This window comes from Rhipicephalus sanguineus, chromosome 8 (genome assembly GCF_013339695.2).
Source record: "Rhipicephalus sanguineus isolate Rsan-2018 chromosome 8, BIME_Rsan_1.4, whole genome shotgun sequence".
Taxonomy (NCBI): Eukaryota; Metazoa; Arthropoda; class Arachnida; order Ixodida; family Ixodidae; genus Rhipicephalus; species Rhipicephalus sanguineus.
Window position 1 is genome coordinate 31,346,883 of NC_051183.1, and position 72,089 is coordinate 31,418,971.

General features: G+C 46.4%; 2 protein-coding genes and 1 non-coding gene across 3 annotated transcripts; 1 reads left to right on the forward strand and 2 right to left on the reverse strand.

The window, feature by feature from the left end:
* Window positions 1–6,988: 6,988 nt before the first annotated feature.
* LOC119403128 (uncharacterized) lies at window positions 6,989–10,835 on the reverse strand. The gene is made up of 2 exons (XM_037670076.2): window positions 7,857–10,835; window positions 6,989–7,078 (listed from the first exon to the last, which is right to left on the reverse strand). Exons 1-2 carry the CDS (start codon window positions 10,833–10,835, stop codon window positions 6,989–6,991), a joined length of 3,069 nt encoding a protein of 1,022 aa, XP_037526004.2.
* Window positions 10,836–15,828: 4,993 nt separating this feature from the next.
* LOC119401657 (uncharacterized) lies at window positions 15,829–36,978 on the forward strand. The gene is made up of 5 exons (XM_049418185.1): window positions 15,829–15,888; window positions 17,080–17,432; window positions 21,698–24,399; window positions 33,946–34,255; window positions 36,756–36,978. The coding sequence occupies exons 1-5, from the start codon at window positions 15,829–15,831 to the stop codon at window positions 36,976–36,978; spliced, it is 3,648 nt and encodes a 1,215-aa protein (XP_049274142.1).
* Window positions 36,979–37,886: 908 nt separating this feature from the next.
* Window positions 37,887–37,960, reverse strand: Trnat-agu (transfer RNA threonine (anticodon AGU)). The gene has a single exon. It is a non-coding gene; the product is annotated as a tRNA-Thr (tRNA).
* Between the last annotated feature and the right edge of the window lie 34,129 nt (window positions 37,961–72,089).

Below are 72,089 nucleotides of genomic sequence, written 5' to 3' on the forward strand. Positions count from 1 at the left end.
TTTTTTATTTATTCAATACTGCGAACTCGTTGTCCATGCAGGGTGGTTATTACAAATAGAAATACAAAAGAAGTAGCAATTACACAACAATAATATAGGGTGAAGAACGTATTTTGCAGTTTGATCACATGTATCAGTAAGGCAGTTCCATTCACTAATCGTTCTCGGAAAATATGAAAACTTAAATAGGTCAGTGCGAGAAAAATATGGGGCTAAGGCGTTTGGGTGTTGGTGTCGGGTGGGCCTGCTAGTTAGGGGCGTCAAATGCGGGGATGGATCTAGAGCTAGTTTTTTGTTCCAAAGTTGATAAAGAAATTCTAATATAGCGTTTTGCCTTCGTGCCTCTAACAGAAGAATGTCATTGGTTTGCATTAAATCTGAGGGTGAGTCCAACGGGGAAAATTTGTTAAATATAAATTTAACAGCCTTTCTTTTAATAAGTTCGAGAGAGTTAATATTACGCTTAGTGTACGGGTCCCATACTATGCACGCGTACTCAGTTTTGGTCGCACAAGGGCAGTGTAGCAGAGCAGTTTAACATTTGTGGGAGCAGTTTTAAGTTTATGTTTAAGGAGACATAGTTTGGGAAAGGCAGATGAACAAATATTACCAATATGGAGATCCCACGATAAGTTAGAAGTAAGTGTCACGCCGAGGTACTTGTAGAAGTTTACTTGTTGAAGTGGTGAAGACCCCAATATATAAGTATATGATATTTGATTTTTTTACGAGTTACTGGAAGACGGACACAATTGTGCGGGTTAAGACACATTCCTCATTCATTACACCATTCATGTATATTGCACAGGCTACTGTTAAGGTCGTTGTAATCGTCATTGGAAGCGATTTCTTTAAACAAAACACAATCATCTGCAAACAATCTTATTTCTACACTAGGGTGGATAACATCAACAATATCATTGATATACAATAGAAAAAGCAAAGGGCCTAACACACTGCCCTGTGGTACGCCAGATGTGACCGGAAGACAGCCTGAATGTTGACCCCCTACATCAACGTACTGTTTGCGTTTATTTAGATATGCGGAAATCTAGGAAACATATATTTCTGGTATACCTATTGTTCTAAGTTTAAAAATCAGTTTATTATGAGCAACTTTATCGAAAGCTTTACAGATATCTAAGAAGAGCATATCTATCCTACCGTGTCTATCGAAGGTAAATGCAAGAGAATGAAACATTGAGACGAGTTGAGTTACGGTTGATAATCCTTTCCGAAAGCCATGTTGATGTTTGGTCAATATTGAGCGCTCTTCGAGGAAGGTGGTTATACTAGTAGCTATGATGTGTTCGATAAGTTTGCAACATTGCGAAGTTAGGGAAATAGGACGGTAATTTCCTAGTGCTAAGCGGTCGCCCTTTTTAAAGATTGGCACGATTCGGGCTGTCCTCCAGTCACTGGGCAGTTGGGAAGATAACAAAGAAGAGCGAAAAATAATAACTAAAAATTTTGCAACAGCTAAAGCACATCGTCGTAGGAATACGTTCGGTATGTTATCACGACCGCACAATGCTTTGGTTTTCAAATTTAGCAACATAGATACCACACCAGGATAAGAAATAAAAAGTGCGTCGGCATAAGGAAATGCTGTCGCGTTACATGCACAATTGAATTCGGAAGTGTTGAACACACTTTGGAAATATTGATTGAAATGCCGGGCAATAATCCTCTGATCCGTCACGTTGGTTTCCTCGACAGATATTTGCGATACTGGTTTTTTTTTTTCTTTTCGCTGATAAAATGCCAGAATTTATTGGGGTCGCTTGCAATAAAGTTAGGTAATGAAGTTTTAAAGTAGTATTCTCTCGAGATCTGCACAGCTTGAGCGAAGCTGTTTTGCGCATCACATACCAAATTAGCCGGTGCGTGTCTTTTTTTCAGTCGCTTAACTTTCCGTTTCATCTGAATAATGCTGCGAGTTATCCAAGGTGTTTGCCTGTTAACTTTTTTACTCTTAGATGGCACAAACTTATCTAAGCAAAAACAACACATTTCTTTGAATCGAGTCCAGAGTACGCTGACATCTGCATCGTCAAAATCGGTAAGGCATGTTCCATATGCTGAATTATGTCTGCATCGTTAGCCCTGGAAAAGTCTTTAAAGTAACGAAGTAACGGATTTTTACGGCTTGTTACTGGAACTAATGAAAATGAAACGCACACAAAGTTATGATCACAGGGCCCTTGCCCTACCTCTACAGTATATTCAGAGAAATTGCGGTCTAGAAATACAAGATATAATATTGAGGCGGAATCACCCTGTACGCGGGTAGGTACGTCAACTACTTGCAACAGGTCATGCATAAGCATAATATCAAATACAATGTTAATATTTTTTGAAGCGTTAATACCGGCACCAAGGCGCTCCCAGTCTACTCCAGGTACGTTCAGGTCGCCAATCAATAAGACCTTTTTGCTCTCAAATTTAGCCACGTAATTTTTCACTGTGCTAAGGTATTCTGGAGTGACATCCGGCGGTCTGTAAAGCCCAATTACAGCAAAACTATGACCCCAGCATGCAGTTCTGATACATAGGCATTCTATGTCATCAAGCTCGTCCAATAAAACAGCATCGATACATTTTTTTACCAATATAGCTACCCCTCCTCCACTTGTGCGTCTGTCTTTACGAAAAACAGTCTAGGATGGAGGGAAAACGTCATCATCGGGCAAATACTCATGCAGCCAAGTCTCGGTAACAACCGTGATGTGTGGATCGTGTTGCAACACAAGTACTTGAAACGCACAGTTTTGTTCACAATACTTCGGGTATTAATATTTAGAAGCCTTAACTGCTTGCTACATGGCGGTGGAGTAGGTCATGTGTGTGTCTTGGAAGAATGACGGTCTTCTGCCTTCACTCTCCTGTTTTGTAATTTATCCCAATGAAATGTTTCTTTATCAACTATAAGGCTGTCATGAACTAAGAATACTGTTTTTCCTTGCTGCTTTTCGCTCTTAGCACTATCCCACAGTAACTTCCGCTTCTTGAGCGTCGACTGCAAATAATCGTTCTGAATAGACACTTTTGATCCCTTAAGCTTTTTGGCATTTTCTAACAGTACTTTTTTTTCATTGAAATTTTGAACGCGCAGGATGATGGGCCTTTTACCGGTTTTTTTGCCTAGTCGGTGAGTGCGTCCGATGGAATCACATTTCACACCAAGCTTTTCTGTAAATATTTCCTTCACTACTTTTTCCTTCAGGGTTGCATCGGTTTCATTAGGGCATTCGGTAATCCCGTGAATAATCAAGTTTGACCATCTACCATGGTCTTCGAGGTCGGTAAGCTTTCTATTTTGGAAGTTTACAATGCGTTCCAGTGACTGCAACGTATTTTCCACCTTTTCACTGTTTACAGGAGTACTGCGTTCCTGGGAATCCTTTTGTGCTGAAATGAAATCGTGTACCATATTTCTTAATTCAATAAACTGTTTCTTCAGTTCTAGCACATCATGAAGTTTAGTTTGGCCGTTTATCACTTCTTCATAAAGTTCTTTCTGTGTGGGGCCAGGGTTTGTTTCCACATCACCGCATAAGATCAAACGACAAGCAAGAAAACACTCATATGCTATATTCCGACAACGCCGGGGCCACGGCAGAACCACGATACAACTACAATCACTGCGAAACGAGCTCAGGCTGTAACTAACCTGCACAAGGCAGAACATAGACGCGAGTGCCATGGTCGTGCCGGGTCCGCCCTGCACACGAGGGTCGAAGGCTTGCGGTGCTCCTTTTATAGCGGTGTCCACCGATGAAGTGGCTCCGCGCTGCGCATCGGTAGCTACCCATAGGCGGCCTCCTGCGCTGTGAGTAGTTGGTTGCGCTGTCGTGCTTGCCATATCATTCAGTGATAATGGCTCCGGACGATGACGCATTGGCATCCGCTGGTCGGCATCGGTGATGCAAAGTTTGCTGATTCGCATGTGGTCAGCTGTTGTGAATATGGCGAATCCGAGAATGCCCTGCACAAGGCAGAACATAGACGTGAGTGCCATGGTCGTGCCGGGTCCGCTGTGCCCACCTTTCTTTCTTTTTATGTTATGCTCCACACTTTCCCTCCTCATTTCTCTCCTCCTCACTATCACATGGAGCCCCGGCTGCAGCGGCAGCATTTTTGATGGAGGCTGAAATGTTTCAGGCACGTGTATGTAGATTTAGGTGCATGTTAAGGAACCCCAAGTGGTTGGTCGTTATTTCCAGAGCCCTCCACTATGGCGTCCCTCATAATCATATCGTAGTTGTGGGACCTAAAACCCAAACAATTATTATTTTGAGTGTCCTCCTCAGCCTCACTTCCCTTTCCCACCTCCTTGCTATACTATACTATACAAGGCTATGCTATGCTCTGCTAGCATGCCTGGATAGCCGAGGTGTTAGGAAGCAAACTTCACAAAGAAGCACTGAAACAATCTTGTCAAAGCTGTAGGGCTGCTTAAAGCGTCAGTTTATTTTTCAAATAACTCCTAAGCAAACGACGCGCACAACTGGTGAATGTATCTGCAATTTCAACTACGCGGCTTTTTTGTATTCTCATTCAGGGCAAACGCGGACGCCCTGTTATTGTTGAGTCCAAGGAAACATGCCGAGAAACTGCCAGTTCTTTTTTTTCAAAGCTAATTCTGGTCTTAGTGAAAACTGTAGCATTTTGCAGCGAAGCTGTATACCTCTCGCTGTTTAGAAATTTTGTGTAGTAAGCACAAAACTCCAATGGCGCATATGGGCCAATGTGCCACAGAAATTGGGAAAATTCCACTACTCACGACAAACGTTCGCGTGCTTCCCTGCAAGCATTTACGCGGGCTGCTTGCGTTTTCACCCCGGGCGCTGAGGAAGGGCATTTGGAGAAGTGACAGATGAGCCGACGAACGCAGCGTAGCGAAGGAAAGAGCGAAACGAGCAAACGCGTGTAACTCCACTAGCGCTCGCTCTGGACTTGTGCACAACTGCAACGCCACAACTAAATATCGACAACTGGGTGATTTAGGGGCCCTTTACCAATGGAAGGCCAACGGCATATTTTGCATTGGAATCAGGCATAGATCATAGAGCTCAGTATTCGTTTGAATAAAGAAAACCACAAAAGATGTATGAAAACTGCATGATGGATAATAAGGCACCTGTTAATAGAGCGAACACACTCCCACGCGTTCCGGGTAAAGATTAGGTTGCAGCTGCTTAGAAATTCACACGAGGGCTTCCAATGACGTCAAACGACCCTTCCTTCTCATCGTGTGTGTTTCCTGCTTTCATATACGAAAAGAAGACCCGACTATCAACTTATCTAGTTCGTTCTAAGAATACCATGGGAAGACCATGAAAATTAAAGACACCAGGAGACCGGCGTGAATACAATGCTCGACGAAAAGAACAAATTTGTTTTGCTAGAAATGGTCACGAAACCAATCACGGTCTACCACAGCGACCACAAAGCGATTATCGCTACCATCATTACAAAGTAATAATGACACATACCCCTACCAGCATGTGTGGTGTTTGATACAGCTTTGCTCGACATTCACGTTCGCAGGGTGGGATGGAGGCCAGTTTTTTTCAGTTTCGTTGATGTAAATGTCTATTTCTCGGGCCATTTGTATGTCAAATTTTTACGGAGCCTCCTCAGTTTCAGTTTCAGTTTCAGTTTATTGCAATTGAGATTACAATGATCGGTACAAAAAGATATGCAGACGAGGGTCCCAAAATCAGTGACTGCAAACGGGACCCTCGGTTAAATATACACAAAGAGAAGATGTACAGTAAAAACAGGGGAAAAAATATAGGATACAATTCAAAAGAAAAAAAAACATCAAAAAGTAACGCAAGTCAACTGTAGCATAAAGAAACATCAAACAATCAACGTTATACACCGAGAAATGGTCAGAATGAAAGCAAAAAAAGCTATCAGTGAAAGTGTTTATAGAGAATATAAAGCTTTAATTCATGCCTAAATGTGTTTAAAGAAGTCAGCTGTTTAAGTTCTAATGGAAGGTCATTCCAAATTTTAAGCGATGAAAAAGATGATGCCATTTTACCATAATTGGTGTTACATCAAGGAAGAAGAAAATTAGGATTGTGCGCAAACCTAGTGCAGTTATTATTGGTACGCAATCTGCCATCAATATATACATAAGGTAAACGATTATGCAGTAATTTAAAAAAGAGAATACATGAATGATATTTAAACAAACCAGAAATTGGTAAAATAGAGTTATTTAGCAGAAGTGTGCAAGCATTCGATTGCAATGGACTATTAGTGATGATACGAATAGCCATGTTCTGTAAATGTTGAATAGATGAGAGGTGAACATTGTACGTGTTTCCCCATGAAGTGATCCCATAAGTAATATGACTATGAATGAACGCAAAGTATAATGATAATAAAGCCTGTAGTGGAAAATAAGTTCGTGCTTTTATTAATGCTCTTATGCCAAAAGCATAAGCAAGTGATGTTATTTGGGGCAGGACCGCTCCAGAAAGAACCAGACAGCACGCCAGTGCACAAACACACGTCCCACTTATATTGCACCCTTCACGCATGGACAAAAAACATACATTAAGACATTGCTAACAAAAAGCACGCGGACTAAACTCAATGAATAAATAGAACGTCCGGCCTACAGTTCGGTCGTCGGGGTAGTCGCCTGGGCCGTCGTTGCTTCCCCGTCGGCACCTTTCAGTGGCGAAGACGTGGTTGCGGCGCCGTCACCTGCCGTGACGAAGTCGGAAGACGCAGGGTCGCCGCGTCGGACTCCAGCGGTTCTGCGAAGAACTGGAGCCGACGACACACGGGTTCCGGCGGCAGGGAGTTGTGCCCTTGAGCACGAACAGTACGCCTGGGAAGCCCACGCCAGCCCTCCTGGAACACCGGGGCAACGGCAGGTTCAGGAACCCGGCGTCAGCTCTCCAAGACCAGCGGGGCACGGGCAGGTTCAGGCACCCGGCGTCAGCTCTCCTAGACCAGTCGTCTAGCGGAGGCTGAGCTCTGGTGGCCGGGGTCGTACCTGGTGGCCGGGGTCGCTCTGGTGGCCGGGGTCGCGACGTGGCCGGGGTCGTACCTATGGGCCAGACGCCCAACGAGGTAGTCCTGCCTCGAACGACGCACCTCGCGCACTGCCGAAGGCACGGGCCACGCACCCTCGAGGCCGCGCCTCACGAGCTGTCGTCTTCCTCGTCGGCCCCGCACGGCACATACACATCACATCCACTTCGCCACCGCACGGCACACTGTTGTCATTTTTAGTTTCGGTTTCGCGTCCGCACAGCACATATTATGACATCACCCCCTTTTCCGAGAAAGTTGTTTGCAACTATTCTACTACAAATGCGCGGGCGAAACGAATGGTCACTGCACTGCACGGTCACTGTACGATCCCTGCCATGCACTGCACTGCACTTAGGGGTCGCAGGTACATAAAAGCGAAATGTTCACAGACGACTGCTTACAGTTCGGTTGGAACACTACTGTACAAGTAGGTTTGCTATGTTCGCAACTGGGAGTCAACTAGTTCACGACTGAGGGCGAGTAGTCTTAGAACCACGAGGCTACCTGAACGGCAGTTATGCGCGACTCAGGTAGTCGGCTCCGACATTGTCACAACCCTTTATGTAATGAACTGAAAATGAATACTCCTGCATAAGGAGACTCCACCTCAACACTCTGTTGTTCACGTGTTTGGCGGAATTTAAATACTGTAGCGGCTGGTGGTCTGACTGAATGACAAAAGGTTTGCCATAGAGGTAAATATGAAATTTTTGCACTGCCCAAACAAGTGCTAGGCATTCCCGTTCGATTGTTGAATAACGGGTTTCTCGGGGCAATAAATTACAACTTGCGTAAGCAACTGGGTGCAGCACTTGGTCCTTTCCCATCTGGAGCAATACTGCGCCCAGGCTTGTATTGGAGGCATCTGTGCGAAGAACGAACTCCTTCGAGAGGTCGGGAGCAAGGAGGATGGGAGCATCACCGAGCTTCTTCTTGAGTGCCGTAAACGCTTCCTCTTGAATTGCGCCCCATGAAACAGTGTGGCTTTGTCCCTTTCTTGTTAGGTCCGTCAGCGGCTTGGTCAGTTCGGCGTAGTTAGGTATAAACTTCCTGTAATAGCCGGTCAAGCCAAGAAACGACTGCACTGCTTTCTTGGTCGTAGGTCGTTTTGCGGCAAGAATCTTGTCGAGCGTTTTGAGAAGCGGTTCAACTGTAGTCTCCCCGATTCGATGTCCTAAGAATGATATGCTTCGCTCTCCTATTTCACATTTCCTTGGTTTTATGGTGAGGTGAGCTTGGTTAATTCGTTCAAAAACTTGTCTGAGGGTGTCGATGTGCTCTTGCCAAGTATCGGTCGCAATGATGACATCGTCGAAATAATGGTGAACGTTGTCGACACCACCCAGTACTGATCTCATAAGGCGCGCGAAGACTGCTGGCGCCGTTTTAATGCCAAAAGGCATGTAGAGGAAGTGATAAAGTCCAGACATGCTGGAGAAAGCAGTTTTTTCACGACTCTTGGGACCCATCGGTACTTGCCAGTACCCTTTCGTGAAATCAAATTTGGAGAAAAACTTCTTTTGTCCAACAAGTGCAAGAACTACATCGATGCGTGGTATTGGCTCGCAGTCGGGGACCAGAATCTTGTTCAATTCCCTGAAGTCTATGCACAACCGAATCGTGTTGTCCGGTTTCTTGACCACGACAATGGGAGCGTGGTACGGTGACTGAGACCGCTCAATAATACCGAGTTTCAGCATCTCTTGCACTTCTTTTTCTACGCTTTCTTGTAAGGCAAGGGGGATGGGGTACTGCGGAACATGCACAGGCTTATCGGAGGTCAGACGCAGCGAACACTCCACGAGTGCTGTTTTGCCTGGCAAGTCAGAAAAAATGTCCGCATACTCTTGAAAAAGTGCTTGCACATTCTGAACTTGTTCAGCAGTGAGGTGTGGTGATAGCTTGACATCCGTGCTGAACTGCGTGCGATACAAGCTCAATATGGGCGTTTGTTTGACTTCGTCTTCGCGGAGATTTTCCTGGACCTCTGCAACAACTGACACCTGTTGTGGTTCCGTAGATTCGCGCTCTTCGTATTTTTTTAGCATGTTGATATGAAAAATCTTGTTTTTCCCGGACACATCGATGACGTAGTCAACATCGTTTATCCGTTCGATGACCTGGAACGGCCCTTTCCACTGCATTAACAGCTTGTTGGAGTCAGTCGGCAGCAGAATTAAAACCTTGTTGCCTGGGCATAGTTTTCTAGGGCGATTTTTCCTGTCATAGTAGGTTTTTTGCTTCGCACGAGCCTTCTCCAGCTGTTCATGTGCTATCTTGCAAGTCTCCTCTAGGCGATTGCGCAAATCAAAGACATAGGTGTAAGTCGTCCGCGTTTCTGCGTCTAGCCCCTCATTTGTCCACAGTTCTCTCAGCACGGTTAGCGGTCCTCGGACGTGGCGGCCGTAAATGAGTTGAAACGGAGAGAACCCGAGGCTTGCCTGTGGGACTTCCCTATATGCAAATAGCAGTGGAGCAAGGTACCTGTCCCAAGATCGAGGTCTCTCTTGGCACATTCTCTTTAGCATTGTCTTGAGGGTGCCATTGAACTTCTCCACGAGACCGTTCGCCATCGCATGATATGGGGTCGTCTTTAGCATCTTCACGGAGAGAAGCCTGCTAACCTCTTTCATTAATTCTGAGGTGAAACTTGCCCCTTGGTCAGTTACCATTTCCTTTGGCAAGCCGATGCGGGAGAAAATCTCGACGAGTGCTTCCGCAACGTGAACTGCATCGATTGCGGGCAATGCTACAGCCTCAGGGTAACGAGTAGCAAAATCGATGAGTGTCAAAACGTATCGGTTCCCACGGTCCGATCTTGGTGAAAATGGGCCGATTAAATCAACCGCGACCCTTTCAAAAGGTGTCCGGATAAGAGGCATGTTGCCTAGTGGCGCGACTCCAACTTTTCCTTTAGGGGTAGTTCTCTGGCACTTGTCGCAAGACTTGACAAAGCGCTTGACGTCCCCATTCAAATCAGGCCAATAAAATTCTTCCAGGACCCGATCAGTAGTTCTTCTGATGCCTTGGTGTCCCGCCATGATACTTGCATGAGCGATGTCCAGTATACCGACCCGGAACACTTTCGGAGTGACCATTTGTTTAAAGGTTCTTCCAGTGGCAAGGCGGTAGCGTCGATAAAGTAATCCTTTATCTTCAATGAACTCATAACTGTGACCCTTTCCCGATTTGAACTCTTTGTTCACTTTAGCAAAGACAGATTTTAGGGTCGGGTCCTTTCGCTGCTCCTCGACGAGTTGCGCTCTGGTAACGTCAGGTAAGAAAGTTGTTGACACGTACAAAGGCTTGATCTTGTCTTGGCCTTGTTGTTTGGCTTCGGCTTTTGCCACGCTTGAAGAGACAGTGGTTGAGGTGACAGGGGACTTGGTCGGGTGTGCTTGCGCCGGTAACTCATCCACCTGGGTACGAGCCGCCTGCTTCCAGTCAGAGTCCGGATCGTACGGTCCTCTGACGCCTGGAAGATTTCCCAGCACAAGGTCATATAGGGGTCGATCCATACAAGCCACTTTCAGCATCCCTGTGAAGTACGGCGTGTGGACTTGTACAACAGCTTCCGGGAGATGGCTAGTTGATCCGTCTAGGAGAACGACGTCGATGTTCTTGCCTGTGAGGCACACATCAGGAACGAGCTCTCGTCGGACGATTGCCGTGTTGCATCCCGTATCACGTAGTACTCGAACCTCTCTTCCTAGCAGTAGACCTCCGACCACTGGCATCCCGTCGACCAGGAAACGTACTGCACCCTGCATGTTGTCGTCGTCGTGGTGACTTGCGCAAGGAATCTTCCCTCCTGGACGCTTGGATGCCTTTCTAGCTGCAGTCCGGGCAGATTCGGATTCAGTAAATGCGCACGACGAACTCGGCTTGTGGTCCCCATGCTGGTTTCGGCAGGTTTCTGTTACGTGTCCCGTTTTTCCGCACAACTTGCACTTTAGCATCTGCTTAGGTGGATTGCGGCAGTCAGGAGCTAAATGTCCGAAACGATTGCAAAGGATACACTTGAGTTGCGTTTTACGCGACGCTTCGGTAGGCTTTCCACCGGACTCTTTCGCGGGGTCAGGACCTTTTCCTAGATTAGTCAAATTCTGCGCCTCAAGGAAGCGATCCGTCAAATTAGCGAGCTCATCTAGTGACTTGCACTCTCGCTCTTTCAAGAAAACAACCAGCTTTGGATGGCAACAACGCAAGAATTGCTCAGAGATTACGTGATCCCTTAGATCTTCGTAGGTTTTCGATACGTTTGCCATGTCTATCCAATGGTCAAAATAGCTGGCAATTCTTGCTGCTAACTGTCTGCCAGTTTCACCATCTGCTGCTCGTGCTTTCCTAAACTTCTCTTGGTAGCCTTGAGCCGTGAACTGAAATCTCTGCAGTAGAGCTTTCTTTACTTTCTGATAGTCAAGGGAATCGGCGGCAGTCATTCGGCCTATCACGGTTAACGCGTCACCCGTTAGGCACATGCTTACAGCGAGACCCCATTTTTCTTGCGGCCAATCCTGTCCTGTGGCTACGCGCTCGAATCGCTGCAGATAGGCGTGCAAATCATCGCGTTTCTCGTCAAATAAAGGCAGTAACTTCTGCGGATTGAGAGGCGAGGAGTTGCTGGGCGCAGTCAAAGCGTCATTCGCTGCTACGGGCATATTCTGAGCTCCTTCCTGAAGCTTGAGCTTTAGCTGCAGAATTTCGCGTTGCCTTTCGTCAGCTTCTTTGGCTGCCTCTCGTTCTGCAGCTCTCTCATCCCTTAGTTTAGCCTGTTGGGCCTCAATCCACTTGTTAAGCTCTGCACCCGAGAACCCTAGTTGGACCCCTATAGCGGCGAGTTTTTCCAAGTCCATGGTGCAGTTTGAACGTGTGTCTGTCTCGAGCGAAACTGTCTTCTTTCACTGGTTTAACGAGCGGATCCTGGCAGGCTCGCCAGTTTGTGATGTTATTTGGGGCAGGACCGCTCCAGAAAGAACCAGACAGCACGCCAGTGCACAAACACACGTCCCACTTATATTGCACCCTTCACGCATGGACAAAAAACATACATTAAGACATTGCTAACAAAAAGCACGCGGACTAAACTCAATGAATAAATAGAACGTCCGGCCTACAGTTCGGTCGTCGGGGTAGTCGCCTGGGCCGTCGTTGCTTCCCCGTCGGCACCTTTCAGTGGCGAAGACGTGGTTGCGGCGCCGTCACCTGCCGTGACGAAGTCGGAAGACGCAGGGTCGCCGCGTCGGACTCCAGCGGTTCTGCGAAGAACTGGAGCCGACGACACACGGGTTCCGGCGGCAGGGAGTTGTGCCCTTGAGCACGAACAGTACGCCTGGGAAGCCCACGCCAGCCCTCCTGGAACACCGGGGCAACGGCAGGTTCAGGAACCCGGCGTCAGCTCTCCAAGACCAGCGGGGCACGGGCAGGTTCAGGCACCCGGCGTCAGCTCTCCTAGACCAGTCGTCTAGCGGAGGCTGAGCTCTGGTGGCCGGGGTCGTACCTGGTGGCCGGGGTCGCTCTGGTGGCCGGGGTCGCGACGTGGCCGGGGTCGTACCTATGGGCCAGACGCCCAACGAGGTAGTCCTGCCTCGAACGACGCACCTCGCGCACTGCCGAAGGCACGGGCCACGCACCCTCGAGGCCGCGCCTCACGAGCTGTCGTCTTCCTCGTCGGCCCCGCACGGCACATACACATCACATCCACTTCGCCACCGCACGGCACACTGTTGTCATTTTTAGTTTCGGTTTCGCGTCCGCACAGCACATATTATGACAATGACTATGAATGAACGCAAAGTATAATGATAATAAAGCCTGTAGTGGAAAATAAGTTCGTGCTTTTATTAATGCTCTTATGCCAAAAGCAGTTTTTTGCTTAATGAACGCAATGTGGTGGGTAAATTTCAAATTTAAATCTAATTTTATTCCAAGAAATGATACACAGTTTGTCGCAGTTATTAAATGATTGTTGACAGTTACTTGAGGTACACATGACAACAACCTATGATTAGATTTAAATAACATGAACTGAGATTTTATAGGGTTTAAAATGAGATGATTTGTCTTACACCACTCAACGACTCTTTCTAGTTCATTGTTTAGTTTAAACAGTAAGGAAGTTGTGGACGTGGTGGGAATCGTTGCGCATTCAATCGGACGAACAAAGGAAGGAAGGACAGAGTAAACGGAAAGAGCGCAAACTATCAACTGGCTTTATTCATTTGGTCGCTGCATATATATGCACTTTTTATCACACGTCCCAAATAAAACGAAAGAAGGGGAGAAGAAAAGAGGAGGAAACATGTCAAGGATACCTCACGTCAAAAACAAAAGCTGCGCAGAAAATTGCTTTCTGCGCTATACAGAGCAACAGAAGTGTCACTCACGCAGTTGTCGCCTAATTCCTTAATATAAAAAGCTTCTAACAGCTCACGACCCACTCTCTCCTTGCTCCTTCCTAGAATTTTTACCTTTTTTAAGCCCGGCTCACACCCCATGCACGAGCTGCAATGCGCGGGCAAGTTCGCTCCTTCTCTTCTCGTAATCGACGCAGCATGTTCCCCAACGCGCTCATTCACGCAGCGCCCTGTTTGGCCCACGTAAGAACGTCCGCACGTGAGAGGAATTTGGTACACCACTCCTGTGGCACATTTCAAGAACGTTTCGGCATGCTTTTTACCGCAGCCGCTTCGCCGTTCCCACCACGAATTTCCACCATTCCCACCACGAACATGCACCAACTCGCCCAGCAAGAAGTTCTTCTAAAATAGAAGTTATGGACGTATCAGCCACGGAAATAGTAGTGTCATCTGCATATAAAACAGTGTTTGAGAGCTCAAGATAATCGGGTAAATCGTTAATATATATACAAAACAACAAGGGACCCAATATTGAGCCCTGAGGTACGCCTTGATTAAAAAGTTTTGATTCAGAAAATACTCCACCAACATAGACTGATTGTTCTTGATTATATAAGTAACTTTGCGCACTTTTTATGTAAGTAACAATGCGCACTTTTTCACCTGCCCTTGCATTCTGGAGCGTGAAGGTCCACTGAACAGTGTGTAAAGTGGTCATCTGGAACTCGTTCATTCAAATTGCACATTAGGGCCAAAGAACCTAGCTTTAGTTGTTTGGGCAGCGGCTAAACAGCAAAACGTATCCATAAATTCGCGGCTGTTTGTCTGAAAGACAGTTGCAAGCCAGCGTGCGTCCTTGTCGTCTTTGTGCCCTTCAATAAACTAGACGCCGAATCACCACCAGTAGAAAGAAGTGACAGAAGAGAGAGAAGCCTCTGGCAGATGCCCCATCAGGTTCTTCTGTCTCTTCTCTGTTCTGGTGGTGATGCGGCGTCTAGTTTATTCAATGTAATGCACCAGCTAGTCCAGCAAAGAGTTCTTCCAAGTGCTATCTTCCTATCACCGGGCTCTGCTGAGCTATATCTATGCCCCTATCATCCGCTCCCGCGCTGTTCGCGAGGTATATTTACCGACTGGCCCAAGCTTACATTTTACCATAGCTTTTCTGTTTCAGTACCATGAGATGAGCTTGGTGCTGGGTATGAGCCCACAGGTTTTACTACAGTAAATGCACGGAAATGCAGCATTTCTCAAGCCGCGAACTTTCTCGACTGTACTCCACATTTGCCCAGTGGTAGGCAAGGTTGTATCACCAGACCAGAAGGACCCACAATGGCCCGGACACATGGTTCACGCATGCGCCACCATACAAGGAGAAGGATAAAACGTTTATTAAAAAGAAAGAAATTAGTAGCAGGAGGGAGAACTGCCAAAGGTGTGTTCCCTATTCCAGGACTCCAGTAGCCGCCGCGGCTCGCCCGGCTTGATCCTAGAGACCCCTTTGGGTCTTCAAGTCAGTTTAGGCGAGGACGGCCTCCCAAGGCTCTCCCAGCATCGTGAGCATCAGATGCGACTGTGCCTCAATAGGTTTGCTCCGACATTCTTATGTGACGTGCTGCAGCTTCGGTCTGGACTCGCATCACGGATACTGGTTTAGATATGCATTGGGATTTATGTGATGAAACCTTTGAAATGTGGGTATGCGTTAAACTGAACTTGTCTAAGGCTATGAGCTTCCTCTACTTTCACCGTACAAATGGACTTCCGTGGCATGTGCCGCCGAGTGCGTCCGCTGCCTATTGCACCACATTTTTTAGGTCACGCTTAAACGGCGCTTACACTTTCGCCCTCGTGGGTATCATGACGGCGCTGTCCACGTGAGCGTACCTTGCGTTGCCGTCTTCTTAACACTCCAAATGAAATGACGCCGGTAACTCACGCTTCTTGTTATTACGCGCTCCGAGTCTTCCTCTTCAGGGAGCAGGCCCACCTCATATTCACATCATTGCTTTCTGAAAGCCATAGCTGAAGCGAATCCAAGCGCTCGGCATCTTTTTTGATGCCCAAAATATCACTAGTTTTTTGTACTTTTCCCCAGAAGAAAAGTCCAAGTTGAAGGCCACGTACATTACGAGACACTTGTATCCTATACAACTATAGCTCGCTAAATCTATTCGCAATAGCGTTTACATTATTTTGCATCTGCTTTTCTTGACAAGCGTCGTTGATAACAAAACTAAACAATACAGGAAGAATAGATATAAAATTTCGTTCATGTCCTTCTGTCTGACTTAGAAAGGTCCGCCTATTGTCTTTAAAGAAATACTGTGCTTACTTTGAATAAAGCTATGCAGAATGCGGGCTCCGCAGGCAAGGACACAACCGAGCAATCACTTTTGAAACAATGGACAGAGTGACGCCCACTGTTGACGACTGGCCGCTTTGGCCCAAGCCTGAAGGCCATGTGAGTAGACACGTTATTCTGCTGTATGAAGTAAAACGCAATGTTCTTCATCGCAATATTGCTTGCCACCACTTGCTTTGGATTGATAGACGGGCGCCGCAACTGCACAAGCAAGTATATGTTTATTCTGGAGCTAAGCAAACGATGCTAAATCATATAGCTGCGTTTGTTAATCATGGAATAACTTACAGAGCAACACAGCGAGGAAGTGGGCAGTAGAACAGAAGGATGCAAGCACTGAACTCGCAAGTAGGTTTATTTTGAGGCAGAAGGGATGCATACACATGATTATGTACCAACAAATTTTTGCGCAAGCGTGACAAAACAAACGAGGCATTTCTTCGCAGTCAGACAATCCTACTACCCCGTGTTTCCTAACCGTGTCGCGCTGTAAGCCAATCCCTAGTGAACCACCACCGTTATCCGAACTCGCGATTCTGCGGGATTTCTTGCCCGGGATACACAATGTCGTGATGTGGCGTGACTGTGGTATAACATCCCACAAGCGTTGTCTCTGCGTGTGAGTTTCTTATCGGTTCCCACCAAATGCAGCTTCACTGCGTCGTCAATAAAAGAACATACATCGGACAGAAAACTTGGGTTACCTGCAACAGGTAAACACCAGCCTGCTTATTACTTACATGTGGAGCTGCATAGGTTCGCTTCATGCTGCTCCGAGCAGCGTTAGTCTCTTTTTATTGTGATAGCAGTTAGGTAGACATTAACGGCGCGTCTTTCGCGCCGTGATGTTCTGTATAAAGTTTAAATCTATAACATCACCCCGCGCGCTCTATACTCGATGGCTAGGTCCGGGTGAAAGCGTGCGCACATAGGTGAAGAACCCTCACCTAGCGGAAATAAATTCGCTGGCCGTCTTTCGTGGCGCGACACGCTAATCTGGTGGAGGGGCCGCTACATGACTGGGCACATTGCTCAGCCGGGCGTGGTCACAAGCGCTTATCTTTACAAACATCAGCAGACGGCTTATACCCTTGTACGTTCCGAATTTCACCGCTCGGTTTTCCTTGAAGCGACATACAGCTCGAAGGTCTCTTCGCTCGCTGCACCCTTACGCCGGTATTTTTTGTTGAGTTACGTCAGTTTGGATGGTACAGCAGTTAGCTGCTATCCTTACTTCCCATAACATAATAATGTGTCGCTATAGCATTGATTGCTTCTTCCATGCGGTGATACTGTCGCTTTTTTAACCGAATTTCACAATGTGCAGACTGTGGATCCGAAGGATGCAGTGACTTGGAAGAACTGGTGGTTGGACAACCCAAGAAAGATCGCTTCTGTAGACCTCACTATGCACCTTCTTGGGAGCGGGATAAGTTGCGAAAATGTGTCTGCAAGCGGGGTTTTGTAAGGAATTCCTGGGGAGAGTGCATTTCCAACAAAAACTGTTGGCGTTGCAAGCTACGCCGCTACAAGGACTGGCACAGCTGCGCATCAGCTTGCCCGGCAACATGCGGTAAGCCGGTGCGCACGGACTGCCCAAAGAAGTGCTCTCCGGGATGCGAATGCATCCCTGGCTCTGTCGTGTAAGCTACATTTCAAACCACTTTTATATTTGTAACGACTCGACACACATGAATATTATGAGGATCAGGATCAGGAGCACGAGGCATCTCTATTTAAAGCTCCATAAATCAATGCCCCGACCAGTGCCCAGACTTCTCTCATGATGTCACCATAATGACAGTGCCGAAAGAGTCTTTTTTGTTATACCTGCATGCCCAGCGATTTTCTGAATTTTCCGAAAACACGAGTCGCGATCACCGACGGCGTGTCCAGTACACAATAGGTAAAGCCAGTATACAAGAACGCAAGAGGAAAGAAACTGACAGCACAAACGCCGGCTTTAAATGGAAAGGTAGCACTTTCGCGAGAGACAGATGCAAAACTTACAGACCCAGAATATCCGGATGATGCACCCATGCCACACAGCGTCATCGATGTATCGTACAATGCAATCGGTTCATGAAATTGCAAGGCATAGGCTTTGCATGTTCATCAGCAGGAACAGACAGATGTTTAAAAGCAAGGTGTATCCGCCGCGTTGATCTAGTGGCTATGGTGCCTGACTGCTGACCCGAAGGTCGCGGGATCGAATCCCGTCATTTCGATGGAGAAAACGCGCTAGAGGCTAGTGTGCTTAGATTAGGTACACCTTAAAGATCCCCTGGAGGTCAAATTTCCGAAGCCCTCCCAAACGGCGTCTCTCAAAATCATATCGTGGTTATGTGGTGTAAAAACCCAACATTTATTATATTAACAGCAAGGTCTTTTCAACCAAACTCGCACTCCGCTTGAGCTAAATTAGGAGACATCCGAACCCATGGGACACAACAAGCCTGAAATGAAATAGAAATAGCCCTCGTCTCGCTTGCTGCTACTTGTAATCCTGTCCGCGCTTTACCATATCGTCGATTTACCGCCTCGCTCAAATTTCTATCTTAATGGAATGTAAGCTACTTCGGGTAGCCGTTTCGTGAGCGGCCAGTGAAGGTTGCTTGGCTGGACGAACGAAGTAAATCAGCGTGAGCTATGACACGTGTTTTTGTTTTCTCGGCAGTTCCTGATCACGATAGCACGTACTCACGCGTTATATGTCATAACTGCCGCGACATAAAGCGTAACAGACCAATCGCCTTGTTGCTACCTCACAGAATGCCTGCTCCTGAACACTGATGTGTTCCAACTACAACCAACGCACCCGCATGCACATAGTCTTTGCATTGCTTGTTCATAAAAAAAGTCACAGTTTCGCCGCAAGGGCGAAGCAATGAATGCGACAGCAAGAAATTAATGCTATACGAAGTGAGGCTCGGCAATGGATACTCTCAGTTTGAACAGCGTTCCTGTTGCAAAGGCGGCCGAAGCAGCGAAGGAAACTAGCGTGCTTCAACTGTCGAGCTGTGACACTTGATAGTTCGCGCTCATCTTCTGTTTGTTCGTTTAGCGGCGTCCCTTCAGCTCGAGTGACTTTCGTACGCTCGGTAACATGAGCGCGGACATCACGGTGAAAGCGTGAAACATTCCTCTTCCCCTCACCGCGAGAAAACCGCGCGAGCAGACAACGGAAGGGCAATGTTCTCGCTGCGCAAATATAAGAAGCGAGCGAGCTCGACGACGACTTTTAAATGCGCCCGTCGCGCTGCTAGCGCCATCTCGCTGGTAATGAAGAAAGCTTATTATCGCCTGCCGTCTGTGAGTCCGTCCAGCGGTAAAGGGTATGTATATAACGCTCGCCGTTAGCTACGTGGAGGATCTGCGTTTCGTGGCGTAGTGGATAGCGCCACTCGCTGCGGAACAAGAGGTCCCTGTTTCGATTCCGCGCTTCGGAAGCATTTTTCTGAATTATTTTTCTTTGGAGCTTTTATATATATATACATACTTATACATATACGGTGCATGACGGCGACGGCGACGGCAAAATCCAGCCGAGACTGTCCATATAATTGCTATCGCAATAAAATAAGAAAATCATTCATCTAATGTGAATGTAAGGAACGCGTATACTGCCAATTTTAAAGTACCCAGTGTGCCGTATGGGTACATACAAACCAGCATACCATCCAGCACTGGTATTTATTCGACAGCGTCGGCGCAAACCTTTTGTTAGTTAAAAGGTATATTCTTCCCAATGTTCCTAATAGGACTAAAAGACTGCTATATTTCTAGAGCCTCAATAAGAACATATTTTTTCGTTGCGAGAAAAACATGAAAAAATACTCGTGCATGATTTCATAGCGTCGGGTTCTACTTTGGGACTACTAATTGTACCTTAAATATTATTTTGAACAAAAAGACATAATCCTGCAGCACAATGGCAATTTTTCATCCTTACGCTGTACCATATCTCTCAAAATTTCCTGCTTCCTGTACATTTTACTTTTTTTCGTGCCTTACTCACTAAACACCCCCGAACAGAAAGGTTCCTAACAACCCAACTGGGGCTTTGAAGTGTTTGCAAGCGCAGGAGAGAAGAGGTGAATTAGGCTCCAGGCAGTGAACGGTGCGTGGGTTTTGTGTGGTAACGTCAATGATCCTCACGCTCGCTTAGCATTCTGGTGTTTGGCGCTTTAAATAATTCTTCGAGCTGCACCAAGTGTTTGACCTTTGAAAAATTCTGCAGATCCCACTTATTTCTGGAAGTCGAGGTCATGCAAAGTAGCAGATTATTAGTGTCCTATACCGAGCTTTTTTTATTGCTTTGAGTGAAGCGTTTCGAGGTAGACCGACTTCTTCATGCATCTTGAGTAAGTTAGCTATGGGTATATCGTCGGCAGGCTCGTAGCAAGGCATTTTTAAGGAAGTGGGGAAGAAACATTTGCTGAAAGCCTTGTTTATTTGCGGAAAGCACCTATTTTTTAGAGAAGTACCTATTCGAGGGGGAGGGGGGCTCCTAGGTTCCCCCCCCCCCCAGCTACGGGATTGATCGCGGGCTTACCGGGCACGTCGTCTACACTGACGCCCGAAGTGTATCCTATGGTCCAACGTGACGTCGGTACTCACCTTAGAGCACATGGTGTCAGTTTTACTGAAATAGACTGCACGCTACAGCGTGAGGATGTGCATGTCATAAGGAGCGCTTTCTGCCGTAGTCTTCCGGATTGAGCGATGGTTGGCCATAGCTTGGCGAGTCATAGAAGTTAATATGTAATGTTTATTACATTGTTACACTCGGCGATAGCGAACACTGCAATCACAGTTGACGTTGCCGCGATATGACGCCAATGATAGGGCCTCTTTCGTAAGTAGTTTCCAGCACCGGCGTAGCTCTGTGGATGAATACTTGACTGCCACGCAGAATGCTTGGGTTCGATTGTGGTTTAATCGTGATTTTCAGTCATTCCACTCCTATGGTATTTTTCTCACCGTCAACGCTGCCGACGCCTGTCCCGAATTTTCTGCGACACAAGCTCATACCACGATCGCGAAACTCCTTCGCATCCCCACATGGTTCCCTTTAGTGGGAGATGGTGAATTTTTTGAAAGTCTCTTGTCCCCGCTCCTGGCTTGATACAAACTGTGAATCACCTGTGGCTCATATACACATTCCATGGGCCGTGGTATGCAGCTATGTGCCACACGTGACTGAAGGAAAGGGTTTCATGAGGTACGCGACAAGTATATCACGGCATTCATGTTCTGGCCTGTTCATCGTGTTCATCATACACTGATGCCCTCGCGTGCAAATTTTGGTGTGCGTCATCTTAAGGAGACGACCAGGAGAGCACCCAGACGTAGGCGGATAGATAGATAGATAGATAGATAGATAGATAGATAGATAGATAGATAGATAGATAGATAGATAGATAGATAGATAGATAGATAGATAGATAGATAGATAGATAGATAGATAGATAGATAGATAGATAGATAGATAGATAGATAGATAGATAGATAGATAGATAGATAGATAGATAGATAGATAGATAGATAGATAGATAGATAGATAGATAGATAGATACGGTCAAATCGCCTTTGGTTCACTAAGAAATACTTCGAATTTAAAAAGCACTGCATACCTGTAATACATACCTCTGGTTTCTTACATGTCATGTAATAGTTGCCACGAAAATTTTATGAGCACCTCTACACACTGTATGTGTACAAGCGTTCGTCTCTCTTCGCTTATCATAAGAGTCATCTATGTAAGGAACGCTATGAGTGACGCTAGGTGACGTAACTCATTTTATGTACAGTTGATTCGTTCGTACGCTAATGTTCACTAGGTAGTTTTCTGAACACGAGCTTACGGGAACTCTCTCATTATCTTCTTGCTTTTCGTTCTGCACAGACACCCAAGACACCACCACAGGTGTGTCAAGGCCGACAGTTGTTCACCAAAGTGTCCACTCCATTCGAAGTTCAAGCCGTGCGTGTCAAACTGCGAGCCAAAGTGCAGCGAACAGCATCCCCAAAAATGCTTCAATCGTTGCGACACGGGAGGATGCGTCTGTGACCAAGGCTACGCTTACTTCTTTAAAAACCACGAAAAGATTTGCGTGCGAGAGTCAGAGTGTAGCTTGTTCGCTCCCCCACCACTGCATTTTACATCGAAAGAGATAGAACACTTTAATCGTGGAGAAGACGTCATAACCCGTCCCGGTGGTATGGGAAGAAATCGAGAAGGCACGCCTTCACGCGGTGGTTCAAGAGGTCCCAACGAAAACCTCTTACTAGGTGTCCCTCGGCCTGGCGCCGCAGGTGTTGGTGGTAACATAGAAGGTGCCCATCCACGTGGGATGCCGGGCGGGTCCGGTCTCCATGAAGGCGAACAACCCGGTCCATCGCCTTTCAACGGAGGACTCGCAGGAGAGGCCCTAAATTTCTTAAGAGAACGTATGCGGCCATCAGGTACCGAAGGAGGCATTCGATCTGGCACAGGCCCCAGTACAGGCTTAGCCAGTGCGCCCTCGCTTAGCGTATTAGACCATAACGCCCGCATGCGATTATCCGAGGGTGGCTTCCTGGCCCGCGGTTCCGAAACAAGTGGTGAGGACATTGGCGGACTTCAGCCTTTGGTTCCGCCTTTACAGAATAGACCGATACGTGGCGGAACCAGCAGCAGTGATAATGCAGGAAATAAGCCCCTCCATGTTTCTAGCTTACCTGGCAGGCTTGGCGTTGACAACGAAAGGGAAACGCTGTTGCCAACCTTGAGTGATAACCACCTTCCGGGTGAGTTGGGAATGCGTCCAGGGGCAAATATTGCCGCCAGCACTTCGCAACGTGGTCCCACAGGTGAAGGTGCGAATTCACATCCAGAAATGGGCCAACCACATGGTACTTCAGAACATCCTATCACTGGTTATGATGAAAGCGAGGAAATCACACGGCCACTTCCTGTTGGCAGCCCAGGGGGAGTCCTTCCAGGAGACTTGAGTGTGCAACCACGCCCACCAGCAAGTGAAGGTCAGTTCCCAGGGAGGTCGGATGAGAACCCATTCCGAACACGTCAGTTTGGTGGTGTGGAAACTCGTGGGATGGATGTAGGTGCAAGCATGCTTGCGCCGTCCCGACCGAGTGACTCAGGAAATGAAGAAATTCACAGCGAAAGATTAGAAGGCATGCCTTCACCTATTTCTAGAAGACCAGGTGAACCTGGTTTTCGAACGCAGCCATCCAGTGCAACCACGCGTGCTTTTGAGAGGCCCAGTGAGTCGAATAATAACGAAAGCGTCAGAAGTACAAAGCCACCTGCTGCTACTGAGTCGGGCGAGCGTGATGTCAGTGATAGAGGCTCGGGTGCATCTTCGCATGCTACCGCAGGCAACCGGTCGGGCGAGGCAGAATTCCAACCACTCGGACCTGTCACAAGCAGCGAAACGGCTAGTGTAAGGCCGGGCATTGCGGGCCCCGAGTCGGGTGTTTCTGAAGTGCCTGAAGTCCCGAATGATGGCGAAACCGAAGAAATTACCAGTGGTCCCAGTAACGTTAGACCAGGAGAGAGCGTTGTCGGCACCGGTATTGGGCGCACTGGGGAGCGTGTTAGTGGGAGACATTTCCCGCTTGGCGCAAGCACGGAGCCAGTTGGTCGACCATCATTTGGTGTTGAAGAGTATAGGAACGACGGTTTCGGCAGAAGGTCATTTAGTGCGATTTCACATGGCATGGAAGGATATGGTGGCGCCGGTGTAGAAATTCCTAGGCAGCGTATATCATTTGATGTTACGCCTGCATATGGCCGGCCTCATTTCGCATTTTATCCGCCGAGGGCAACCACACGTGGTGCCGCAGAAATCGGAGAGAGTGGCTTTGATGAAACAACAGGATTTATAAACCCACCTGTTGGCACAGGAGCTCACGGTAGTAATATGTTCATGGATTCCAGGAATGGAGGCCCACTACCTGCTGGTGCTGAAAATCGTTTCCCAGGTGGTATGGGACTGTCTCTAGCAAATAGGCAACCATTCTTTCGCATACCATATCGTCGGCATGGGGCAGGTGTCCATGCAGATTTTGCCTTAAGGGTACACGGAGTCCCGGGATATGGCGGAGGCAGTGCCCGAATATATGCAGACGATATTTCTCGGAGTCGTATGGCGAGTCATGAAGACGCTGGATTAAGATTTCTTCCAAGAGTTCCACCAATACCCGGTCGTCGTGAACATGGCGGAGAAGAGTTCCCAATGAACCGAGGGGCAACAAACCTAGGTGCTTTGACAGAATATGAGAGGGCGAGACTGAGGTCCTTCCTAGTTCCTCCACGTGTCCGTGCTCTTGTAAGACACATTATTGCCAGACCTGAGTTCCTGCCTGGTGGTACACCTATAAATGCTAACGCGGGCCATAACAGCGCTAACGTAAATGCTGTTGTCCGTGATGCGTTGTTACGGGCGAATACTGCCGGGCGCGGTGCTGACGCTTCTGGTCTCTACGACGAGAGAGTAAGCTCAGGTCATGTAAGCCTACACAATAGAAATTGGTTGCATCTAAGACCAGAGGGTTATCATGGAACCAGAAGCGTAGAGTACGAGCTGGCCCGGTTAAGTGAGAGTGCGTAATATGATAATCTGTAACTATGGCAGTGCGTTGACGTCCCCACCCCCTTACTTGAAAATTACACAGACGTCGCTAGGATGTCGAGCGGAGAGCATACGCTTTCAATAATTTCTTATGACCGTAGATCTTTTGAGAGATATTGCAGATGCTCAAGGCGCCTTTGATATGAGAGGTTCAATAAAATTGAAATTTAACTTGTTTTTGTTTCGCAAAAATTATTCCTGTGCTTTTTCTTACACACGAAACAGTTTCACATGAATGTAGTTAAGTTACAAAGATATCACACGATGAAAATTTATTTGCATAAAACGGTGAATTTCATACGTGAAGCCTGAACTGTCACAACTTCATCCACTAATTAGGTTTTACATTTGAAACTGGGGACACATATTTGAAATTCCTCTAACGGAGCATTGCACAGTCCGATTCTGAAACGCATAGCGTAATTTGTTCGTTATATCACAGAACTCTTCCAGACATAGTAAGGGCTGAAGCTATAGGAACTGCGCCTGCTTCAGCTGAGATGATAAGCACAAATATAAAGTTAGGCAGATGGATAACCAGCATACGTAAAGGAAAAAAGAAGTTATTTTTGTTAATTCGGAGTATTGTTGACTTTTTCAGTAAAGTAGTGAAGAAACCACCTTTACACCATGTCTCCGTCTATAATGGATTTCACCGTACAGCGTTATCATGCAAAGCTTTTGGTGTAGCGCGAAAAAAAAGGAGAGCTGTGTGGCGTCCCTTTGTGTCTTCTCGTGTCCGTGTTTCCTTTCGTGCTACACCAAAAGCTTTTCATATGAGTAACCAAGAAGCCCATGTTGCAACCCTCATCGTTATCATGCAGCCTATTGTGCAGGTACGTTGCGTTCCATCAGCTACACCTTCGTTATGATAAGTTTCTGAAATGTTAACGACAATAAAAGCAGGACGTCATTTTCTTTGAAATGACATACATTCAATATAACCACATGCTGGGTGGCCCACATTGCCATGTCTTCTCATAAATATCATGCAATTGAAGCAATGTTTTTGTAAAAGCCATATTAGATTTTAGGTCTCGATGAGAGATAGTTGCAACACTCAGCGGTGAACGATCCGAGCCTTGCGTCAGGATCGCGTGGCTCAAACGAACCTACAAATTGGCAGTTCCCAGTTGCTCTAGCTGAGTAGCTGAAATAAGGCAGTGGAGTAGCGCAGGCTGGCTGCATGATGCTCCCTGCGTAGGCAGCAAATTTGCATCGAAGAGGGCGGCAAGGAGAGCCCTACTGCGCTTCGTTGCGGTTTCGCATGCTCTGAGACCACAGACCCCGTTCGTGCTCTTCGGATAATTCAAGTTTTGCAAATCTAAAGCTGATATGGTTTTTGCAAAGGGCTGACTTCAATATTTCAATTACTCAGCCTGCTAGACCTAATACCTAAGCAGTTATTAGCATGTTTTCAATAATAGGGAATAATTGTCATGTGTCACCTTTCACCAAAGAGCCACCACCACTGACATACGTCTAGCAGAGTAGCCCTTTCACATCGATGTTGCTCTGTTCAAACATTACTCAAGACCTCTTAGGAAGCACCCAGACTGCGCAGGGAAGTACTTTTTTGTCTTCCATGCATGTCATATGCTCTAACGCGTGACGAGAAAGATTGACCTGAACTGCCAAAAAATGTCCTCAAAAATTCCAAACTAAAATCAATAGTTTTCGCCTAAAAGCAATTTTCCCACTCCACAATGCCCTAAATTCAGCTTTCTGCGCTCAGAAACACGATGTTTGAAAAACACAGGATGGAAATATTCGAAAATATATTTTTACGAACTCTCTGAGGCTTCGAACGTACTGTGCGAAGATGGTAGTGAGGCTGTCCCCATATAAGTAAAACAGTATATGTGATCCATCTCCTACTGTAAGCGTCAGCGTTGTCAAACACTGGATATACCTTAGACGCTGTTGCTGCCGCTGCACATCAGCGGCTTCGCGATAGTATATATGAAGTAACATTGGCAGACGCCTCCTTTAGTTTTACCGTTCCACAGCAACGGCAATTAGACTGTAAAAAAAGGTACAACATCAACACGCACATTTTTCGTACAAATATGACCAACCTGCAAAGAGAACGAGCTCCAAAATATTTGTTGCCACTGGATAGCTTTCAAATGGCAAATTTCACCACGACGGCAAATGTCCCGATACATACATTTCTCAGTTCGTGCTGGGTTACTTCTCTAGTCCGCTTGCCTTCTACTCTTTCCCTGTTCTCGGAGGAGGAAACAACCAAATAAATGCCTATTTCTCCTTCAATCTTCTGGATGCGTTGTTCCGGCAGGAACAAAGCCTCTCTTAGAGGACATTACCTTGGGTGCAATGCGGAAAAGCTCGGGCAATAATTATTGCATGTTTTTTGAACTCGTATGGTATGCCACTAATTCTAGGCATTATGACTAACAGATTTCACCATTATGAACCACCATTGCCACAAATGTTGGGCAACGTAGTTCCTATTATGTTCACATAGCATAAGGCTATCTGCTGTTTATCCCCATATAACATTAAAAATACAACCTGAAACCTTCATTATTCACAGCTCCGTACGCACTCACAAGACAAAGGAAGCTCATTGTTTAACTATATGTACAATTTGAATAAAAGTATAATACTATAAGCAACATTGCCAAAAGAATGGGAAAATTCTGCTAAATGGCTGAAACTTATGAAGTTTTTATACCTCAGCTGCACGCAGTCGCTTGTACTTGTCCTGTGAAAGAAGGAGATTTCCATCCGAACACACAGCTGTAGATAATGGGCAGTAAGATGCATAATACCAGTGAATAGCTCATCCTCCACGAACTGAGTAGTTCCAACCCCAGAACAGCAACAGATGTGTTATATACACAGTGTTAGATGCCATAAAAAAGAGTACGGCATGCACGATGCGCGGTTTCGTCGTTTCATTTGTGACCACCAGTGTGCTGTTCATTTCCATTCAACGGGTACGTATTTTAATTTTCAAGGAGACCATTTCTTTCTTCTGTCTTTGATTATGTGTATTTCTCATAGTGGCTGGCGTCTAGCGTGGCCACGGTTGCAGCTGGGGATATTTCAAAACAAGACGAAACTCAAGGTAGAGTAACCGAAGAAGCCACGTCATTTTATCTTAGCGTCAAATTTATAACCAAGTAGGGCAGAAGCGATATTGTGAATAGCTTGTTTTTACTATGGAATAATACATCATGTCATTTTCAATAGGCACGAATATACAAGGGCAAATTTTTCCCTCTAGCTTCGTCTTCAGGCGAAAGATAAGTTCTAATTAAATCAGTAAATAATTGCAAATTGAGCGTGCTTGAGCATATCTTATCCTGAATATACATCGTTCTCGTCAGAGTAGATTTGGCACATTGTAGCCAACTCAGTGAGAACGTTGAACGTTGAAGCGGCATTTTCTTGAAGCCTTTGACCGAACATGATTGGTACAGCAGTCCTAAGGCCAATACAGCTTCAAATAGAGGAATCTGACTGAATATGAACAGTCGCGGTTCATTCTGTTGTGCATCCCTATTCTTGTAATGCTCGCACGAGAGAGCACGCGCTCGGCGTCAGCGCAGATGGTAGGCAGCGCCAGAAGAGTGGAAGCCACGCATTTGCCTGCATACGCGTGACTTAGTCGTTCCGTCTTTGCAGCCGCACCACGGATAGAGGTGCTGAAGTGCACCCCAGCCTGCTGCCGCGCAGAGAACATGCGCAAGTATTGAGGAACACGTCAGGCAAGCGTAGAGAAATTGATCCTTCTTATGCTTGCTTGCTATTGTATCTGAAAATAATTATAACGACCGTCTCATAAGCGAACCAAAATAGACATGTAATGTAGCCACAAAATAGCCATGGGGCCATAGGCGTGCGCACCGGGGGGTGGGGGGCAGGGGGGGGCGCCCCCCTAATCACCTAAGAGGGGGGCGCAAAATCTACCCCGTACATTGACCCTTCTAGTCACCTAAGAGGGGTGGGGGGCGCACAATCTGCCCCATACATTGACTTAATAGGAAGGGGGGCGCTGTGATGAACCTTCGCCCCCCCTGATGGGGAACCCTGCACACGCCTATGCATGGGGCTAACCTAAAATCTTCATCGCCCGAGAAGTTACTAAAGTAGCCAGTACTCAAGTAGCTAATTTCGCGAAGGGCAACACCCCAAGTGGCATTACTGAGCGGGGCCCTCATCTAGAACGAATAATCCGCGCTAAACAAAGAGGACGAACAAAAGAAACGACAGACCGCAGCGCCGTTGTCTGTCGTTGCTTTCGTTCATCTCCGTTCTTTCGCGTTGTTTATTCGTTCAAGATCGAAGCACACCACCTTGTCTAGGTAAACGTTCTGATGCCCTTATCTAGTTGACATTTGACCACTTAACGACGAAAAAAGTCACAGGGCCCTTCTGCATTCGTCTAAGAAGACTCGAAGGCGCAAGTGGTGTCTTTTTTCTTTTTGTTCCAAGTCGGTTGTATTGATCTCCCCACCCCCGACAGCTTTCTACAGCTAGCATGCTTTTGCACTGCCTCCGGGATCAGAGGCATTGCAAGTTTTATGCACCTCACGTGCCTCCTGGATCGACCCACCTGTGAACACAAGCGACGATGTGATGTAACAATGTCATCACGTGGCGTCACATTATGTGACGTCATAGTGACGTCACTATGACTTGAAAACTGCGGGAAAAAGTTAGACAAAGGAAGAAACGGACGACACAAGCGCATGCTAACATCTCAAAGCTTGTCTTCCTTAGTCTTCCTTTGTCTAAGTTTTTCGCGCAGTTTTCCGCATAATGCATTGCCAACTCACCCAACAGTCTGTTCTTCTATGTCACAACGACGTCATGATCGTAAATTTTGGGTATTTGTTATGGCATGACGAGGTGATAGGATGACGCCGTCACATGATGACAATTTTTGCATCATTCTTGTTGATGCCGACGCCAACGGTCACTTATGGTGTTTCATGAGGCATCTAAGGCTTTCGCCCCAATAATCGTCCCAGGCGACAATGATGCGTCCTCGGGATCCAGCTTTTCAATAAGCAGAGGCGCAGCAGAACGTCCAAACAATATATTTCTTGGCCGCAGACAAACCCCCACATCAGGTTTGAAATTTGGTCACCTCTTCATGAATCACTCCTGAAATAACATGTCACTAAGTCGAGTGTTACCACCATGCACTCTCTGCAAAGGATCGTTTCTCTACGCTTTCTTGTGGCGTGTTTACAGTATGTGCTTCGTTTGGCACGCACTTTCTTTCAAAGGCTTATATTCATTGTTACTATACGGAACTAAACAGTTGTGACACTGAGCTGTTGACTAAAATGCTTTTTGCTTGCTTGTAACTGCGAAAATGTGAGGCAGTGCATTGCTAGATTGGCATGAACATTGTTGTTGAAAGCAAATCATTCGTTGCCAGATGTAGCCTATCAAACTATTTGTGTTCCTATAAAATATTAAAAATTTGAAGCTACCATGTTACTAACCAGTATTATTGTTTTCTGAGTCACTCTCTACAGACTTACCAGTCGACTACATCGGAAACTTGGATCAAGATTTCATATTCGGTAACAGATATTCCCTCATAAACTACCGTATTACACGACCACCTTCGTTTGCGAAAATAATGCACGTGTCAGATGTCGCACCGCAAACTTAAGCTTGATTCGCCATTTCAATACTTTTCAACATGTATTTTGCGGGCAGTTATCTTGACGTACACGTTACCGGAAGAGATACCCTCCGAATGACTCCATACTTCTCAATTGCCAGAAGGGATTTACGAGGGCGGTCCGATAAGTACTTAGCCTCATCGCGAGAGCGCGAGTCTATCGCATGAGACATATACTGACGTTAAGTACGCTCTCTTAGAGGGACACATGCGAAGGTCCAGTTGAATCGGGCTAGCGGTTTTGTTTTGGCCGCTTGAGGAAACAGGTGATATTCGTGTGTCCGTTAAAAATGGAAAGAAAGCAATATCGGTCGGTGATTCGATTCTTGTTTTTCGAAGGGAAATCGCGCAGGGAAATCAAGGAGCGACTAGATGCCGTCTACGGTGAGACTTCTCCTTCGATGGCAACCATAAAAAATTGGTTCACCGAGTTTAAACGTGGTCGCACCTCGGTTTTTGATGAGCCTCGCCCAGGGGCCCCACAAACGGCTACCACGGCCGATAATGTGGCAAAAATCCACGACCTCGTATTGGTAGGCCGCCGACTGAAGGTGCGCGAGATAGCTGCGTCGGTAGGCATCTCAAAAGACCGCGTGGGTCATATCCTGCGTGAAATTTTGGGCATGCGAAAGCTGTCGGCGCGATGGTTGCCGCGTTTGCTCACTCCGGACAACAAGCGCATCCGTGAGACCACTTCAGAGCAGTGTTTGAAACTGTTTAAGCTTAATCCGAAGGAGTTCCTGCGTCGTTTTGTGACCGTCGACGAAACATGGATCCACTGGTACACACCAGAGACCAAAGAACAGTCGAAACAGTGGACTGCACCCGCAGAACCTGCTCCGAAGAAGGCGAAGACTGTCGCATCGACCGGGAAGGTGATGGCCACCATTTTCTGGGATTCTCAAGGTGTGGTCTTCGTCGACTACCTTGAGAAGGGCAAAACGGTGACAGGACCCTACTACGCTGAATTACTGGGCCGATTTGACGCCGAATTGCGAAAACAAACGGCCACATTTGGTGAAGAAAAAGGTGCTCTTCCACCATGACAACGCGCCAGCTAACACCTGCGCCGTTGCCACGGCCAAGTTGGTCGAACTGGGCTACGAAGTCGTGCCCCATCCAGCGTATTCTCCAGATTTGGCCCCGAGTGATTTCTTCTCGTTTCCCAACTGGAAAAGCCACTCGCCGGACAAAAGTTTGAGCCGAATCAAGAAGTTATCGCCGCCACAGAAGCCTACTTTGCAGCTCAGGAGAAAACGTATTTTTCTGACGGGATCAAGAAGTTGGAGGATCGTATGGTCAAGTGTATAGAGTTGAAAGGGGACTATGTTCAGAAATAAATCGACACCATTCCAAAATTTTCGTTTTTCTTTTGAAGGCTAAGTACTTATCGGACCGCCCTCGTATAACTGGTTGAAAGGAGAAATTCGTGAACACGGGGGGTCACCGCAACCAACGTTTCGACAAGCAAGGCTGCAAACTCTTCCAGGCTGCAAATACCTACCTTAGCGCTTGTATGAACCGTGTTTTCTCGCGCATAGCCCGCCTCCTCATACAACCCGCATCGCTGACTTGAACTTTAAGAAAGGAAAGAAAAACATACATACAACCCCGCATATAAGCCGCAACCCCACTTTCTAAGCACATTATCCCGTTTCTTGGTGCGGGTTATGTGAGAGAAAATACCGTATATACTTCGCACCCTCTCCTCCAACCCAAACAAAACAGGAGAAAAGAGTAGTGTACTTGCCCTTTCCTTTTCTATTGATTGGGTTGGAGGAGATGGTACGAAGCATATACATGCACGCGCCAAGGTATACACAGTTGAAGCCTTCAAGAAGACAAGACCGCTTGTTGAAATGTTGGCTCTAGCGACACCCCGTGTTGCCAAAATTTTCCTCTCCTCATGCTTCCATCTTTCTCTGAACTTTTGCCTCATAACATGTTCGCACTTATTGGCGTTGCTTCTAAAGTGTTGTGTGTAAAGTTTATGCTTCCATATCAGATAATGGTTGGAGCATCACTCAGCCCGCTTAAATGTAGAGAAATTTTTGATTTCGATTGTTCTAGAATGTTTCACGGATAGTCAGGATAATATGGCAGTCACTTGTGCTAGCACAGCTTCCTTTTCGACGTAAACTAGTAGCCTAGGATTTAATATGAACTTTTATTATCTACTTATGTCTTCAGATGATGCTCTCACCAGCCGCAGCATTTAACATGCATTATTAAGGCCGTTCTCTGCACGAATGATAGTTGAACGTGCCTTGAGAATGACCTCATTGGTTTAAAAGCAAAACCCTTATGATACAAGAAAACTTCGATCTTAAGTCAGCATAAATACAGTCGTTTTCCAACCTGCGTACTTTTTTCACTTCTATGTATCTTTTTTTTTCATGCGAAACGTTTCTTAGCTAACCTTTGGCACTTTCAGCCTTTGTATCTACGTACCTATCTATTTATTAGCCGCCTACGTGCGGGTGCTCTCATGATCGCCTCCTTAACTTGGTGTAGACCAAAATTGGCATGGGAGGGTAAGAGAATCTGACAAATATGACTGTCGGGTCATGACATGAATAACGTGAAAATCCTGTCGCGTACGTCGTCAAACCTTTCCCTGCAGATACGTGTGGCACATACCCGTTTACCACGTGCCTCGGTGTATGGGTGTAAGCCACAGGTATTTGACAGTTTATATCTACCCTGGAACGGCGAGAACAGACATTGGTAATTTAAATGCGAGAGTGTTAAGAAAAACCGACAACGGCAATGCTGACGCCGACCCCCGAACGGAAGTAATAAAAGTTAGGATCTCAGCAGTAATCGAACCCAAACATTCTGCGTGGCAATAAGGTATTCTACCACAGAGCCACGCCAGGTGCATAAACTGGTTTGGAAAAACAGCCTATGAAGGCGTAATGTCGGTGCAACTTCAATTGTGGTTGTGGTGCTGGCTATCTAACTTTATAAGAAGGCAATAAACAATACATATGTACTCGTGCTATAGAGGCGTCATATCAGATTAACGCCTGTGGTTCCAGTGTTGGCTTCCCTTTTACAGCAGTCTAATAAACATTTCATTTATATTTCTTTGATTTAGCAACCTATATTGAAGCATTGCTCGACCTCAGAGGAATACAATAACAAAACTTACGCATGATATTTACATGATTGCACCATATAGTGTACTTCGTTTCGACAATACAGACGTATGCACTCTAAAGAGAGGGCTAACGTTAAGTGGCACCATAAGTACCTTGTAACGTGAGTGTTGTCGACGTGCCTGGTAAGCCCACGATGTCCACACAGCTACTACACTTAAAAAAACACGTCGATCTTCCTCGTAACATTTGGCTCAAAGCCGTAAAATGCAGCATGGAAGTACTCGATGACTGCTTCGCCTGAACCCGATTCCCACAACGCGTGGAACCTGCTGAACTTTTATTTACTCGCATTTATGGTCACACAGTCAGTGCACGGTATCAAACGTCTTTAACATCCCTTTGTGTGGTTGCGACTAGAATTCGCCCTTAAACACCACACGTATATGACTCCAGCCCCTGTGAACGCGCTGTTTCTACAAAAATATAGATGCTGACGCCTTAATACTTGGCTGACGCCACGTATAGTCATAACGTATAACATAGTTATGTCCCTGTGCTAACTCTAGCATGAACGAAAGCTCGTGGGTAACGCGAGGTAGTAGCTGCGGATGGCGCCAGCGCCAACAGATACGCGCTCGGCTGCTCTAGAGAAGCTTGTTTCAAACTGTACGTACGGTAGTATTTACACTACATCTTCTCCAACGGACGCAAAATAAGTTACATCACTGAAACTGTTTCGCAGATCTTGAGGACGTGTGTTCAGAGAGAGAAACACGGGTGCAGAAGGAACAGCCCGAACCCGAGTTCTGCAAACCCAATCTCGTACACCCATCCAAAGTCCACAAGAAGAGAACGTGCATCTGCGCCGATGGTTACGTGCGGAACGCCTGGGATCGCTGCATCCTCGAAAACGAGTGTAAAGTGTGTAAAAATGAGCCGACCAAGGACTACAACAACTTTTGCGTCTGTGCTTACAAATGCGGGCAACCGGCGGCCACCAAGTGCGGGCAGGATTGCAAACCCGGTTGCGACTGTCCTCCCGGGTACTCCAGGTGTGCGCCCAAAGTTCTGTTCAAAGCAAGGAGCAAACGTTTAGAAATTCAATATATTACATTTGAAGAGCAGTGCTAGGAACACAAACATTGGCGTGTGCAGTGTTCTCCATTGGGGGGGGGACAAATTTCACAGTAGCCCCCCCCCCCTTTATGCTGGTCGAGTCGGAAAGAGAATACATCCAAATGTATAGCGCATCAAAGACAGGGCAAAGCGAAAGACACGTAACACACACACACACACACACACACACACACACACACACACACACAGACACACACACACACACACACACACACACACACAGCGCTCTGCATTATGGTTAATAATGTCCACGGCCCTGGACAAGTAACCCTCGATCCTGTACTATAAACACTGACGGGAAAGGCGCCACTGAGTAGAGGTATATAAGGGGCAGAATTGGCGCCCTCTTCGATGAATAGCGAAGGGGGGGGGGGGGGGCGCCTCCTCCCTCTCTCACCGTTGGCACGCTTATACAGACAAAGAAGGCACAAGTACACAGAACTGGCGCAGAGCACTTGTGCCTTCTTTTTCTGTGTTGGTTGCCTTGCCCTTCAAAAGTCATAGCCTTGACAAACTGGCTCAAGCCAGAGTTTTATTGAACTGAAACTCCCCTATTTGCAGCGACCGCGTAATCTCACTATCTAATGGAGAAATTACATTCGCGGCATCTGGCGGGTGACTACGGAATTGCTGCCGTTTAGGTTGCCGTGGAAACCGGTCGCCTGTGCTGCTCCCGTTCGGCCACTCGCTGCGGCGGGATTCCCTTTTTTTTTTTTTTTTTGGCTGCGGCTGCCGGAAGGCGCGCCACTGCATCCACCTCCATCCACGCACAATCCTTAGTGACGTAATGTGTTCGCTCGTCGCGCTCAGTTGAGTTTTACCTGCTATACATGCTTGATCCATCGCCAAAATGTTTCTTCGTGTCACTGCATTCATCACGCCAACTCATGCATTCATGCGCGCATTATCTGTTGCCTCGGATTTCCTAGTAGACGAAACTTTCAGTGACTATACACTCTGAACGACGTTGTCTCTTTCATTCGTTAGCGAGCAGAAAAAGTGAACATTTACATAAAATAACGAGCACCTGTAGATCGCAAGCATAACTTGCATCCTAAACATTGGAACAAAATATAGTGTGTAATTCGTGGTTTCAGTTTTAACGTGCATGTATAAGTTTTGACCAGACTTTTACCGTTGTCACAGCCGCAGACATGCTTGTGGATGACCCACTTACTCTATTTCTTAATCAACAGCAGCAGTCAAAGAGTCCTGCTTAAGTCAAAGCTTTCATGAGCTGCACTGGAGTTTAAAATATCATCAAATGTTCTCAGGAGTTTACGAAGTGGAGACCGCGCACGTATTTCTCTGAAGATGCTTCCTACGACTTTCAGTCACCGCATCGCTATACGAAGGCGGAACTTTTTCGTGAATTGAAACTAGTAATGAAGGCTACAGAACCTTTGATATCGCGCTGAACTTCATGGTAACTTTCTGCTTGCGAAATCATTGGCAAAGCTACTTTCGTACTGTGAGCAAAGAAAACGAAGGAAACATAAGGTTCTCTACCACGTGTCGCCGAAATTCTCACGAATCGCGCAATGCTACTGCAGTTAACGCATGTACTTTTATATTCACTGTGAAATCCATCAACAAAGCCTTATTGGCTCTTGTTCTATTTACAAATTCTTAACTCAATTTATAACGTAAAGCAACACCTCTAAGAGGTACAACACATAAATAAAATGTTCTTGCCCTTCCAATTGTGAAGAATGCACTGCTGAGCCGAAGAAATTTTTGTCACGTGTGCCAATTTTTGTTTCGGTATTTTTCCGCCATATTTAAGAGAATATATTTACTTTCCTCCGGTTTCATAGTTTAGCACTTATAAAGGCTATAAGTTCGTTATAAACGGCTCCAGACAGGTTTAAAACTATGCAAGCTTTAAAAGAGGGCTCTTGCGGTTGTAAGAATATACAGGGAACTTCCCGTTAAAGTTGGGCAGACTATGTAGACACAGAAGCGTCATGCCAACACAAATGAAAGGGCATACGACTAGTTACTACCTAAAACAAAAATATTTTAATAAAACAAACTAATTTTAATTAGGACAGTAGTGGTCACATGACTGCATCGAGTACCAAAGCGCATAGGCCTTTGATTTGAAGGTTTAATATTGGCAAAGTAGCGAGACTACACAGTATTGAGATCCAAAGGTGGCATCGCTGACAGGTTTGTAGTAAATCTAGCTTTTGCTGAAAAGAAGCAGCTAGTAAAAGGACTTAAGGACGGTAAATAGCAATTCGTCATTGAATATGCTGCCCTGGTGTTCCCTGTTAGGTAAAGAAGTACGATTTGTTATTTCAGTAAATCGTTGACGCGCCATGACTACGGCCTGTAAGGGTTCCTCGAGCCGGAGAATGACCGTAAGCGTTTATGTTTGTTTATATTGTCAATGATCTATTTCATTTGCAGGATTGCTAACGGCGACTGCGTATCAATCAACGACTGTCCTCCAATATGTCCAGGCAACTCGACATTCAACCTGTGTTTTTCTGGCTGCGAACCTCTGTGTCGTCTAGGCCCTCGGAAAAAAGATTGCGTTCCATCGTGCAACGTAGGAAACTGCATATGTATACAGGGCTACGCCATGGAAAGTGGTATCTGCTATCCTTGGGAACAGTGCCCGAAAAATTAAGCAAGGACATTCTGCATGCAATAAAAACAACTCAAGCTAATATTACATGAATTGCTAAGTGCCTCCAGGACTTCGATGTTATATCCATTTGATAGGCTGCAACTTAATCATTCCAAACCGAATTTTAGACCTTAATATTATTCTCTGTTCTGGAGAAAGTGTTTCTCCCTTTATTGTATCAGAGTGGTTCCTTTAAAAAGAAACGCAAAACACAAATGCAAATTCTTGTCAATACGTCATATTATCACTGGTTGATCGAATAAGAATGGGAGAATTTTCTCCCATAAAAATTTTACGCTGTTTCGTCGTGTACTCAGCAGCAGTGAATGCCATGTTTAATAACAAACCAGCTGAGCCAACCTCCATCAAACGTGTCACTGGGCCACGGTACAAATAGCTGTTATAAGCCATACGTCAATGTTTTAGCCAAATCTGACAACGAAAGCGAAAAGCAAGCATCTGGGCTGGGAAGTTTATTTACACATAATCATTTTTTTAATTTCTTCTGTCACAATTATTTTCGTGATGTTTAATGGTGAAAAAATAGCTTTACAATTTACGATAACCAACCCAAGAACTCCCGAGCACCGTGTATAATTTTTGGGAACGTGTGTTTTTGTATACTCTACAACATATTTTATATCCTGCAAAAAAAAAAAAACAACCTTTTACAAGAAATCTGAGCTAAGTACACATGTGTAACTTTTCTAAGGAAGCGTTGGGCACTTATAACAGCCAAACCTGTGTCCTTTCGCAACAGCTCCTCAGCACGCAGAAAGAAATACGAGATACACTTTCTATTGGCTGTTATATCGAGAGCCTAAAAAAGTCGTTCAAGTCCAGGTGTTCACTTGCAATTCATACAAGTCACCTGTACAGCTGACCTGAGATGCAAAAATCAAAGCGAAAGGCACCAATGGGATTTGAACCCACGATCTCCTGTTTACTAGACAGGCCCTTTAACCAACTAAGCCACGGCGCCGTTGCCCACGCAACGTCTTGGCTTCCTTCCAAACCGTCAGTGGTACCACAATTGAAATGTTTCTTTCTATTTTTCTTTGCTAGCGTTCCGCAATGCCTCCCAGCGCTGCGAAATGTGGTACGCGTAGCGTCATTAAGGAGGCCACTACTGAACTAGTATAAGATGTGCCTGCCGTCAAAATAGTGCCAGGACCAAGTGAGCTGCAGAGGCTGGGGCTGCGCAAGGCAGCGGCCCACCGCGGCGGAAGGCAAGGCCTCGACGTCCTCACGTGGGAGACCTAAAGCCCAGTCGGCGAAAGCTCTGCCGGACCATCAATAAAGTTGTTACCAACCTACCAATGTGAGCTGCAAGCGCGTAACACGCGTATCTGTTTAAAAAGAGGTAGTTGTCAGATGGAAAACAACCCGATTTCAGTTTTCAGCACTACATAACTTTTTCGCTCTTCTGTCGAAAACATATTTCACCAGGCACCTCCGATTCTAACTTCGGACTTGAGACATTCACCTGAGCGCGCAATAAGAAGTAGTGGCGGTTGGTATTCTGCGCCATGTTGTGTGTAATTTATGCTGATGAAATAAAGACATTCGAAACGCCTACCATGCTTTTGTTTCTGTGTCCACTCGTTTACTGCCAGGCCGGTACAGCGATCACAAGCAAAAAAAAATATCCATACGACATTCCACATTATAGCAATCCAAAGAATAACTAAGTTCGGGAGAGGACGAAGGCTTAAAGCGATGAGGAATCGTGGTGACGACGCATCTGAATCATTAAACAAGGTTCTGCGCTAAAGAAACACGGACGAGAAGAGAACGAGGGTGAGCGCAGGCTCGTGACTGAATTTTATTCAGTAAAAAAAGCGCATGTTTATGCTACGAAAACTGCAAATTCATCTACACGCATGTGATAAACTTGTTTTTATTGCAATACAATCTGAGTGATGTATCACTGGCACAAACGTCTCTATTTTCCGTGATGAAAGAAGCCCCGGCAAGCTCACCTGCCAACTGCTCACGACTGCGCCTTAAAATTTTTGTTCTCGACAGTAACGGTTGGCACGGTTTACCGCAAGCAAGCAACGGACATGCGCTGTAATTCAGGGGCAGATTAGATCTTGTCCAGTCTTTATCGAAAGCTGGTGTTTCTTAAGTTGTTCATTCGTACACGGGCCCGTTTGGCCGATGTATACTTTCCCACATGTCAGAGGAATTTCGTATACTACCCCCGTCAAGCACTCGACGAATTGAGCGGCGTGGCGCTTAGTGCAATGTTGCACACTCCTTGCAGAGGCGATGCGGATGCATAGGGAAGCCAGCTTGCGTGGAGCGGAATATACGATCGGCACACCGTGACGATTGGCAATATTCTTCAGGTTTTGTCACGCCTTGTGGATATAGGGGACAACCGCTGGTCGTATTTTTTTACGAACTTGACATTCTGGGGTTTCACTAGCCGTCAACTTCTGCAGCCTGAATGCTTGGGCTGTCATGTACCAGGTGATCACGTGATTTCTCCAAGGCTTCCGTCAAACATAGCATGCCAATAGCGCGTTTAATAGACCTGGAATGCGCAGATTTGTACAACAGGTATTTTCTGGCTCGCGGCGAGTACATCCAGCATATGTAATCAGTAGTTCGAGATAGGTGAATATCTAAAAACTGCATTCAATTTTGGTCATGTAAATTGTAGGGGAAGGTTAGACCTCTCCCGTGTCGTTTAAAGGTCGCTAAAATATCCTGCGCGGAATTCGTGCGCGTCAATCCTGGATGTTCTTTAAAATGTACTAGGTAATCGTTTACGTATCTTAATATCTATAGCACTATACCATGGTCCAAACAGTGCACCAGGTCACTATCAATGCTGGTCAAGAAAAACCTCTGGCCATGAAAAAGTATATGAAGCCAGCTCTTCGATAAGCTAATATGTCTTCGTCACGACTTGACAAAGAGTATACATGTTATCAAAACTTTGTCTCCTGCGACATACCTTGTTCCAGGTTTTCGCATTATTTGAACACTAGGAATGATATGAACTTGCATCCTCAATAATCTTAAAAGTGCGTCATTATTTTGTAATGTGGGTGCTAGCGTGAATGTTTCATTTTCCGCTTTCTCCAATTTTTCGATATCTTCAATGCCAAAGCATTCCAGCTGAAACACTATTCCATAAAATTTATGCCCAATGCTAGAAAATTGCGAAATATATAGCGCTTGACGAGATACAGTTCTATTGACAATATTCACAATAAAAATATTTAAAGAAACGGAAAAAGCATACATTTCCGCCGCTTGTTTGACACGTCACATATCCTCCTCACAATCGTTTCAGCCAAAATTATTTGCAAAGTGCATTTCCTGCATACTGTTTCACATGAATTTGCAAATTGTAGTATGCATTGTGTAATGAACACTTGGACATCTGTATAGCAAACATTTCATAATTATTGACTCGCACTGATTCATTCTTCGCGCATATTCCTCACTTCTAATAATCCAGCTCAAGCACCTATGCATTATTCCACAACCTTGCGCCGCTAACAATACTGTACTTAAAGGGAATCCACACTTGGTGCAGTTTGTACTGAGGCGAATTCCGTAAGTACCTCATCAGACGCTAGCCTTTCAAAACGCGATGTATGGTGCAAAGCCTGCCGCGACGTTATTAACTTTAATAATGATCAGATAAAAATCTTGGCCCAAACAGGCGTCAAACACAGGTGTTCCGAGTGGCAGGCGAGTATTCTACTTCTGAAGGAAAAAATTGTAGCGCAGAGCAACACGCGGACAGACAGAGAGGACGGGTCTGTCCGTGTGTTGCTCTGCGCTACAATTTTTTCCTTCAGAAGTCATGAACCAACTAGCCCAACAAAACGTATTGCTAAGTGAGTATTCTACCACCGAGCCGACGCCAGTGCTTGGAACCGCTTTGGAAAAATACCCCACATAATAGTCATGTGGGGCAGGGAGTCAAGTTAACGCTGTAATATTGCGTGGCAGAAGCTCAGTATCGCGCCACACCACGATAATTGGTTTCCGTGTGGGTAATTGAAAGCTGCCAAACCTTGACCTGAGCCTCAGCTATAATCCATCATCACTGCTGCTGCTCAGCAGCCGCAGCATCAAGAAAGGGTAGGTCTATCACGTGGCCATCTCAAGCACCAACATCATGATTCTGGTAAAATAGCCACACCGGATGGTTTTCGCCTTCGAGTGGTCCTACGCAACGGCATATGAGACGTGTGAATTTTAACATCATCCTTGAACGTTGTACTCAAAATGCGACAGATTGACCCATCCTTAAGTTGTGAGAAAAAAAGGACACCGGTGAGATTCCAACTCACGATCTCCTGTTTACAAGGCAGCCGCTTTAACCAACTAAGCCACGGCACCAATTTTCCATGGATTCATTGAAATGATAACCATCTTAAATCCAGACACAAATCTTTATCTGTCATGATATCGTATTGGTATAGCGCAGCTCAGTTTGAGCACGAAGACAAAGAGGCAACAGCGAAAAACGAAACACAGGCAAACAGGATGAGCGCTAACCTTCCAACGTTTGTTTATTGCATGACCCTACAGCGCTATACCAATACGATATCATGATGCACCAACTTGCCCAATCTGCATTACTTTATCTGTCGCTTGTCGTTCGACAAGACTACGTCTTTATTTCCGGCTTCTGCAAGACATTCAAAGACGCGCGGATTGCGGACCTCATTACAAAAACGGCAGCGAAACAGCATTAATTAGCCTTTGAAGCTGCCATTCCATTCCTTTCATTTTGCGGAGCTTTTGCCTTAGCGTAAACGATAATACATGTTCATCGCTTTATACCAAAGCTGCAGCAGAGTTTTTCTCGTCATTGATGCTGCTTCAGTAATCAACAAAAACAATAAAGTAAACGTGTGCGGCTGCACCTTCATATTATGTGTAAGTCGATTGTTCCTACTCTTACGCTGCCATAAAGAAAATACCCAAATATACACGGCTGATGTTTCTACGTCCATTGTCGTAGCATAATTGAAGATATCATGCATGACAGTGAAGTCGTCGCTCATTGTTTTCCGGCAATCCTCTCTCATAGCTGTTGCATCCGATGGAGGTGTTCGCGACAGGCAGAAGAGCAACGTTCTCCTCCATCTTTAAAAACCCACATATCTTCTTCCGCTCGCAATCACCAAAACTAATCTTGAAGTAGCTTCCTTGCAAACTATTAGGGTCGAGTTTGGTGAGTATAACATGCACCATGAAATTAATATTTGTATACCTCAATTGCGAAAATTTCGTATTTCTTGTACGGCTTTAGTTTTCATGCATATATGCGAATTCCAAATATCCAGCAGAAGCACTTCTTCAATACGCCAGAAGCTTTTCTGAACAATTCTATATTTTTAAGAACATTAAACTGGTGTAGTACACTTACTGCCAATTCTGATCAACAGAAACCTTAAAACTGCGAGGAGAAAAAAAAAGGTACCGTTGAGATTCGAAGTCACGATGTCCGCAGGCGCTTTAACGAACTAAGGCAAAGTGCCGAGTGCTCTTGGTCTCATTCAATTTATTCTCGATCTGAAAGCGTGGCACCTATTTCACCTATTTCTTAGTTATTTATCGCTGCACAATTCTGTTTGCTGTTTGTGGGAGAAATGCGAAACAGCACGGATGGCACACTCACTGGGAAAACGGCAGCGACTCACATGAATCCTTGAAGCCGCTATCTCGTTCCTTTCATTCTCCGGAAATATTGCCTTCGTTATTGCGATAATGTATATTGATAAATTTAAACGAAATCTTCAGCTGAATCTCCCTCGTTTTCATCGTGGATTGTAATGAAGGAAAATGCTAAACAAAACATGCACGTCTACACCTGCATAGCGTGTGGCCGTCGATTGTTCGCACTTTGAGTTGCCATGAAGAAAATCACCGGATATAAACGGCAGGTGTTTCTACGTCCATTGTTTTAACGTAGATCAAGACATCATGCATGACACAGTAAGTCATCGCTTATTGTTTTCCTGCAATCCTCTCTCATACCGCTTGCATCCAATGAAGTTGCTCTCGGCTGGCTCCTGTATGCTAGATAAATAACATAACTTTCGGGTTTCGAAGTAGACAGCTTTATAAGCAGCAGATGCATCAGCCGTTCTATAGCTGTCGGCTTTCGTCCAGGAACTGGCCATGTATTCGTCGACACTAGTGGTTGTTGTATTTTCTGCACTAGCGGCGCTAACCAAACAGGGAGGTAAGCTGTATTGTCCGTACTCAGTGGGCATTGATATCGCGGCTTATGCGAAACATTCTGCGTCGAAAACAAGGAAACTGCACATAAGAAGTGCTCTCTCAAAGACCTGGTCATCACAGTCACCAATATTCGATGCTCCTGACGTTGCAGACCTCTGTACGCAGTTTTATCTCATTTACACGTTATTCATTGTTATATACTGCAGGAAAGCAAGAATATCCTGTCAAATTCATGCATTTGGGTTAGGGGCGTTTCTGGAAATATTTTCAGGCAAGGTGGTCGTCCGAGACCCTTCGATCTATATTTGCGCGTGTGTCTGTATGTTCACTCATATATGTACTGATACGGTACGGTACGAAGAACTTTATTTAAAGATCCGGAGAAGTGCCACCCCTTAGGGTGACACCGCGGGCCGCTCCCACGTGGGGACAGTTAGGCCTAGCCTAACCGCCGCATCGCAGGCTCTCTGGACAGCCCAAAGTTGTTGCTGATATTCCGAGCTCTTGAGGGCCGAGCTCCATTTCTGCTCTGTGAGGTCCTTATCCCCACGTAACGAGGGGCACCGCCAAAGCATGTACAAAATGCAAAAATACTTGGAGGACGCTTGAGCTTTGCGTTCAAGAGTAGAATGTGATAGCGTAATCGGACCCCGTGAGCATCGCCTTCTCAATGGCTAGCGTGGCTTCAGTTCTCGGTGCATGCCTCAACCGTGCCGTAAGGAAACGAAAGACTGTTCACGTAACATTTGCCGTTTCAAATTATCCTAGAATGTATACTGCAAGTACAGTTGTTAAGTGCCCACTACATCATAATTCTTCCTTTTACGAATCAGCGAAGGGCCCACTACACGTGCGTAAGGCAACATGCGAACCTACGCAGCGGCTCACTTTGATGATGCTTTTGCAGCTGATTATGTCTGAGCGCTTTGTAATGGTTGGGCCTTTAAAACATCTCCACTTTGCGCAATTCACATGTTTTGATGCCTGACGCTATCCTACGCTTCTGCCACGCAATATTACATTAAGGAGATTCGTCCCACTACTTGACATTCATATAGTGCTTTTTTCTGAAGCAGTTTTGAGCAATAGCGTGTCTCAATGGTAGAACACTTGCCTGCCACGCAGAAGGTCTAGACTAGATTCTCACTCGGACCTAGATTTTTGTTATTTATTTTATTTGCATCTTTCTTGATTTTCCGGTCACGGACAACGCTGATCTTTCGCTCGTGACCAAAGACGCCGACGCCGACACCGATGCCGGAATTTCCGCGGAACAAGCTCTTTATCGCTATCGCGTTAAAATTTCGGATGGAAGAGGGGCGGCTTGCACACCCCCTAAATACCCGCTGGGCAATGTCACTGCTTTAAGCGGAACGCATTGAATTTCCCAAGACATCAATTCTATTACTGCTTATTATTACTGCAGTGAATATTGCAGGTGAGGACGAGAAGTATTCCAGCTGTGGACGGCGTCCAACCCGCTTAGAGCAATGAGTAAGGAAAATCGATAAGGTAACTGCAATGATTCAGCGAATTTCTTTGACGATATAGGAAAACAAATTGGGAAAGCCTTCCATAAGACAAATGTAGTGTGGAGAGCAGTTTTCTACTTTCAATAAAAGCAAATCGAAATAGTCTTGCTGGCAGCATCGGCAGCCCACTTTTGTTGCCACCTTATCGAAACTTTCTCTTTATTTTGCCTATGATATCTTCATCAACAGCAAGGGGGGGGGGGATCGGAGATCTCTGTTCGTTCCGCGTTCGTTCTGGCGGTGTTACGTCACAAAAGTGGGCGGTCCGCAGCTCTCTTCCGCCAAGAGGAAGAGGACAGCCAATCGTCAAGCGGTGAGCGGCGAGCTTTCCGGAAGTAGACGCATATCGTTTGTCCTCGGCAAGGGGACCGTATATTTCAAAACGAAGTGTTTCTCGCCTTGTAATAAATACAGTTGTTATACGAAAAGGTATTGTTTTTCTTTTCAAGCTCAAACAGTTTCTGAAACAGCAATAGGTTAGAGTGCTGATATTTATTGGCATTAGTTTTTCTAACGTGCTCGCTATGTGAATACGCGCACGCGAAAAAAAAAAGAGAAAAGTAGCGGTTGGCGCAGTTTTTCAAGATGTCATCCCACCGGAATGTCTGGCTTGGGCTCCCGGGTGTCGAATCGTCAAAAGGAGCTTCTGCTGGCTTTTATAAAGAGCACCCACAGATACCTACACCGTCGTGCCCACTGGGGCCGTCGTTCACGAGTGAGGACCGGGACGACACGTGGCAGTAGCTGGTAGCGCTTTTGAACTAAGAAGTCCCTGCGCGTAAGACCACAGCCCAGTGGCAGGCCCGTTCATTTTGTTCGCACTGTTCGTTTCGAGAACAGAAAGCGACGCCGCACTCGCTCATGTCTTCAAACGCATCTCGCACCTCCAACCGCAAGAGAAGCACACGTCGCAAGCGCCATTTTCTCAAAATCAGCTGTTGCGGCAGCCGCAACCGCCGGATCATGTCGTGCGAAGCCGTTTGTTCGCTCGAGAGAATGCGTGCGATCGGTCTCGCGCTCCGTTCGTTTGTAGCAGACGACATGCTCGTTACGACGCGTATGACGTCACCAAAAAATAAAAGATCAAGCATAAAGAAAAATGGCTATGTCCCTCAGAGACGTGATTTTTTCCGGCTTCGGCCAGTCGTGTACGCCGCCAGAGAGAGAGAGAATTTTATTTGAAGGCAGAGAGGTCGGCCTGAGCTAGTGCGCTCTAGCCTGCTACTCTGCACAGGGGAAAAGGGAAAGGGGAAAAAAAGAGTGATGAGGGGTGATGATGGGGAGAGGAAAGAGATATGCGTATATACAATAATACAATAACCACGTGACGTAGTGGTTTCGCTATAGTCTTGTGTCCAGTTCTGTGCTCCTAAGAAAATCTATCACAGCCTTGATAGCAGTTGGTGACTTTGTCTGGTCGCACATAGCTGACAAAATACCCGTCTCACTTAGTGTTGCCACACCGATTCCTGACAACGTTAAAGCAAGTGCATTACGTTGTGACACGTAAAGTGGGCAGTCACAAAATATATGTGCTGTTGTTTCATGTACTTGGCATCGTTCACAGTTCGGGCTGTCCGCACGGCGGATGAGGTGTGCATAGCGGCGAGTGAATGCAACTCCCAGACGAATCCGGTGCAGCAAACTGGCCTTGCCTCGGTTCATTCTAGCCGGGAGGCGAAAAGTCATTTCCGGATCTATTTCCCGCAGGCGCCTATATCGATGGTCTGGCTGAGACCAATAAGTGGTTATGCACTCTCGCATGAGCAATCTCAATAAAGAGTTCACGTCACCTCGCGTGTACGGTACTTTCACGTCGGTGGGGGCGTTAGAGACAGCGGTTCTTGCTTCAGAATCAGCAAGCTCGTTGCCTACCAATCCACAGTGTCCAGGAATCCATTGCAGTGTAACTGAATGACCAATCTTCTGCGTAAGGTCGAATGCGTGAATGATTTCTAAAGCAAGTGCATAATATTGTCCCCTTCTTGAGCAAGAGTCAATAGCTTGTAATGCGGATTTTGCGTCTGAGAGTATCGTCCATTTACGTGGTGATTGTCCGCACACGAATTGGATAGCTTCCCGTATCGCAACAAGTTCTGCAGCTGTTGAAGACGACCTGTGATCTAATTTGTACTTCCGGGAGGTACCCAGATGAGGAATCACAAAGGCTGCAGTCGAAGCGCACGGAGTCACAGATCCATCGGTGTATATGTGCAGAGTGTCGTCGTAACGTTGAGTCAAATATGCCAAGGTGAGTTGTTTGAGCGCAGCACACGCCGCCAGAATGTGTACAGAACGAACGGCGCAGAACAAAGATCTTCGATCACCCCACTCGTTATGCCGCGATATGACGTCACCAAAAAAGAAAAGATCAAGCAAAAAAAGAAATGGCGACACCCACCGGCCTTGAGTGGCATCTCCTGCTTCAGCCAATCAGCGCGCTTGTTCTTCCCCAGGAGAACGAACAAGCGGAACGAACAGATCTCCGATCGCCCCCCAAATTTATACGTGCGCTATCAATTTTTTTTTAACGCGACGCTTTCGCGATAAGTTGCCGCTAATTGGCTACATGTTTGGGCAGGGTGCTACAGGCATCCTGCGAGGCCTATGTCCTGCATATCTGACCACTGGTTTGCGTTTACCCCAGCAAACATCTACTTTTCGTCGCAGATCCAGCAGTCAAATGTGGTGACGACGAAGTTCCGCTGACGAGACCAAGGAAAGACACATACTGCAAGCCTCGACTACTGCGTGCTGACGATGTGCACAAGCTAAGGAAGTGCGTTTGCAAACCAGGTTACGTCCGCAACGCGTGGGGCCAGTGCATTCGAGTTGAGGACTGCAATAAGTGCAAGCAATGGCCTAACGCCGACTACGGCCTCTGCCGGAGCGTATGCCCTTTGATCTGCGGAAAACCAGTGCCTACTGTGTGCGTAAGGACGTGCATGAATGGCTGTACGTGTCCGCCAGGATACGTGCGGTAAGTAGGCGACGATTCCTAGCCGTCACATCAGGCTCACTTGCTGAGCAATGTTTTTGAATGATAAGTCATCATCATCATCAGACTGACTGCGCCCTCTGCAAGGCAAAGGCCTCTCCCATGTTCCGCCAATCAACCTGGTCCTGTGCTGGCTACCGACTACGTTCTACCCGCAAACTTCTGAATAACATCGCCCCGCCTAGCTCTGTGTCTACCCCTCGTCAGTTTGCGGTGGCTTGGAATCCCGTCTCTTACTCTTAATGACCAGCGCTTATCTTGAGTACGTGCTACATGCCCTGCCCATGCCTATTTCTTCTTGTTGATTTCTACTGAGATGTCCTTAACATCCAATTTTTCCCTGGGCCACTCTGCCCTATGTCTTCTCCTTAAGGTTACATCTATCATGTTCCCTTCTATTGCGATCCCTTCGTCTTGCTCTATTTAAGCCGACTTCTTTTGTAAGCCTCCAGGTTCCTGCTGCGTAGGTAAGTACCGATAAGATGCAGCTATTATATACCTTCTCCCTGAGGGATAGTGGTTAACTACCATTAACGATTTCAGAATGGCTGCCCTATGGGCTCCACCCCATTCTTATTCTTCTAGTTACTTCAGCCCCATGATTCTGCGCCGCAGTAACTACGTGTCCTCAGTAGTCGTATTCCTTCAGCACTTTCAGTGCGTCGCTACATATCGCAAAAGCGATGTTCTATTCCGAGACTGTTCCACATTACTTTTGTTTCCTGCGCATAATTTTCAGACCTACCGTTCTTCATTGTCCAATTCAGTAATCACGAATTGCAGTTCCTCCCTTGAGTTACTCATCAATGCAAAGTCGTCAGTGAATCTAAGGTTACTAAGGTACTCTCTATTGATGTAATATTATGATAAAGGATAATTCATTGTGAATGATAATTTTTCTTGCTAAAACCGGGACCCCTTGAGAGCATCTATCTATCTATCTATCTATCTATCTATCTATCTATCTATCTATCTATCTATCTATCTATCTATCTATCTATCTATCTATCTATCTATCTATCTATCTATCTATCTATCTATCAAACGCACCACGAAGTCATGTTGTGCTGCCGTCATGACGTCACATATATTTAGAAATAGTAACTGGATCATGACATCAGCACATGACGTGATATGATAACTTCCTCGGGGGTGGGGGTGGTGGATATTGCAATTTTCTGTGAACGTCGATGTAAATTAATAGGTGTTTTTCTCACTGCGTCTGGTTATTTCTTGCAAGCAGTGCTGTCCCCAATTGTACAACCTAATACAATACCAAGCGTGAAGCAACCTTTCGCCTTCAATCGTTGCGCAGAGCTTAACATGCTGCTGAACATTTTCTCCTCTCTCAAGGCACGTACCTCTTCGATAAAGAAGTTCAACGATATTAGAGCTCTTTCACTGTGTTCGCCTCAGGTATTGAAATCACCGGCGAGCATCTACTAGCCTATACACGGTTCAGCAATAACACCGAATTAATATACGTTATTTCCCGGCTATGAAAAAGCACTGGCAATGTATCGCACAAGCAACCTCGATTGAAACGTTCCTGTTTAAAAGTGGCGTGAGTGCTCATGAGTCCTTAATTGGTTTGGTTTCTAGGATTTTACCTCCCAATGTGACTCAGGCTATGAAAAACCCTGTAGAGATGGGCTGCGGATAAAGCAGACACCCTGGCGTTCATTAAGGTGTACTGAAATTGCACTGTACACGGGCCTTTAGCAGTTCGCCTCTGTCAAAATAAAACTGCCGGGGCCGGTATTGAACCCGCGACCTTCCGTTCAGCAGCCGCGCACCGTAACCAGAGAGCCACCGCGACGGCTTTTGGGTGCGTAAAGGATCTCCTTATCAAATGCCCGCAGCTTGTTAATGTTGGGGAGCATTAGTCATACCTATAACTATACGATAGCTGTATGCCTCTTTTTTTACTATGTTACAGTGAAAACCCTATGAGATCACAACAGCCGATTTTGGTGGCGCATCTCTCAAAAACACCGTGTACAGGCTTCGTGTACTCGAAGAAACCACGTTAACAGATCCAAAAAACTGCAGGAAGGGGAGGATGGAAGCTTGCGATGAAAAAATCTGTGAACAGATTGTGGGTGCTCGAGCGAACGTTTCGACAAGTGGACTTGTCTTCTTGAAGTTCCAGCCTTGAAGAAGACAAGTCCACTTGTCGAAACGTCGGCTCGAGCACTCACCTCCCCGTTTATGAATTTTTCGATCGCGTTAATAAATGTCATATAGCGTGGTATAAGAGTAGAATAACAACTAGGCGGTCACACAATACTAATTGCACAACGCGTGGGTTGTTTAAAGCTTACCACCCATTTTAAGTGGGTCAGCAATGATTCTTCATCGCTTCAGTCACGGCATCTACAAGGCCTTACACATGTACAGCGGGTACCTCGTTTCTCCCCAGAATGAAGAGTAATGGCATGGTAGGTGTTTCCCTAACTGCGGAAGACGACGACGAAGTGATTCTTTCATAGAACGCTTGTACCTGTATCTCGATTTTTTCGATTTGTTTTCCTACCAATCCTGGGAGCTGCCGCTCCCTTCATGCAAGAATGGATGAAGAAGCCTCCAAGGACCTTCCTGGCGCGCAACAGTCACGTCCGGCAGCGTCAAGAAAACGGGGGAATGCCTCAAGCGGCACAGACAGCGAGGCAACAGAGTTCTACTCGGACAGCTTCGACTCATCGGACGACGACTTCACGGTTGTCATGAGCCGAAATGCAAAAAGAAGACTGCTGCGGACATCATCGTCGGCAAGTGTATCCACCGTGAAGACTACACCACAGCGCTGGCCGCACACTATGCTCTTCATGGCCATAGACCCTGCGGCCAATTTACGCCTGCTAAACAGGCAAGTCCTCTCTGCATTTCTCGAGGGGCTTGTGCCAAATGAGATTAAAGACGTGAGGATCAACCCACGGAAGAATGTCCTGGCAGTAGATGTTCTGCACCGTAGCGCGCTGCAAAGCCTACGGAACGTGACAGAGATTGACAATGTCAAAGTGAGATCAGTGATCCCCACAGGCTGTAACGGCAGTGTTGGCGTCATTTATGATGTCGACGTTTCCATCCCAACTGACGACTTTCCAGTTTTGATAAAGCCAACTACAGAAGGTGCCCTCATCACGCACATCGCAAGGCTCGGCCACTCACGTTGCTTGAAGCTTGTGTTTGAGGGCGACAGCCTTCCGTCACACGTCAAAGTTGGCCACGTTCGCCACCAAGTCCGTCCATACATACCGAAGCCCCTTCAATGCTACAAATGTTACAAGATAGGACATGTAAAAGGTGTCTGTACCAACAATGTTGTGTGCCCGCGGTGTGCTGAACCCCATTCAGAAGACGTCTGCCAGGTCACTGTGTTAAAGTGCCCCAACTGCCATGGTGCTCACGAAGCGTCATCTAAGGATTGCCCACGAGTGCGGAACGAGCGTGCGGTACTCAAACGTATGGTGCGCGACAATTCAACACACAGAGAGGCTGCTGCTACTGTCAGGCGACGACGGCATCGTCACAGATCACGAAACGTCGCATCTGCCGATAGAGACTCGCCATCTACCGTCAAAGCAACTGGCTACCGATCGCCAAACTTTGCAAAGACGGATACAACGAAAACAAAGGCAGGGTCAACACTCGCACCTGGTGAAGAGTGGCCCTCACTTTCACGAGCGCAACCTGATTCAGAGTCACATCGGATCCCGCCACCCTCGATGTCTTCACGAGCCAATGATGCAAAGACGACTGAAGATCGACAAGTCATAGTCATGTTGCAGTCACTTATGAGCGCAATGCGCCTTCTTTTGAGCAACATTAAGACTCCGTCTGCGCAGAGCGCGCTGCAGGTGCTGGACACTTTGAGTCCGGTGCTTGCAGCTCTAGGATAAAACCATGGCCCGCGAGATGCTATCGTTCCGTGCGGAGGTCAAGAATTCATCCGTCTTTCAGTGGAACGCAAGAGGGCTTAAGCCTCGCATGTCCGACTTTAGACAGTATGTATTCACCAACAAGTTCCCCATCGTTGTGATTTGCGAGCCCAACCTGTCAGCTCCTATAAGACTATCCGGATATGAATGCTTTATGTCCTCCACCCACGGAGAGTGCAGCAAGGTTATTATGTTTATACGCCGCGATTTGACTTACGTTCATCACCCAGTACCACCTGACGAAGAAAACCAATACGTTTGTCTAACAGTGAAGAAGAACAAGATCACGTTCACAATTCTTGGAGCCTACATATCTCCATCAGCTCGTCTAGATTACGAGCGCTTATGCGGAATTTTGAGATCGACTCCCCAGCCGTGGGTGATAACTGGCGACTTCAATGCCCACCATTACTTATGGGGAAGCACCAAGGTGAACACTAGAGGGAGACAATTGGTGTCCCTTGCCTCTGAATACGAACTTTGCCTCTCGAATGATGAAAGTCCTACTTATCTGCGTGGACCAGCGTACAGTAGTTGCCTGGACCTTACTTTCGTTTCACGTTCGTTCGCCAGAAGAGTTCACTGGTTTTCGGATTTGGAAACGCGGGGTAGCGACCACATCCCAACATATCTGAAGATTGAAGGTCTGACTAGCTCCAAGTGCTCCAGAGCCATCACGTGCACCGACTGGCCAAATTACAAGTCAATCTTGGAGGACTGTTGTGACGGCTCACCCTTCAACCTAGTGGACGCAATGAAGAGTGCACTACAGACTACCACGCGCTCGCTTTCGATGACTTCAGCGCGCACCGATTTTGACATTGAACTCGAGAAGCTTCGAGCAATTCGCCGCCGTGCGGAACGAAGATATAGACGCACAAAGTCAAAATATGATTTGAGATTGGCTAGACGCACACAAAAGAAGATCCAGCGTCACATGAACAAGCTGGCTTCGCGCCGATGGGTATCTTTTTGTGAGTCTCTGGATCCACGAAAGCCTTTGTCGCTTATATGGAGAACTGTTCGTGGTCTGCATACAACCCTTGGTCAGCGCCACCCGTTTAAATCTGTGGCACTACATCTACAGTGTACGGAGTTGGACGTCGCAGAATCTTTCTGTAGAAGGATTGCCGGCGAGGCAAATCCCGCAGAAACGGGGATGGGAATGCCCGACTGCCCACTAGCTGCACGTGATCCCCGCATGGAGTGTCCGTTTTCTATGAAAGAACTAAACGCTGCGCTGGCTTTGTGCAGGCGTTCTTCAGCGCCGGGACCTGACGGCATAACCTACCGTGCTCTTTGTCACCTAGGGCCTCAAGCTCGGAAGGTACTATTGCTGCTATACAACGACTCCTGGCAGACTGGTATGGTTCCACAGGAATGGAAATCAAGTCGTCTGATTCCACTCCTCAAAGCTGGCAAGTCGCCTTTGGACATTACCTCGTACCGCCCGATTGCGCTAGCTAGTTGTGTGGGAAAGGTAATGGAAAGGATGATCCTGACGCGACTAGAATGGTACTTAGAATACTACGATATCTACCCAGATGCCATGGCCGGGTTTAGACGCGGTCGCTCGTCAATAGACAATGTGGTTGACTTGGTGACATACGTCCAACACCAGAAGGCCTGCAAACGATTATCTGCTGCTTTGTTTCTCGACGTTAAAGGGGCTTACGACAATGTCACCCACGAAGCCATCCTAAGCGCGTTAGAAGCGGTAGGACTTGGTGGCAAGATCTATATGTGGGTGCACAGCTACTTGCAAAAGCGATCATTTCACGTGCAGACAGAGAATGGACCGACACCCGATTATTATGGCAGCCGTGGTGTCCCTCAAGGAGGAGTGCTAAGCCCGACCTTGTTCAACCTGACGCTCATTAAACTAGTCGACAACCAGCCAAGCAGCGTACGACTTTCCATTTATGCTGACGACATCTGTATATGGTCGTCAGCTGTTACGCGGCTTCAACTTCGCGCTCGACTTCAGAAGGCAGCTACAGTGACATCTCGCTACCTGCGTAATCAAGGACTCGAAATCGCAAGTGAAAAGTGTGCAGTCGTGGCATTCACCAGAAAGCCAATGTCCGCTTACGGCATATCAGTTAACGGCCAATGTGTGTCATCCAGCAGGAGTCACAGATTCTTGGGAGTCATAATCGACAGAGACCTGTCTTGGACTCCTCACGTAAACTATGTGAAAAAGCGGCTGAACGCTATCTGTCACCTGTTCAGGTTCCTCGCAGGAAAAACTTGGGGAGTATCCATACACTCTATGTTGCAGCTGTACCGGGTATTATTTATCGGGTTCCTGCGATACAGCCTACCTGCAATAGCCAATACCTGCAAAACTAACCTTCGTACGATACAAGGCATTCAAGCTCAGGCTCTTAGGATATGCCTTGGTTTACCACGCTGCACTTCAACGGCTGAAACCATTGCAATTGCTCAGGACTACTCGATCACGACGCACATCACCGTTGAGACCATGCGCACTTACCTCAGGCAATATGCCAGGAATCCTTCCCACCACCTGGCAAGCCTCGCTGCGGAAAGGCCCCGTACGACATTTAGCGCAACTGTCTACGCCCATCGCGCATCGTTCAAATCAGGGTATGCGCCCGCGGAGAAGCCGGTGTTTCCTCCGTGGTGCATGTACCTTCCACAAGTACGCCTAACAATTCCAGGGCTGCAGAAGAAGTCAGCGTTATCCACCCCAGCACTAAAACAATTGAGCCTACTTTTCTTGCACGAAACCTACAGTAACCACGTACACATCTACACCGATGGGTCGACCACGGCATCCAGTTCCGGCGGTGCGGTGGTGATACCAGCACGAGAAATAACCCTACGACTCAAAATATCCCATGTAACTACATCTACGGCGGCAGAACTTACGGCTCTGCGTTGTGCCCTAGAGTACATCGATTCGGAGAAACCGAGCAGATGGGCTGTTTTCTCCGACTCGAAACCGGCGTTACAGTGCCTGCGGTCACCTCTCCGACGCGGATGCCATGAACAGCTTACGTACGAAACTCTCAAGATTCATCACCGCGTCAAAGAAAAAGGCCACGAGGTTGACTTTCAGTGGCTACCTGGTCATTGCGGGATCAGTGGCAATGTTTCCGCAGACAATGCTGCTCGCACATCCCATCAAGAAGAGACAACCGTTCCGATTCCTCTTTCCAGGACAGACGCTGCGAGGCAGCTTCGTCACCTGGCACGTAGTCTCTGTTTGGCGGAATGGAACATGCCAAGTATACGACGTACGAGACTCCACCAAATAAACCCTACGCTGGAACTCCGACCTCCATCCGGACTTCGTCGACGTGAAGCTTCACTTCTTTGTCGGCTTTGGTTGGGAGTCGCCTTCACGAAGGCATACACAACATTAATTGGAATCACCGACAGTGCGGCATGCGAGGTCTGCAGTACTGAGGAAGACATTGATCATCTGCTATGCCGCTGCCCTCGATTTGCCTCCGAAAGACGAACTCTTTCTAATGCGATGCGACGATTGGACGATCGGCCGCTCTCCGTGCAGATGCTTCTGGAGCACCGTCCCCATCGCTCGTCGGCCCACAAGGCAGTTAAAGCACTTTTGTGCTTTTAAAGGACTACGGGCCTGTGTGAACGCTTGTGAGCGCTTGTGACTATTTTTACAGTGCCACCGCCACATAGGCGTCAGTGCATTTATTGATCATTTCCTTTTTTTTTTCGCTCCCCCCTCTCTCTCTCTGTCTCTCCCATCTTTCTACTCCCCTTCCCTTTCCCCCGGCGTAGGGTAGCCAACCGGACTGCTGTCTGGTTAACCTCCCTGCCTTCTCCTTTTCGTATTCCTTCCTTCCTTCCTTCCTTCCCTAACTGCCGTAAAGTATGACAATTTATGTCGTAGTGAATAAGTTGCAACGGTAGTTGCAGTCGACGTCCCATAAGTGTGTAGAACGGCCTCTAGAAAGGCCGCTGCCTCCGCTTTCGCTCTGAATGTGCTGCGTGTGGCGCACAGGCCTCGCGGTTATAGCTTATTCGGTCAGTCTGTCATTTTAGAGAACTGTCAGTGCTCTATGAACGAGATCGCAAGAACGTGTTCGACAGTTGCCTGACTATTTAACGAAGATATATATATATATATATATATATATATATATATATATATATATATATATATATATATATATATATATATATATAGATATATATATATATATATATCACATCTTCGTTATTGTCGTTATGCAACTGTCGAACACGTTCTTGCGATCTCGTTCATAGAGCAATGACAATTCTCTAAAATGACAGACTGACCGAATGAGCCATAAACTCCAGAAGACATATATATATATATATATATATATATATATATATATATATATATATATATATATATATATATTGTCACGTGCTACAGAAGGACTTGAACTAGGAAATACTGTACTGGCAGAGAGACGCACGCAAGACTGGGAAAATGGCCGCCAACACAACAACTCAGAGCGAGAGCGCGCACTGTCCCAGAACATCTTCCATTCTTGTGGATTGTTGGCTCGCGGTCGCCGTAGCATATATATATATATATATACATATATATATATATATATATATATATATATATATATATATATATATATGTGTATATATGTGTATATATATATATATATATATATATATATATATATATATATATATATATATATATATATATATATACGTGCAATATGAAGACGCTGTTTTCGGTTGCGCTAAGACAAATAGCAATATCATAGACGCTTCTAAAAAACTTTGTTTATCAACGTGTTGATCGATCGGAGACCGATCTCTGTCACATCATATATACTTTATAAACGACCATGACAATGGCCATTACTACCCACTTTTCTGCGACCTGAGCTGTTTATGAGACCGTTTATATTAACACACAATATGCGCATTGCACGTATATATTACCAGAAGGGGTCCGCGCCTACCGGGTTTGCCTAACGTTTGCCAAATTGTGGCTAATGTTGGCCGCAGAGTGATGGCTAGTGCTATTTTGTGTCTGATAATCCCGGCAGAGGCAAGCATTTCACTATTATAATAATGACAGTGTGTATTACGTAGTATTCGAGTGATGTTGTCCTATCTAGACTGACAAGAAACCAGCTCAGTTCGTTTTCTGACAGCCTCATAAGCGAAGTATAATGATTACGGGGCTGTAAGTAGATAATCTTTTAATCGACGCTTTCTCTTTTCAGTGCCTCCAGCGAGAAGTTTGAATGCGTGTCAGTAAAAAAATGCCCGCCGAAATGCCAACCGAACTCGACGTTCGAGGTCTGCAAGTTAGGCTGCGAGCCACGCTGCAACGTGTCTCCACCGAAGGACACCTGCGTGCCGCGCTGCCACGCTGGTCAATGCGTCTGCAACAAGGGTTTCGCTGAAGCTCGCGTTCTAGGGAAGCATGTGTGTGTCCCATGGGAGAAATGCCCGAAAAGTCTATTTTAGTTTGTCACTTAGACAGAGCTATCGGTTTTCCACGAAGTAGGATAAATATTCAGCGCATGTAATAAAATTCACACGATCCCTTGGGCACCCACCTAAGACGACTCGGTGGCGAAAGCCGCCTCGATTGTAGGCCCCCACACCTCCCCTGAAAACTTCCTGAACCCAACGTTGTTTTGCACTGCCTCCGGGATTGGAGGTACTGGAAGCTTTCTACAGCTCACGCGGCTTGACAGTGCCTCCCCGATCGGACCACCTTTGGCCAAATGATGATGTCGTGTGATGCCGTGATCATGTGACGTCAGCATTTGGACAAAGGGCATTTTATGCGATGTCACAGCGATATCACTATGCCGTCAGAAATTCTGGCGATCTGTGACGACGTGATAACAAGATGCGGTGAGGGCGTCACATCATGTTTTCTTGCATCCCTAGTGTTGACGCAGACGCCGCCGACGGTCCATTTTCGCGTTTGATCAGGCATCTAAGGCTTCCGTCTGACTATCCGGGGTTTTGCTTGCCAAAACCGCAACATGATCACGAGGCGCACCGTACTGGAGGGCGCAGGAAATTTTGCCCATCTGGCACCTTTTATCATCGCGCAGCACACGGGTGTCTAGCAATTCCCCTCCATCGAAATGCCACCGCCGCGGCCGGCATCGAACCCACTACTTCCGGATTAGCAACCGATAATTGTAACCACTGTGCCACCATAGCAGACAATCATCAAATGTCTACCACTCCTTCTTCACAGAATTAGAAAAGAGCATCATAAAATAGAGCACTACTTTCCCACTAATTGGACATTACCACACATTTTAATGCTACATAATTTTGCAGCAAAACGCTCAAGCAAGCTTCGTCAAAGGGAGGGTTTTTTTTCTTTTGTAGAAAGGTGCATTACCGGCATGATCGGTGTCAACAGTGAGAAATATTGGGTGATTATTTTAGAACTGACTTGTTGCAATGGGCTGTAGCTTCGCTACAAATTGTCCGATTGTTATTTGGTTTGCTACAAAAAATTCAGCACAAATGCACAAAAAAGAGGCCCCCGAGGTCACCAGATATGTCGTCCCCAGCCTTTTTTCTTATGGGGTTTTCTTAAGAGCCGTATCTATCGCGATAAGGCATCGACACTGAAAGAATCGAAGGCCAACATTTCTAGGTGAATTACGAATGTCACAGCACACACTTTACGGGGTGTTTACGGGGAGGGGGGAGGAGAGGGAGGGAGGGAGGGAGAGGAGAGGCCTGCTGCCGGCACGAGACGAGCCGAGCATGCGCAGCAGGAAGAGGAGAGGCTTGCTGCCGGCACGAGACGAGCCGAGCATGCGCAGTGGGGGTGTGGACGGCACCGCCGACGCCGCAGGTCCGACTAAGAAATGCTCCGCATTTAAAAAGAAATGTACCAGCCTCAGTAAGTGCACTGAATGTACTGTTTATATAATTTTAATGCTGTTTATATAATTTTATAACAAAGCAATGAACATTTTTTATGCACTCCTATGATACAGGCGTCATGTCGGCTTAACGTCACTTGTGGTTCCACTTTTCTCTCCGCCTTTACAGCAGTCCAATAAACATTACGTTTCATCCTCATAATTGAGCAAGCTATATTCAAGCGTTGCCCCACCCCGGAGGACTACGCTAACGAAAGTTACGTACGATATTTACCCTATCGCACCGGAAAGTGCACTCCGTTTCGATAATACTGACGCGAGTGCTCTAACGTGAGTGCTGACGTTACGTCATACTATAAGGTAAGTACCTTTTAAACGCCAGTGCAGACGACGTGCCTGGTAAGCCCACGGTGTGCACACAACTACTACACTTACAAAAACACGTCGATCCACATGGTAACATTTGGCTCAAAGCCAAAAAATGCAGCATAGACTATTATTTGCTGACTGTTTCGCATGAAACCGATTCCCACAAGGCGTGGGATCTGCAAAATATTTCTTGCGATAGCAATTATATGGACACTCTCGGTGGGTTTTTGCCGTCACCGTCATTTCCCGTATATGTACTTTTATGTATATACATAAAAAAGCCACGAAGAAAAAAATCCGAAGCGCACCACCGGGGATTCTAACCTGTGGCCTCTCGCTCCGCAGCCAACGCTACGACGAGCCATGCGGCTGCCGCCGCAAAAACGGCGAGCTATATATATATATATATATATATATATATATATATATATATATATATATATATATATATATATATATATATGCCATTTACTGTTAGTGGTACGCAGATACCAAAATGAGTGCCTGATTCTACAACATTTACTCAGACTTAACACAAAACAGCCGTATTATCGCAGCAAATCAGGAGGTGCTTCAGCGTTCTATCACCTGCGAGATAGCGCCAAGGGCTCGCTTTGAAGTAACTCTCCTAGATTTCCTTTGAACTTGAGAACTGCCCTTGAAATGCGCCCGAAAAAGTGGCCCCTTCAGTATCCACTCGCGATGTGGAACACCGGGCACACGATATGTCGAATGCAGTTTTGAAAAAAAAAAGAAGAAATATCTTAGAGTATTCGGTTGTACATAGCAGACACTTGCAGCTCGCTGCCCAAACACAAAGAAGTAACAACTGTTACCGTTTCTAGTTCGCGTTTGTTCTGTGTATAGCTGTGCGTTCGTTTCCAGGGTCCTTCTTTATGTTTGAACAGCGCGCTGCAAGTGTCGAGCTGTGATAGATGTTAGTTCGTACTTGTCCTGCGTGTGTTCTTCTCCTGCGTCCTTTATGCTTGAGCGATGCGCAGCCAATTTCGAGCTGCTTGTCGTTCTGCATGTCTCATTCCAATGTCTTGCTATCGCATTCATTGTTTCGCACTTGCGGCGAAACTGTGACATTTCTTTTCTTGAAGCGTACTCTCAGCGATAACTACAAAATAAGACTCATGACTCATTACGCGTTTACCGATGTGGTGCACTAAATTATTCATGTTTGCTCTACAAACTCTAGTGAGGCAATGCTGCTTGTTTCACGCACTGAATTTGACAACCACAGTTTAATATCTAACAGTCATAATCATTATCATCACCAAGACATCTTATATCATTGCAGAAGGACAAAGTCTTCTACCCAAGATGTCAAATTTTCGATGTTCACTGACAAGCTCAAGCCTCGCTGCCTTTCTTGCACCCATTTTCAATAGAGCCATGTCGTATATAGCCATGCAAAAGCTGCATTAGGCGTCTCTTACACCACAGAGCAGTATAATATTGAGACAAACGAGTGTGGCCCAAAACAGCAAGATATTCTTACAGATTTGGAGCTGACTGCCACATCATAAATAGGAACACATCAAACTTACGTTTGACCGTAATCTACTGTGGCTACTGTAGCTACTATGGCTCAAATCAGAAATGCAACCTACTTGATTATCATCGTATGATTCTGCTTCATTGTCACTGAGAACAGGATGAGCACCAAAACGTAGTTGTATCGATCAGACCATAAAGACATACATAGAGACGATGTAAGGGCACCTATATGCCCGCCACGATGGTCTAGTGCGAATGGTGCTCTAGTGCTGTCCTGATAATCGCAGGATTGAATACCGGCCGCAGTGACCGCATTTCGATGGAGGCGGCATTCTAGAGGCCCGTGCACTGATATTTTGATGCGCCTTGAAAAATGGTCAGAATTTCCGGCCGGATGGTCAAAATTTCCGGAGAACTGCACTCTGCGGCGTCCTATAATCATATCGGGCTTTTAGGACGTAAACCCCAACAATTAATATTATATTTTCATGAATACTTACGTACATTAGGCGCTTCTGCTGCTGCGATTTAACCTGCTAATACCAAGTACTCGAACAAGGTGCTGCGCAATATAAAGAAAAACACGGACACGAAGCTAACGAGGACGGGCGTTCTCTTCTTGTCCGTGTATCTTTTGCGTAGCCGCTTGTTTTAATTATGTACGACCGAATCGCCCAGCAAGATGCGCCAACTACAGTACGCAAGTCGAGCAGCGCGCATAGGAATGTGTAAGCTGTTGCGATCTCGAGCATGAACTTGTTTTCGAACAGCGCCGAAGTAGGTCTAAGCTGTTCAGCATGATAAGGGGCCATCGCGCAACAGCACAGTTGGTGAAGCGATATCTTTTACCTTCCGTCTCCTGACAGCGATGCCTTTAAAAGGAAAGGATACAATGTCGCGAGCGCATTACAGTGTATCGCTCCTTTTCTGAAAGTATGCCGTCTTAAACCTGTTCCTCTGTTCCTCGTCTTACTGCGCATTACCTGAGTCGTCCCAGAGCCCAACTGGGCCGAACCTAACACATAAATAATGCAAGGATACCTATGAAGCCATTATTAGTCAGAATCGGAAGCCATTATTACCGCGATGTATTCTATAAATACGATAAATGGGGCAATGTGTTTAAACAATGTCCGTTGCTCTATACAGACAGACAGTACTTGTGCTTGGTTGCATGGTATTCGTGCGAAATTTTCATGAATCTTCATACCAAAAGTCAGAGGATACACAGATCATTTTATTTACACTTGCCGCCTTGCTTGTTGCTAGCCAACCATTAGAGTTCCAAAAGGACTTCTTTTTGAGCAAGTTGGTGCTTAGATTTCTTAGGTGTGCTTACTGATGGTATTTGGCGCCGCAGTGCAGCATACCTAAGGTATTTTGCGCCCATTCAAGCAACCTAAGCAAACATTATGTGATGTTCCCTGAAATTTTCCGTGCGCGAACTCCTATTTATTAGGGAGTTTTAGCTTGTAACGAATACTTCTTTACGTTACCGTTACCGGATTACGTTTACCGTTTCACCGGAACTCGAGTTTTACTAAAGCTTTTTAGCTGCCCAAACGTAAACCTTTACGTACGTACGTAAACCTTTACGTTTGCGCAAACCACTAAATGGGGATGATAACAGCATTTAAACTACATATAATTTAGATAACATTGAATTATGCTGCGTCAAAATCATTAGCGAGGTTTTTAGCGTGTGCAGTATCCCGGTATAAGAGAAGGGGTGTAGCAATACCAGGTTACCGGGAGACGGTGTCGACATCTTGTGACGGTTCGCGCAACCACAGTCATGGACGCGTTTGTTTTCGCTTAGCGTTCTTCAGGGGAAAAGATGATTAAAAAGGGAACTCATTCGTAATAATGCCGCTGCAAGGCATTTACATTGGGAGTAGAATGCCCGATGTTTCTGCAATAACAAGTTTGTGCTCGCCTGGTACACCTTGGCCCCGCTATATGGCGCCACCTATCCAGCCTGTCAGCGTCTTTAGGCCTCTCACGTTTGCGGATTTGGTATGGGAGACCAGCGCTGGATAGGTGGCGCGCCGAAAAAGGGCCCCTGGCGGAGAGCCGCGATATAACACATCCGATCGCGCCCAGACGCGCCGCAGTGCATCGCGGTGAGCGCACGCGCGGGCGCCGTTCCCGCGATATTGGCGCGAACAGACAAGCCTCCATTGTTAACTCCGTGCTGCGTCGATACCATGCTGCCCAATTCTGCAGCAAAAATTAGAAAAATAGAGGCAAAGGGTAGTTGCGTCGTTTTTTTTTTTTTCTGCCGTGGTATGTAGGCCCAGTCCGCAGTATGTAAGCACGCGGACGTTGATCAAGCAAACCGCCGTGGTAGCACAGCACGTATGGTGTCGCGCTGCTATGCTCAAGGGCGCGGTATACAATCCCTGTCACGGCTGCCGCATTTCGACGGGGGCGAAATACAAAGAACACCCGTGTACTTAAATTTATGTGCACATTAAAGAACCCCACGCGGTCAAAATTAATCCTGATTCCCACATTACGGCGTGCCTTATAATCATACCATGTTTGGCACTTAAAGCTCTCGCCATTATCGATGTTGATCAAACACATTTATTGTAAGCAGACACAGGCACGCGAAAAAAAAACAGTACGTTAGGCGAATTAAGCGACGAGTTGAAATCCAAGACATTTGAAACTTCTCTAGCGAGACATAAATTTCGATGTCACTTCCCCACGGCAGCCAATGCAAATAGAAGCTTTACGCATCGGCTGACTGCAGAAATCTAAAGTTCGAGTAGTCCGCTGCTTTATTCCTGACGAGAACCCTGTTTGCAGCACAACCCGCCAGGATGGTCTAGTGGTTATGGTGCTCGACTGCTTACCCGAAGGTCGCGGGATCGAATCCCGGCCGCGGCGGCCGCATTTTTGATGGAGGCGAAATGCTTGTGGCCCGTGTACTTAGATTTAGGTGCACGTTAAAGAACCCCAGGGGGGTCGAAATTTCCGGAGCCCTCCACTACGGCGTCTCTCATAATTATATCGTAGTTTTGGGACGTAAAACGCCGACATTTATATTATACTATGTGTGCAGCACAAATTATGTTAAACGGAGGCATCTCAGCATCGAGTATCCATTGTGTGCGTATTTTTTTATAACAGTTCAGCGGCTTAGGCGAACGTGCACCCGCACACTTCTTGTAGATAAGGCGGATTTCCTTCTAAGTACCTGTTTGTAAATAATGCAGACTACTTGCCTATCGTATCATTCACTTCACGTGGTGGCATCAGAATGAGCTTAGTGGTGCTGCAGCAGTCAGATGAAACAATTGTTACACATGCCGTATGCTGCATAATATGCTCGCTTTATCTGCGGCAGAACACCTGCTAAATTCTGTTCTTTGGCCCTGGTATCCACTGGTAGCCGTCTATCACATAAGTCTAGCAGACACGCGCAGTTCGGTTTATAAACCAGCGCGACGCCACTTGAGAAGGGAGCAAAAGCAGAACATACGCTGCTCGCCTGACTGCCCGGATACAACGCCGCCTCCGTTCTTATTCATGTGGCTTAGAAGGAAAAGCGTAGAAGGATACGTCCTCCCTCATTTCTACGTATTGTGGCACTTGAATGCGCAACAGTAGCGCCAGCGTCCTTTTGTTATCTTTCGGCGATCCACGCCCGCATCGTCTCTACCAGTCGCCGCTCTCGTCCACGGGAGCGGCTGGGATATGCGCGCTTTGACCACCAGGGCGGCGCTGCCCATACCGCGGAAACTCGAGCGCTGGTTCCCTATTCTAGGTCGTTGTAGCCTCGGTAATCCGGCTGAAATAAGGTGATCGTAAGTGGCGCTCGCACTTCGGCTTATTTTGACTCGGTGGCTGGAGTCTCCGCGAAGCGGATATCGCGAGTAGCCACGAACGAAGGTGGATTTGCGAGGTAGGGCCGTAAACGTAAAGCCTATCCAGCGAGTAGTTTACGTTCCGTAAAGGTTCGCGCATGTGCAGATTCCATCCGGTATCTGGTAACACGGTAACGTAAGGAAGTATACGTTACAAACTAAAACACCCTATTAGCGATCATGATCAGCAATATCACACACTAATTTCAACCCTAACACAGAAAGTCCATAACTCTTGTAACCACGTGACTGGCTGTTCATTTTGCTTCTTCAACACTTCAAAGAACTTAGAAGACACGGGCTTAATGCGGACTCATTTGAAATTAAGTATAGCGTCGTTTGAAGTCGCTTTGCCGGGGGAATATGTGGGCTTGCGTTACCAAAATCACTGAATCGGATGGACTACTTGGCGGAGCATTTGTTGCGAATTGGTACTTATGAATTCTAGAGCATGCGCTTTGTGGAGGGCTGCCATTCTTCCCGATATTTTTACGATAACATTTCCCTAGAATTGCTCGCCGAATGTACTTCAAGAAGTACGTATTCAAAGTTTAGCCCGTTCACTGGTACGGTGGCGTTCAGAACGCCCGTGCCGGCTGCCCAGAAAACACTTCCGGATATCCAGAGAAGATCCGCTGCCTAAACAGCATGTCAATATATCCGGCGTTCAAAACGCCTGCTTCCATGGTTTAATGAAGTTTCCTTAACTGTATCCTCGTGCGCTCTGTTTCTGTTTAAACGATGGAGCACCTGGTGCATAAGTGATGCTTGAAAACAACTTTATTGCTTAAATTTAATGTCTCGGAACAGTTGTTTGTACCATGCTCAGATATAAGCGACCCCAGAAATAACAGCTGGGTCGTAATAATTGCACACGCCATTCCGAATGCAGAACAATGACAAAAAGACTGAATGCTCTAGTTGTGGAAGGATGCGTGTGCTGCTTTCCTCCAAGGGCAACCATGATCTCAAGATATTTAACACACGTTGACTCATACACAATCTGTATTGCCGTGATCGCAGCTTTCTCCATCTACACATCCACAGCGGCCATGCATGACTATGGTATGTAAACTTCTTGCAAGTGTTGGCATTATACAGAGCATTACATTTTTCCTACCTCGTCCATGATATCACTATAGCAGCTTTTCGTATGCTATAAATATTGCAGGTGCCACACATTCGTACATTCATAGGTACCTAGGAAAATGAATTATGTAGTTTGCGCTTCGAAAGCACAATATGAGCATAGCCCAGAGAAAGCTGTACTTGAATGCGTGGCGTTCTTTCTTGCTTCCTTGCTATTTCGTTGTCGTAAAACATTGACAAATATGCACTTTTCATATATGCAGGCTGTGGCATATGCATTTCTCATCATATGCAAGCTGTGGCAGCCGGTACTGGGATTCATTGAAAATTACCTCATCACTAAGCCGCGGGGACACGTTTTGGATCCAAAAACAAATCCGAGTTCTGTTAACAACAATTCGGAATTTATTGCGGTTTTCCAACGCAGTCGCTAATAGGCGCATTTTCACAAGGTATTCAAATAGACGCTTCGGGCAGAAATCCACGATATAAACAAGTCGCGTGTTAAGTGATACTTGGCGGAGCTCTGTCAGCCCCACACTCGTATCCTTGGAGGATCGCATGGTTCTTCCAGGAGCGAACGCTGCCGCAGTAGTGTAGGCTCGAAGCGATAAAATAGAACGAAATTTTTGGAACAAGCAATTTCGGTAACTTTGTTACTTTAATTGTACAATTTGCAACGTTTCTTCAGTACAAAGATCGTGGGTAAGCCACTCAGCCACTTTAGCTCGTGTATAACCCACTTGGCATAAAAACACGAAACTTGCGAATTATTCTTGGCTTACTGTGGAATGTAAGCCTCTTCACTGCAGTTGTCACCATCGCAAATCACATTGTATCAGGTATTCCTTCTGACTGTTTTAAACACAATTATAGCCACACTGTTACATATGAAGACAGACAACGAAAAGTAGGTTGTGAACGTTTCTGCTAGTGGATCAGTCTTAGTCCGAATGGAAGCAGTATATTTGATACAGGCTCTATTTACGGCCGTTATATAAAGCTGTGCTTGTTGCTTCTGAGTTTCTTAATGGCCATATTCACATTACACGAGAACGTCGTGGGGCCGCTATACCTTCTGGGCATGAACATTTAGTGGCCTCAGTAATAGGCACTGCGGCAAATAAGCACCGCTCTAACCATCATAACTCATATGGCATACATCCGACGCTCAATGGCGAAAGAGAAGGTAAATTTCTTGCAAACTGTCAGCTGCGCAAATAAATGTTCTTTCTCGCTCTCTCTCTTTTTACAAACTGCTCAGAAACATACAGGGTACCTTCAATAAATACAACCTAGGTAAAAACTGTGCTGCCCATTTTACTTGTACAGCTGATTCCAACTCCTGCGGCATGGGAGAGGTGCCCGCGGGAAGAGCTCCGCTCATGGACGCTTTCTGCAGTCCGGAACTAACTCCCCCTTCCAAGCTAAACCACATGAGGCACTGCGTGTGCGGCCCCGGGTACGTGAGGAACGCGTGGGGCCACTGCATCACTATGGAGCAGTGCGCCATGTGCCAGGCGTTACCGAACCACGACTTCCACATCTGCGAGTCGGCTTGCCCCGTGACGTGCGGTGAACCGGTGCCTACGACATGCACCCTTCACTGCGTATCCGTGTGCGCATGTCCACCAGGATACGCGCGGTAAGGCTTATTCCTGGCTCGAATCAATCAATCAATCAATCAATCAATCAATCAATCAAACATTCATTCATTCGGCCACTTAAAATTTTCTAATTTGACCAACAAATTCTGGATGGCATTCCAAGCTAAAAGCTCCTCTAGGCACCTTGACTGGGTCCCTGAAGACCACTACATTTGCTGCATACGACGTTCACAAGACTAATATGCATATCAGATTGTAATTGTAACATACGTGAGTAATACTTTAAGAGTTTCAGGTGAGATAACCTCAAGTAATAAACATAAGCATAAAGACAGTTATGCTAGGATTCGCGTCAAATGTTTAATATGGCATAAAGAAATTCATCAAGTAAATACACAGATTATATACACCAGGTGGCGCGCTTTCACTGATTTATCAGGGTTTCGAGGGCAGATGAGGCAAGTGGACAAACCGCCTTGTGCTAAAGCACGTGCGCATGCACCATGTGTTTGTGACTCTTAGACGCATAATCTCATTTCCGTCTGTTTTAGATGCGAAGCATCTTATGGCGGAGTTCAAACAGGTGGTGGTGGGGGTGGTGGTGGTGTGCGGCGTGACTACCCTTACTGCGCATGCGCGAACCCTCTCCACACGCCTCCTCTCCAACTTTCCTCTCTCCCATACCCCTCCCCTCTCCCACTTCCCCCCATCTCTCCCCTCTCCCGCTGTCTCCCTCTCTTCTCCCCCTCTCCCCTCCTCCTCTCCACTTCCTCTCTGAAACGCGGGCTCGACATGCCGAAACGCCCGGACCGGAGGGTGGCCAACGGGCAGGGACCAAAGCTTCTCCCAGAGACGGGCCTCACCAGGAGGGAACGAGCCTCTCTGCTGCGACTGTGGACCGGCTGTGTTTGGACCGCGGCCCGACGCTACCTGAAGGGTCGCTGCACCTCCCCGGCCTGCAGCCGTTGCGGCAACCCCGAGACCCTCGAGCACCTCCTTTGTAGCTGCCCCGGACTGGCAAAGGAACGCTCGACAGCCACCACAGCCTACCGGAGGCAGGGCCTTCCTGCCACTACCCTGGAGCACCTCCTTTTCCCAACCCGTCCCCATCTACCAGCGCTCCGGAGCCTGGCGGATTTCCTCGAGGAGACGGGAATCGCGGCCTACCACTGAGACCGGGACCCTTGCCACCCCTATCCTTGCTGCCGGCCTGCTGCTCTTCGTACTGATGACCTCTGTGCGTCCACACCTCTAACCTTCTCTCTCCTATCCACTGTCAACCCATCTCCCTTTCCCGCTGGCGCTGCGCCGTGCTCCCGACCGGGCTGCAGAAATTAGGCGCCTTTTTCCTCTTCAAACCAGTACGACCACCACCATGCCGAAACGCTGCTTCGCATCGCCTCATGGTCCCCTTTAGCGGAGATGGTGTGATTTTTTAATTGCTCCATCACAGTGCTATGAAACCACACAGAAGGAATGGTCAGTATAGTATCCTGTCTTTCTATTGGTAAATTACGACTGTCTCAAGCATGGCATGGAAGTGAAAATTGCATATGTTAACGTAGGCTTTGACCACCACTGCCTTCTTCTAATTGTTTTGAAAATACCAAGAAATAACGTAGTTTCTCTAAACGACGATTCTTTCTGCTTTCTTCCCAGTTGGAATGTTTCTGAAGTCCCCGTCACTCTGTCACTCGCTCACTCAGACAGCGACTTGCCCACTCCCTCGCTCACTCATTCACTCGCTCACTCTTACTTCATTCTCTCGCTCACTCACTCAGTCATTTCCATCAGTTACCGAAAGTAGAACACACCGTTCATGTATTCCTGACAAAGGTGTGTGCACTTTCACTATAAATGTTTCGCGATCCGTATTAGTTTATGCGCATTATCCGCACAGATACTATTTCTTCCAGGGCATCCCTGATAAAGCTGGTGAACGACGAAACTGTTATTAAGTATCGCCGAATCAGTTGCGACTTTTGGTGACATCATAAGTGCACACACTACATTAAAGTCTCTAAGTAAAGTCGGTTTAAGTCCATCCATATATCTAATGTGGCGTCATCATGCTCAAGATCAAGCGGTCAATACAGGCCTAAACAAAGCTAGCAATGCTCAAAACCGGGATAACATTCCTACGGTATGAGCCGGCTGTGGTACCAGTGGGCAGTGGTCATTGGCCCCTGCCCCGCCTATTTCAGGAGTGCCTCATGGCTAGAGAATCGACGTAGCAGCTCTCCCGCTTCCGACCATAGTTTTACGCCTCGATCTGCCCGACTGCGTCACAAGCCTTCATGGCGACGACGGCTGTTACTACCGCCACCGACGGGAAACTAGCCGGCGTGACCGATGGAGGTGAGGTCGCACAAAAGGGTTCACCTCAGATACCTCCGCCAGTTACGATGTTCAAGAACAAGATACATGTGTTAAAGATGGCTTTTGTTGAAGTGCTTTAGTGGACACCGGTGCCACAATTTCAGTTATGAGTGTTTCTTTCGAAAGTCGCATTGGCCGCAAAGTTATGTTTTCTTGGGACGAATCAATAAGATTTCGTGGTGTTGGTTTGAAAATTATTCATCCTCTTGGAGTTTCTGCCGTTAACGTCTTACTGGCAAAAAACGTGTTCCCAGCAGATTTTCTGGTACTGCAGAGTTGCACCCACGATGTTATTCCCGGCACTGACTTTCTCCAAGAGTGTGGCGCTTTAGTCGACTGTGGAACCGGTGAACTTGCTGTCAGCAACGAAATTGTTCCTGCGCTCGTTGATGAGCCACAGCCCGGCTCATACCGCTGCAATATAAACCAAGAAGTTTTAATTAATATAATTACCAAAAATAGCCAAGAAGTATTCACAATAGTTAACTTAAAATCGCTCAAAAAACTTCAGAAACATGAGGGTGACACCCGCGCCGCACAAAAGAGGGCGCCACCGCCTCGCCAAGCACTCGATTGCTCCTCTACCGGCGCTTCTCCTCCGGCGCCGGTCTTGCAAACTCCTGCGAGAGATAATTGCTTGACAGAGACTAATAAGAGCGCGACGGGAATCGCTGGGAGCCCATGCTACGGCCTTCCTCTGATTTCGCAGTAGTTGACCAGCATTTTGCGCAGTATTTAGAACTACGTCAAACGACACGCAAGAACGAATTTAGCGCTGCATTTCTTCTGTGCATCTTCGACATAGAGACAGTGATCACCAAGTATTCTGCAAGTCGGCAAATGCCCACAGGCTAAGGTGGCAGGTCAAAAAGACATGCGCGCTGCTTAGCAACCTTATTAATCGTATTGACCAGTCTTCTTGTAGCGACGATCATTGTTTATTGTTTTGGTGCGGTAAGATGTTTTGCAGATAAGAAACATACCCGTGCAAGCTAAGCAAATGGTGTCGCTTACGTACGGGACGCTTAGCCCGAAAGAAGAGTCTCAGACCAACCGTAATACAAAGTTATTTATCTTTTGGGATAACAGGTGGACTAATTTCTCATAAAATTTCTTTTACTCAAAACGAGAGGTAAGCTTTCGATGATCATCGCAAACAGATTTTTGCTGAGGACTGGGTTTGTGCGCCGAAAGTTTTCGGTCACAGTGAGCATCAGTACTGTTGAAGAACGAAATTTTCCAATACTAAAAAATTTTAAACTAAAGGCGCTTCTCGCTCTTCTCTGAAACATAACTGCTGGTGTGTCTAAAGAAGAAAATTTTGAAATGGGGAATTTAAGTCATCGCAATACTACCGCAATGCCTGCAAGTGTTCTGTCAAACATCTACTGAATAAATAGTGCTAATATAGGCAGTGGTCAGAATATTGCGATTTACATTTCTTACAAGGTTCTTTTGCAGTATTGAGGTCTTTTTGCCATACTATGTAACAGAACTGAAGACGTCATAATTCCCGTTGTATTTTATTCGGCAATTCTTTTGCAATAACTCTGGTACAGAAAGATTTCTGTATATATAAAATACAATACGTTACTTGCTTTTATTTTTTGAAATATAAGCCAGAATAAACATGATGCAGTGGTTGATGAGTAAAACGATTTCTTCATTGCCACGAATGACAAATGCTTGACGAGTAAACATTTCATTAGACAATTAAAACCTAGTTGTAAACAACATGGAAAAATTTTCCGGATGCTTATAATAATGGTGATAGCGCATTTCATGCTCTAATGCCCATGTCAGCTTTCGCAGACTTCGGCCATCTCTATAATTTAAAACAACAGGTTAATATCGCACTCGAAAGGGATCGCTTACAAAGATTACTGGGTTCAGATATAGGGCTCAGCATTTTCATTACGCTTTAAAATTGCCCAAATTTGCGAGTTTTAAGTTTCTAGTAGCCTTACAAACGGGGGCAAGAAAATTCCGGAATGTGTACTGTGTGTTATATTTTCGCAGTGTTCGAGACCAGGAGAACACGTGCGCCCCAGTCAGCCAGTGCTCACCGATATGCCCTACGAACTCATCCTTCGAGCTGTGCATGCTCGGCTGTGCGCCGTGGTGCCGCAACCTAGCGCCTGGTGCGGACTGCGTACCTGCGTGTCATACCGGGCAATGCGTCTGTCAGTCTGGTTATGCTATGGACATTGTAGACGGCGTGCAGACATGTGTACCGTGGGAAAAGTGTGCGACATATTCGTGGCTCCGTGGCTGAACAGGCGTGTGAATAACCGCAACTTGAATAATTTTTAATTCTTAAGGCGAAAGCTTTAGATGCCTCATCAAGCACGGCAAGTCGCTGTCAACGTCGACGTAAACGCTAGTGGTGCAAAAAGTGATAACCATGCGATGACATCATGCTGTGACGGCATCATGACGCCACAGATCGTCAAAATCGGTGACTTCATCGTGATGCTATAGTGACGTTACAAAAGGAGACGTCACATCGAACGTCATCCCATGAAATCTTTGCTTGGTCATAGGTGTGCCGATCCCGATGTCATGTGAGGTGCATAAGGCTTTCGCAGGTGGGGAGATAAATATAATCGAGTGAGAAGAAAAGAAGATGGCTTTCGCCTTCAAGTCATCCCAGGGGAATGCATAAGGAACCCTCCGAGCTTTGTTTTCTTTTTTTCAGTTACATATTCCGTGCCTGCGACA

What these genes read in the sequence shown, in the direction of transcription:
- LOC119401657 (XM_049418185.1), top strand. Translation starts at nt 15,829, where the DNA reads ATGGACAGAGTGACGCCCACTGTTGACGACTGGCCGCTTTGGCCCAAG. An exon ending in GGCCCAAGCCTGAAGGCCAT is followed by an intron (nt 15,889 to 17,079) that starts GTGAGTAGACAC and finishes TCCATGCGGTGA; the next exon opens with TACTGTCGCTTTTTTAACCG. An exon ending in GCTGGCCCGGTTAAGTGAGA is followed by an intron (nt 24,400 to 33,945) that starts GTGCGTAATATG and finishes ACTGTTTCGCAG; the next exon opens with ATCTTGAGGACGTGTGTTCA.
- LOC119403128 (XM_037670076.2), bottom strand. Translation starts at nt 10,835, where the DNA reads ATGCAGGGTGCAGTACGTTTCCTGGTCGACGGGATGCCAGTGGTCGGA. An exon ending in TGCTGCACCCAGTTGCTTAC is followed by an intron (nt 7,079 to 7,856) that starts GCAAGTTGTAAT and finishes TCTGGCCCATAG; the next exon opens with GTACGACCCCGGCCACGTCG.